The sequence below is a fragment of the Parasteatoda tepidariorum genome, chromosome 6 (genome assembly GCF_043381705.1).
Source record: "Parasteatoda tepidariorum isolate YZ-2023 chromosome 6, CAS_Ptep_4.0, whole genome shotgun sequence".
NCBI lineage: Eukaryota > Metazoa > Arthropoda > Arachnida > Araneae > Theridiidae > Parasteatoda > Parasteatoda tepidariorum.
In genome coordinates, this window is record NC_092209.1 from 45,324,452 (window position 1) to 45,396,540 (window position 72,089).

The 72,089-nt window shown below is 30.3% G+C and overlaps 4 protein-coding genes across 7 annotated transcripts in view; all 4 read right to left on the reverse strand.

The window, feature by feature from the left end:
* The window catches only part of LOC107442879 (uncharacterized), a 98,531-nt gene extending 92,021 nt beyond the window's left edge, over positions 1 to 6,510 (reverse strand). For both annotated transcript variants that reach the window (XM_016056551.4, XM_016056550.4), the window contains exon 1: positions 3,419 to 6,510. In XM_016056551.4, the coding sequence (XP_015912037.1) occupies positions 3,419 to 6,094 (2,676 nt within the window). In that variant the 5' untranslated portion in view covers positions 6,095 to 6,510. The remainder of the gene's footprint in view (positions 1 to 3,418) is intronic.
* A 10,451-nt stretch (positions 6,511 to 16,961) lies between these two features.
* LOC107442855 (uncharacterized) lies at positions 16,962 to 29,757 on the reverse strand. The gene is made up of 3 exons (XM_016056515.3): positions 29,625 to 29,757; positions 24,633 to 24,707; positions 16,962 to 19,636 (listed from the first exon to the last, which is right to left on the reverse strand). The coding sequence occupies exons 1-3, from the start codon at positions 29,634 to 29,636 to the stop codon at positions 17,459 to 17,461; spliced, it is 2,265 nt and encodes a 754-aa protein (XP_015912001.1). The 5' UTR covers positions 29,637 to 29,757; the 3' UTR covers positions 16,962 to 17,458.
* Positions 29,758 to 50,701: 20,944 nt separating this feature from the next.
* On the reverse strand, positions 50,702 to 59,738 carry LOC107442883 (BTB/POZ domain-containing protein 17). 3 transcript variants are annotated; one of them, XM_043047381.2, is made up of 6 exons: positions 59,608 to 59,664; positions 58,907 to 59,046; positions 58,507 to 58,823; positions 54,345 to 54,593; positions 52,894 to 53,081; positions 50,702 to 51,645 (listed from the first exon to the last, which is right to left on the reverse strand). In XM_043047381.2, the coding sequence occupies exons 3-6, from the start codon at positions 58,777 to 58,779 to the stop codon at positions 50,841 to 50,843; spliced, it is 1,515 nt and encodes a 504-aa protein (XP_042903315.1). In that variant the 5' UTR covers positions 58,780 to 58,823; positions 58,907 to 59,046; positions 59,608 to 59,664; the 3' UTR covers positions 50,702 to 50,840. The 3 variants fall into 3 exon arrangements, with proteins under 3 accessions (XP_042903315.1, XP_015912040.1, XP_015912041.1); XM_016056554.3 differs by lacking the exon at positions 58,907 to 59,046 and having other exon boundaries at positions 59,608 to 59,738; XM_016056555.3 differs by lacking the exon at positions 58,907 to 59,046 and having other exon boundaries at positions 59,510 to 59,633.
* Positions 59,739 to 62,954: 3,216 nt separating this feature from the next.
* The window catches only part of LOC107442880 (lysine-specific demethylase 4A), an 18,441-nt gene continuing 9,306 nt past the window's right edge, over positions 62,955 to 72,089 (reverse strand). The window contains exon 2 of the mRNA XM_016056552.3: positions 62,955 to 68,544. Within this exon, the coding sequence (XP_015912038.1) occupies positions 65,107 to 68,514 (3,408 nt within the window). The 5' untranslated portion in view covers positions 68,515 to 68,544 and the 3' untranslated portion in view covers positions 62,955 to 65,106. The remainder of the gene's footprint in view (positions 68,545 to 72,089) is intronic.

The following is a 72,089-nucleotide window of genomic DNA, read 5'->3' on the forward strand; positions in this document are numbered from 1 at the left end:
CATGATTTGTCTACCACTGAGAATATTTAACGTTAGCACTGTGGTCGGTGCGAGCCGGGTGCAGAATTCGTATCGACCAACCATTGCTGGGATTCAAACTCGGTTCACCTCATTGGGAAGCGAACACGCGATCCCCTGAGGCACCACGTTTCAAAAAATATATATAATTAGGAAATTTTGCATCAATAAATCATTTGCACATTTTTTTTAAATCAATTGCAAATTTTTAAAAGATTCGGGTTTTTTTGAAGACCCTAAAAGTATTTCTTTTCTGCATCACTTCATTCATGGCAGGAGTTATTATTTTCTTACTCTTGCTATTCTTGTTTACATTAGGGCTTATCCTTATTTACGTTGGGGCCGTAGTTGGCTACCAACCGACAAAACACTCAAACATTACATTTTTGTAATTTATTAACTTAATCATTAAAACCTTAAAACTACATCGTCCGTTCAAATCAAGTTTCATGCATAAAGGTTTATTTTTTCTAAAAAATATCTTGTCTTAAAAATTATTTAAAAACGCATATGTTGAATTTAATAATTCTTGAAGTAATTATCAAATATGAAATTTTTTTTTAATGAGCATTTTTTTCAACACCACTACCTAGTTTAAAGTTTTTAAGTCACGTGGATTCTGAACAGAAAAACAAAATGTAACTTAGTTATGAAGCAAAAAGTGTGAGAAAAATTTTAAAAAAAGGAATTAAAATCTTAATAACTTCTAAACAAATTGGAATCTTGAAAAAAAAAAAAAACTTTTGTTAAGTTAGCAAATAAAAATAGCCCTTTCAGCACTCCAAATTACAACTCTAAGGCAACATTTCTGCAAATTGCAGAGTGGTAGTATTTTTTGCTATAAGTTTAACTGTTAATAATTCTGGAACTAATGATAAAATGTTTAAAAAAATAATTTTAAAAAAAAAATTATCATACTCTCTATTATTTTTCGATTCACCCTGGTAATTAAAAACCTTTAGTCTTACAGTTTTTGAGTAGTCTCATAGTTCATAGTTTTCAGTTAAAATGTAACAAAATTTGAACATTAAAAACAGTGGTGGCGGCTTTTACGTTTTTCTGATCGTTTTTCTGAAATCAGTCAAACAGAATTCATTGAGGTACAGGATACTACTAAGGAGATATGCATTTAATAAGAAACTTAAGACATTTAATAAGAAACTTAGGAATCCATTTTCAATGAGCACTGATTTTTGAAACTGCTCTTTTGGTTGGTGTTCTACCAAAACAAATTTGAATTTTTTTTCAAAAATTGAAAAGTTAAGAAGAAAAATTAAAGGAATGCACTCCTGGTGCAAGCTCTCAAAACTTATTTAATATTAAAAAAAAATATATTAGAGAACAAAATACCCATTGTTAAGAATTACCTCTACAAAGTACACATTATTAAGATTTTTTTCTTTCAGTCTCTTTTTCATTAAATTAATACTATTGATTGAACCAAATTGATAAAGATGTGTTGTGAATTAGGCAGGTAATGAACACCTAAATAAAATCATATTGACACACAGAAGGGAAAATAGATACAGTTCCAATTTGTAAAATTCAAGAAAAACCCACGTTTTAAAATAATTTTTCCTAACAGTTAAATTTAACAGTTTAATAAATTTCAAAACAATGAGAATGAGAATCATAAGTTTTTCTTTAAATGAATGTCAATCGATGATTCTCTCTTTTGTATAAATTAAAGTCAAAATTAATAAATCAGATTAAGAATGCTACACTTCATTTATAGAGATAGAAACTATTAAAAACTCTCTATTTCTGAGCAGTACATCCATAGGCACAAATTGCCAAACAATTTTTCAAATAAGTAGACAAAAAAATTGGCCAAGTAGAAGTCAAATAAAACTAAAGAAACAATAATACATAGCTAAGTCACAATGGCTCAGAGGATTGAGAGTACATGCCCCATTGAGGTGACCTAGGTTTGAATCTCAATTCTTGTTTATTTGTGTACCATATTTATTTGTATACCTTGGTCCATATTAACCACACCACAGCACTAGCATTAAGTACCAAAATGCAATTTGACAAAATTTACAATCTTTAAATATGTTATAAATATTTAAACTAATAATTTAGATTTAATAAAAAAATTTATACGATAAACAAAAGGACATTATTTTGGCAATATGTTGCACAGTCCTGAAAAATATGAGCAACTCTTAAAATTTGCCACTTTGAACCCAAAAAGTTTGAACTCATACCTTTTATAAGAACTTAATGATTTGAAGAAAATTTCAAATAAAAAGTTACAAGTAATTTCTTCTACTGCATTTGTCTATACTAGCATCTTTTAACTTGCAAGTCAACAAAATTGTGCCTTGCCCAAGAGATAAACAAATGAATGAAGTATACAACTTGTAGATTAAACAAAGCTTCTTAATTAATTTTTGACTAAGGAGTAAAATAATCAACAGGAATATTCCATACTAACAAAAACACAAAGTGAACAATTCTGTGATTGAATAAATTTACAGAAAATAATAACAATTAATATGGTTTCCATAGAAACTTGGATGAAACAAAAGCTTTAAAAAAATTGAATACCTAGAAGATAAACATATAAAATACCTTTTTTCTTAAATTATACTCATAAGAAAATGTTTAAATTTTTATGTACTTTCATTTCCTATGGTTATGTGACCAATAATTTTTATAAAAATTACATTTTGTCGTTTGCCTATAGTTATGTTACGTATTAAAATAAATATAATTAAAAAAATAACAATGAGCAATAAACTATTAAGAACATTAGATCACATTGGTATTTATAGAAGGACACGTAACGTGATCCTACATTCACAGCTGTGTAGAAAGTTACCTTTTAACAATGTATAATTAGTTAAAATTAGAGTTATATTCTAATTGTTGGATTCAAACAGGATATAGGAAAAATTTTATAATGCACAATTTTTAAATTAATTATAAGTTAACTTCACAGCATTAAATAACAAAGAAATTTAAAAAAAACTCAATATTAAGTCATTTAATTAATGATCACGGGGTACTAAGTCTAAACTAAAGTCGCACAAACCACAAGTTAAGAGAAACAATGTCTGAAGTGGTTAATTTATGTTGATTAATAAATGTTGACACCTTACATTCTCAAGAATAAATTTTGTATTTTTCTTTTAATAACTAATTCAAAAATAACAAATATTAAGTATTATTTTATACTATACATAATAATTATAATATACTAATTAACATAATTATTATATAATAATCAATATAATTATTATATAATAATCAATATAATCATTATATAATAATTATTAATTATATGTATTATTAATAAAATTTATAATTATTAATAACATTTATAATTAAATATTATTAATAATTATAAAATGTATTAATAAATATTAATAAAAGATAAGATTAAGATTCTCACCAATATCTGGCAGCCTCTACTATTTTCATCATCAGGGGGAGGTTTAACAACTATCCAATTATACATTCTCATTTCAATAGGAACTTTCATGCGTTCGAAATCCTTCCACTGAGACGTTATGGACTCGTAACAAGTCTGACAAGTCACAACAGAATCACCACTTAAAAGAGTAAGAGCACCGTTTGGCCTTTTATGTTCTAAAAGGAACGGAAAATTCTTCACAGATATACTATGAATTCTCTGGCGATATGTCGTTATTCCACAGATGTAACATACATAGTTATGAGTATTATAACGCCGTGTCCATGGATTTTTGTCCTCTGGGAATGGAGAAGCTTCATAAGCATACCATTGAGACACAAGAGAATGGTAGCAAAACATACAGGAGAGAGCAGTTCCATCATTTGCAAGCTTCTCAGTTCCTTCAGGGGGTGTATGTTTGGACAGAAATGGAAAAAATGGCACACATTCCTCCCCTTTGACATTCCCTGTTGGTTGCGATTTAATGGGAAAAGTTAGACCAGTAGAATTCAACTCTCCACAAACAAAACAATGAATTGGCACTAGAAGTAAAGGTCGTACAAATGGAATGTCCAGTGGACCACAAATACGAGCAGTGGATTCTTCCTGATTTGGCTTAGAAGCTACTTTGAGATCAGAAGAATGTGAGGCCTTATCAATCGGCGCATTCGTCAAAGTTATACTTGAGACTGGCAAGGTATTAACTGTAGTGAGCAATGGTTCGCTAGACGAATGCTTTGAAAGGTCAATTTTTAAATCTGGTGATGAAACCTGAATATGAAGGGCAGCGCTAGCTTCAGATAAACGAGAGTCAACAGGATAATGCCCCATATGTTCCCGATCAACTTTCGTTGTAGCAATTTCATATTGGCGTTGAGAATGGGGCACGTGCGCAGATTCGAAAATTTCCCACTGGTTCTTTAAAAACATAAAACAATGATAACAAGCAGGGATTCTACCATATTGATCAATAAAATTATTTGATTTAACGAGAGAACGCAGAGATGGAAAATGCATGCACTTTTCCCGCGGTACAGTTTCAAGAAAATACACTTCGTCGCTAAATGGCCTTTCGCATAAACTACATTTATCGGGTCCTCTTTTCAAAACATGGCCATGCTCCTCGACGTTTGATTGTGCTGACAAACTTGGAGCATATAAAGAATTCGCAGACAAGAATTCAGATTCCTGAGACTTTGATACAGGTATTTTGTACTGACGTTGATTTATCGGAATTGATGCATGTTCGAAAGTTTGCCATTGATATCTCAACGAACTATGGCACTTGCTGCAAACTTTGACCTGACCGTGAATGTCGACAGAAATGGCACTGGCTGGTTTAGGAAAATTTCTAATAAATGGAAAGTACATATCGTCAGTAGGAACTGTGCTGATCGATATAAATGAATCGCAGAAACTTTCACACAGATAACATGCAAATTTAGACTCTGCAACTGTTTCTTGGGATATACTTTCAAGATGTTGCCTTAGAACACTACCATTATCTGCAACGTTTTCATTTAAAATTTTATATTTACGACGCTCTTCAGGAGTATTAGACACCTCAAACACCTGATATTGACGATATAGAGATTTGTAACATACCGAACATACACTTGCTTTACCACTGGAGAGTTTGTTGGCACCAGGATGGGGGGGTATATGAAGTAGAAATGAAAAATATGGGTCTCCCCTTTCTTGGTAAGCACATATAATTCTCTGAACAGATAACTGAGCAACCATACCACACGTATAACAGACAAATGTTTTATCTCTAACAGGAGTATCATTAACGGGAATTGATATAATACTTTTATAATTGCGCTCTTGGTGTGGTATGCCTTGCTTTTGATAATAATCCCACTGACTAACTAAAGAGGTATGACACTGTTTACAGACATGGACACTGCCATCAATATCTATAGGTTTTGATTTCATTGGCTTAGGGTGATTGCGAAGGCTCGGAAAAAAGGGAAGATGGGGAACCGTGTTAACGTAGACGCTCGAGAGATTCTTTGTTTCTAAACCACACATATAGCACGCCTCGTAGCTCATACCTGGGGACGCTGAGCTGGATGATCGGGAAGAAGTCCTCGTGGAAAGGCTCAAATCGAGAATGTTACTAGCTGCAGGGGCACACTTATCCGGTGCTTGCATTTGGAAACCAAAATTGCTAGAAAAGTTACTGTCTGAATATTCAGCGGATTTTGATTTGATCACATTACAATTGGGTGTAAATTGATTCCTAGGTTGCTTTACTTTACGATGCTCGGTATCAACTCCTGAGCTTGAAGCTTCGAACAGTGACTCATAATCCTGCTGCAAATTGAGATCCATGCCAGCAAATGGTCCATTGTCCAGTCTTTTGAGCCAATATAATCTTTTAGTGTATGGTGTTTTAGTTTTCTCAAAGGAATTCCATTGCTGGTTCAGCAGGTTGTAGCATACATTGCATACTAGAACCCTACCATCCGAACGCATACTTTCAGCCCCTTCAGGAGGTTGGTGCTGCTCTAAAAACGGGAAAAACGGGGCATCTGCATGGGGCTTTGAGCAAATAATATATTCCGCTCTAGATCCAGCACATACGTAGCAAGTACTGATACAACGTGGCTCTTGTTTAACCAACATTTCTCTCAACGTAGTAGACGTCATTTTTTTTTATTCTTCCGAAATTGTAACAATAGCACTTACAAATTATTACACATATATTTAATTATCACAATTAATCACACACGTATCATTTCAGAAACGCGCTTGAACACATTCGTATCAATCACAGATAATTTTAGCAGACAAGTAACAAAGTCACGTCGCTGTCATATTTCTACATGAAAGTAAACTAAAAGATACTAATTCAAAGGAAAAAAATCCGCTCAGAACTCCGGCTTCCATTATTGTTGTACGAGGGTAGTTGCTGACTCTTTCTTTCGATCTGTAAGCATTTTGACAGGGACAATCATCCATTTAATGATGGGTAAACAGAAACACGAGATAAACAACAGAACACAACAAACAGAACGCCGCCATGTTCGAAAACTAGTTCTCATGACATAGGTTTCACTTCACTTCTTCTCATAAGTGTTTTTAGAAAACGAAAGTGATGAGCTCCAAAACTGTTTGTTATAACTGGAAAAAAGGAAAGAAAAGAGATGATTGAGACAAAACTATTATTTTAATTCTGAAAGAATATCAACAAAGGAAATTTTTCAAAACCATATTTCAATATTATTTTCTCAAGGTATTATCCTACTGTAAAATATCAAACAACGCAATGTACTGTTTGATGCCAACCGTAATTTAAAACTAGAGATCAGGTTTCTCGCATGTATATTTATTATGTTTAATGAGAATTTTTTTAATAAAAAAATTTTTTTTGCTGCCTCTCCGCCATTTTTTTACAACAATAAACGTACATAGGCACAAGACAATCAATGTGTCTCTCATTTGCGAACCTATTCAACCACTGAGTTAAGGGGCATTATCAATTATAATTTTAACGCATTTTAATTTAATTAATTTCAGAATCGTGTGTAAACAAAATATTCATAGTAAGAACACAAAATACAAACACTAACTGAAAGAGAGTGGCAGAATTTCTACTTATAGTTACAGTAACACAACAATAAAAAAATTTTTAAAAAATTGTCCCTCTTACCAGAAACGCGTGCGCCTGAATTAAGGTTATTCAGAAACTCGAATTTGAATTTTTAATTAAAAATAAGATGTTTTACATTACACGGAATACTAGAGGAAATAATAAATTATTTCCTTATTCCCAACAAGATATATAATATTTAGAACAACGCATTTAATTAATTTAACAACAGGTTTATTAAATATTGTCTAATTAATTAAACCCAACAGAAATTACTCACTATCAAGGGAACTAGGACAATCTCCTCAGCAGAAGAAAACATTTCTACTCAAAATTATTTGATTAAGCAAAAGCAAGTGGGAAGCAAATTGTTATCCAAAAAAATAATAATATTCAGAATAATTTTTCTATTCTTAAAAGAAGTTTTAATAGTGATGTGCTATATTAATAATCATGGCGATTGTGCTTGAATTAATTTTTTTGTTTGAAAGTAGGCGAAGATTCACGTAAAAAATTTTAAGCAATGCTTTCACAATTTTACTAAATCCTAGTTTGCTTGCTTTTTATTTATTATTATTTTATTTTATTTACTTTTTTATTTTTGCATTTTTAATAAGAGATTTTAATTAATCTTTTCAGGTTGAGTTTCGAGACATATAATTGTGTAATTTATAATTTCCTTTACTATATTTTAAATCACATTCTTCTTTCTTTTTTTTTTTACGTCTTACTTTTTTCAGGTAAAAATTTCGTTCGCATGAAGTTATTACTTTTCCATGAAATTTTCTTTAAACTGTAAATATTCATTTTTCCCTAATGTGAATTGCATATTAACTCCGACTCCGAAAAGTATCTGACTATTGGAAATCATAGTAAGAATTGGAAAAGCCTAAAGTTTTTTTTGAGATTTTACCTGTGCCCAAAGATTTCTTTTACAAGTATAATTCTTAAAAAATATTTATAAAAAAAACTATTTTTAATCTCTTCAATTTCTCTTTTGCTTTATTGATTAATGATTTTTTTTTATAATGTAGCCTGAGAGAACCATTTTAAATCCCTGAACCTCTTTTTATTGTTTCCAATTTCTTTTTTTTTTCCATCATTAGATTTGTTCATTTTTCATCATAGTTGTATTTCTTTTTTTATTATTAGAAGGCTTTTAATGACTAAAAATAACAACTAAATCAATTTCCTGTTTCTGAAATTCTTTCATATTTTATTTTGATAATTTTAAAATAATAAAAAAATATTATTTCTTGATAAATTAAAAATATTTCTGAGATAAAAAATTAATAACAAACACAAGGCAAATAAATTATTACACAATTACTTACACAATTAACTTCTTTTTATACAGTTATACAATTAACAAATAAGCTTATAATATTTGTTGTATTGTAATTTCCAAACGGGAATGTAAATTATAACTGTTTCGATAAAGAAAAAAAAGAAAGAAGAAGTAAGAAAGCATCAGATTAAAAAAAATAGAAAAACCGATTTCAATTTACAGGTTAAACGACAAAAAGGAATTACTCAAACGTGAAATATACCAAGCTAGCTAATGCTTTCATTTTCTAATGACGTAAAATACCTCATGGATGATTAATTCAAAGCATTATTCAATACTCAGTAATTTCATCATATTACGAAACATCAATTACGAATGACTTCATCAAAATGCTCTCAATAGCGTTTTCTGAAGAAAAACTAACAAATAAATCAATGAAAGATATGAATGATGGTATAATGTATAATAGAGTATTATTGGCTGTGCAAATAGCTAAAATTCTTTATTTATTTGCTTAAATCGATTCCAATATCATCTTTTATTATGAATTTTTTGTTCTTTTGAGTAATGTGAGCTGCTAAAAAAAATCAATTAAATCACAAGAATATTTTTTCCAAATAAGCATTAGGTTTGAAAAATATCTCCCTATTGTTCTCTTTAGCGCGTTATACTGTGTTTGAGTAAAACTTAACACAGTCTGAAAATGTATGCAGATATTAATATACAACGTCTAAATGCATTTTAGTTTTTATAAAAACTACTAGAGTAAAAACTTAAAAAGAAAAACAAACGAAAAAAATGTGCAAATTTATTTTGAAATCTTTTTTGTTTAGAATGCATGCTAGTTAAAGTTTTCTATTAATAAATACATTATAAAACCAAAATTTTGGTTATGTAATTGATTTACAAAGAATAATCAACAATTTAAGTATTTTTCTTTTTGCTCATAAGCAAAAAAAAAATTTCATTCGATTATGGAAGGATTTTTTCGAACCGGGGTAGCCCAGTGTTCAGAGAATCGAACTCAACTCCGTTAAGATCCATCGAGTACATGCGATATACATGCTCATAAAATCTCCTTCCCTCTCAGATCTGTGTCTAAACTAAGGAAGTGGCCCCGCTAATGACTGCTGCTGCCATCTATCCATGGGGTTCCGATATAAGACGTACTTTCATTTTGCGATGCTCTCTTTTCAAATGAAAGGCGCATTTTTCTGATTTAATTTGTAAAAGGCCGATAGCTGGCGGGCAGGGCTTGTCCAAGTGTCAATGGAAACAACAGGGTTCCTTCAGCAAGTGTCTCGCGTGCAACTAGTGACTCGACGATGACATTTTATAGTGTCTCCCTAAATTAACTCTTTCTGTTTAATAGGATTGTTTGATAAAAAATAAATGAAAAAAGCCGTACAATGGCAGGTAGTTCAGTTGCGTCGCAGAGGCTCAGGCAAAGAATATATAAGTGAATCACTTATATATTCTTTGGCTCAGGTATAGAGCTCTTACCTCCCAGTGAGGTGACACGGTTTCGAATCCCAGCGATGGCTGATAAATACGGATTCCGCACTTGGGTCACACCGACCACGGTGCTGACGTAAAATATTCTCAATGGTAAACAGATTATGGGTTAGAGTCCTCTTGCCGCCAGACTACCCACTATCCGTGGGTTTTTTTTTGTGGTTTTCTTCTCCATGCAACGCAAATGTGGGTTCGTTCCATCGAAAAGTCCTCCACTGTGGCAAATATCTCCTAATACTTGGTCCAGAAGCTCCGTTGTCCTCAGGATTTGGTTCAAAATTACAAGGCTGCAAAGTTGAACAGTGGTAGTCATACACTCAAAATTGGATTATTTGTTCAACGACGGTTATAAAATATAAATAAAAAAAAATAAAAAAAACTTCAGTTGACAGTCAGTCATGCGAAATTTGTAACTGATTCTTTTAAACAAGAATGACGAAGTAGTTTAGCGTTTTACTAAAAATTAAACTTAAGAAAAAAAGGGCAAAAGAGACTAATTCGCCAAACAACACAAAATCAAAAATGAAAAAACGTTACCAGTTCAACTTTTGATAAATACTTAGAGATTTGCGACTACGAAAATTTCGCTTTGTTCTGTAAGATGTTTTCAATTTTCGAGAAAGAAAAAAAAGCTATGTCATATTTCAAAATAAGATCAAAATGGCATTCATTCCTATTGTAATTTTTTGTCTGGGTGAAAATCCAATTAACTTTAAAGTGTAAAAGATGGAGGGGAAAAAAAAAACTTTTCCAAACTCTGAACAAGCATTAGTGTTTAAAAGAGAGATTAAAACCGTCTTTAATCAGTTTGTTTGAAGATAAATCTTAAAACATGTTATTAACTTAAGACGAATGCGATCCAATCCCGATAGACAAATAACTAAAAAATTATAATTACATAAATAACTAAATAATAATTTTAATCCCTACGTTGTAATGATTTATATTATACTAATATACATAATCGGATGTGACTTGTATATTAGTATGATATTTCTATACCCTTATTTAATGCTTCAGGCATTAGTAAAAATGTATGAAATGAATTGGAACTAAAATTCTGCTAAATTTTTTTCAAAATATCAATATGTTTAAAATTTAAAAACTTAGTAGGCTTTGTAGAAAATAGCTGCTACCTCTTATACTACCTTTTTCGATAATAATAAGGTAAAATTGTTTGAAGTCGCTCTTGTGGGTTAAAATTAAAACCAGGTATGATAATTTTACCTATAGTGAGTCGTCTATGTAACTTCTTGAACTATTTAGTTTTTAATTCAATTTAACCCGTCTGTTCTGATGCTGGTTTTAAATAATATTTTTTCAATTCAGAAAACAAATTTCACCACCCTAATATCTTCAGAAAACATAAATAAAATATTGCAGAATATTAATGAATCATTTATTTAATTACTCCACTTCATTAATGCGTTTTTCTCTATATCTCTAAGCTAACATTTTATCAGACAGGTTCTTATAATGTAGAACTTAGAAAATGACTTTATGAAGAAAAGTAATAAAATTTAATATTAAAGATTTTCTTCTGTTACCTACCATTTTACCTGTGTTACTCACATTTTGCAACTACTTTCTGTCACCAATTTCATTTGAATGAAATATGAGTAACTGTTTTGGTATTGAAATAGGTTGCCATTGTTAACCTGAGTAGCATTGTAAGAATACTAGGAAATTGGTTAAGTTTCTAAAAGTATATTTGAATACTCACTGTTTTACTTTTCCAATTAAATACTGAGTACAAAAATTCCTAGAAGACAATCTCTAACACAGAGAGGTTTTTTAAATCATTGGGAAAGTAAAGCAATGGGTTTTCGAATATGGTCTATTACCAGTTTTTAGTTTTCGCGGGACGTTGGTCAGTTTTATCATTGTGAATATGCAGAAATGAAAAGGATGATATCAATACACTATTTGTACTGAAAGTAAATCTTAGAGTGAAAGTATGAAAGTAACTATTTCTTTAAGGTTACAATAAGGATTTGCGATAAAATAAATAATTTGTTATAAATGTGTAAAAATGAAATAAATAATAATTAATGTAAATAATTTGTTATAAATATGTAATTATATGCTTGAAGCATATTAGTATTCGTTTAAACAATTATAAGTTCCAACTTATATATCACCTATAATAATTATATATTTACGATTAATAGTAGTTAATTAATATTAAACTTATTAACAACATATCAATATAAGTTACTTATTTCCATCGATCAAATTTTATTTCTTTCATTTACACATTGCACGCTTTTAACATTTTATAATGAAATAAATTTTAAAGAGACAATCGATCACCTTTTTTTTTTCATTTGTGAGTTCGTTACGTTTTTGTTTTAGTACATTCAAATGATATAATTTTAAATGACGTACACCACCCTGCACGAAAACTACATTCATTACAAAGCTGCATTTACAAGAGTAAAAGAGTTACTTCCATTTTTATCATACGCGCAAAACATTTTTATATTTTCTATTGAAAATTTTTTTAAAGAAATAATTAATCTCCTTTTGTTATGTTATGTTGAGTTATGTTTTTGTTTTAACACATTCAAATGATATAATTTTAAGCGAGATGCACTGTAGTTTGTTTCCCTGCACACAAACTACATTCATTACAAAACTGCATTTACAGGAGTAAAATAGCGATTCCTCTTTTTATTTTGCACGTGGAACGTTTTTAATATTTTCTATTGAGATAATTTTTTAGGAGAAAATCGATCACCTTTTGATTTCTTTTGTGTGCCAAATGTTTTTTGTTTTAACACATTCAAATGATATAATTTTAAACGAGGCGCACTGTAGTTTGTTTCCCTGCACACAAACTACATCCATTACAAAGCTGCATTTACAGGAGTGAAATAGCTATTCCTCTTTTTATTTTACGCGTGGAACGTTTTAAATATTTTTTATTGAGCTAATTTTTTAGGAGAAAATTGATCACCTTTGATTTCTTTTGTGTGCGAAATGTTTTTTGTTTTAACACATTCAAATGATATAATTTAAAACGAGGCGCACTGTAGTTTGTTTCCCTGCACACAAACTACATCCATTACAAAGCTGCATTTACAGGAGTAAAATAGCTATTCCTCTTTTTATTTTACGCGTGGAACGTTTTAAATATTTTTTATTGAGATAATTTTTTAGGAGAAAATCGATCACCTTTGATTTCTTTTGTGTGCGAAATGTTTTTTGTTTTAACACATTCAAATGATATAATTTTAAACGAGACGCACTGCAGTTTGTTTCCCTGCACACAAACTACATCCATTACAAATCTGCATTTACAGGAGTAAAATAGCTATTCCTCTTTTTAATTCATACGCGAAACATTTTTAACATTTTTAATTGAGGTATTTTTTAACCGCTTCCCTGATTACCCCGAGTCAATTCGTGTATGTATTTGTTGCAAATATTTATTATCCCGAGAAAACTCGGGCGAAGCTGAATTTGCTAGTACGTTTTGTTTTATCACGTTTTTACTCGGCCGGACGCAAAATAATAATAACAATAATAATCTGCTCTGATTGGAAGTTTGCTAAGTTTGTTTGCAAGTTATGTTGCTGGATTGTTGTACTGCACACGTGTTTTGTGTGATATTGTATATGCGATGGTTGCTGAATTTAAATAGAAAAGAAAGAGTTACAAAAATGGCGCATCACTTCACTGGCGTTTGGAAACTATCACTTTTGTGTTGTCCCTTTTTTTTAAAAAATTATCATATAAAGACTAATATTTAACTTTTTTCATTTGCCCGAGATAACTCGGAACAGTAAACTGGTGGTAAATTAAATGTTTTTTACACATAAGAAAAAGTAAAATTTCATTTTAAAACCTGTGTATTTAGTTTTGTTTTAGTTACTTGCATTTATTAATGAAATAATAAATATGTTGATTTTTTGCATTTTTTTTTCTTCCAAAAAATTGGTAAAGGAAACGGAGAGACAATCCATCACTTTTTGATTTCTTTTCATTTGTGTGCGCTATTTGTTTGTTTTATCACAGTCAAATTATATATCTTTAAACGAGACACACTGAAGTCCATTTCCCTTCACACAAACTACATTTAATACAAAGCTGTAGTAAAATAGCTAGACTTATTTTTATGCACACGCGAAACGTTTTTAACATTTTCTTTTAAGATAATTTTTAAAGAGAAAATCGATCTTTTTTTTATTTCTTTAATGTGAGTTATGTTTTTGTTGTAACACATTCAAATGATATAATTTTAAACGAGACACACTGTAGTTTGTTTCCCTGCACACAAACTACATCCATTACAAAACTGCATTTACAGGAGTAATATAGCTATTCCTATTTTAATTTCGCACGTGAAACGTTTCTAATATTTTCTATTGAGATAATTTTTAAAGAGACAATTCATTACCTTTAATTTCTTTTCATTTGTGTTCCTTATTATTATTTTTTTGAGGCTTTATAATATTAAATGTACCATAATCTGAGTTAAAAGTTCAACTCACTGAAAGAAAGATTAACTATACATATAATATACTTTAAAATAGGATATTCACAATTTATCAAAATTTTTCCATAGCTCAGTAGTCTTCTAGTCTATTTCCTAATAACTTCTAGTCTATTTTAATAGTTCTTGTTTAGTTTTCATTATTTAAATTTGCAGGCGTAATTAAAATTTGCAAAAATCGTAGGAGAAACACGTAGCTAATCTATATATATATTTCTCTTACACGGCACCAAAAAAAAGCCTCATTACAGCTCCCCGAATGGCAACGTTAGAAAATCGATCAATGATTGCTGCTAAAAATGTCACATGGGAAATCTAGATGAGGTGGCTCAACATATAGCGCTTTTAAAAACGGAATGCACTACCAGAGTGAGCATTATCAGGTTGTTCAATTCAGATTCATGCCCTAAAAACATGATAATATTTAATTTAAACTCAATTAGGAATTAATTAGGCTGGCCTTCTCCATGACTATAAATAAGTCACAAGGTCAGACTTTTGAGAAAATCAGTTTAGTATTGACTAAACAAGTTTTTAGTCATGGACAACTTTATGTTGGCCTGTCAAGAGTTAAGTCATTTGACAGCCTTTCAGTAATTGCTCCAAGATGCCAAATCTATAATTGTGTTTTCAAAGAAATTCTAAATGCTTAGTGTTAATTTCTTAGAGCTTTGCAGAAAAAAATGTTTTTTGGAAAAAATTTAATTGAAACTTCTATTGGCAGTAGGCAAGGGGAACTGCCAAAATCAAAACTCCCCGATTAGAAATGCAGCATGGCGACCTCCACGTGGTATTTCTCGGGTAATGCTAACAGCCATGCATTTTAATTTATTGTATGTAAAACATCCTTATTTTGTTCTAAAATGTTATGTACTTTATCACAAATGTTAATTAATATAGAAATTGATTTCAATAATGCTGATCACCAAAAAATATTTCATTTGGCGATAAAACAAATTTTTGTGTTCTTGAAAATGAAAGACTTTTTGAGGGTTATTATCTCACAAGGAAAAGTTAGGGTTTAAAGTTTATATTTTTAAATAATAAAATTTTTTTCTAAAACTTTCAGAATTTCTAGCATTAACTAATTTATTATACACATTTAGTTGAATTTAGGTGAGTAACTGCAATATTTGATAATTTATTTTGCTAATATGTTTCTCATTTAGCTAATGTTTTGATTTTTTCAACATATACTTTTTTAAAAGCCAATAAGAACATTGATAGAATTCTTCTACATAAGTACAATACTATGTCTTTGATGATAAAATACTATGTCTTTGATGATAATATACTACGTCTTTGTGCTAGAACATTGTGTTCATTGGCGAGCGAGCGCAGCGAGCCATGGTTCACGTCGTGAACCACATAGGATTGCGTAGCAATTCTCGGGGGTTGGCGAGCGTTAGCGAGCAGGGGGCGGAGCCTCCTAGTATTTTTATAAATATATATATTTTTTAATACTTTGTCATCATCGTGAAATTATTAACGTTGATTTTACTTATGATAGCCTAACTTAGATAAATAATACAGAAGAAAGAAGGATGAAACAAATTTAATTGATTAGAGGTGCAAGTTAGTATATCGCCTTATATAAAATCGTTACTAAATTTTATGGAAAACTCATTCTTTGAGATGTAGGGCGTGAACCAGTTATCGGATGTAGTCGGTAGACAGTTAAGTTCACCGCGCTTTTGAACGTATTTTTAGCAAATTTGGTGCTGATCAGTTCAGAATTGCAGATTTGTATACATACATTTGATTTGTATACATATTGCAGATACATACATGTAAACATTTTGCAGTATTTATAAAGATTATAGAGTGAAAAAAAATTTCTGCCGTATTTAAATATAGTTATTTTTTCTTTAAAAAAAAGGAAAATTTTTGGTACTTGTATCACATTGAATTATTTAATTTTATCTTGTTTCGATTTCTTAGCGCAATATTTCTTGAACATAGAACATAGGAAAGTAATTAACATAACTCTATTAATTAATTATATGTATGATGATAAATAGTAAAATTATCAGAAGCATATTTAACATAGTTGTGTTTATATTTTTTTAATTTATTTATTATGCGTAATATTTTTACTCTTACACATTCTAATAAAATTACTTGAATCGAAAAAACCATATTTTATGTGTAAAAGTGATCATCGAAAACTTTTGAAAAATGTTTTTTTTTTCCTTTTCTTTAAATGAATAGTTTGCTGCAAAGATTTAGTTATGAAAATCTAAATTTTTTTTTCAATATTATTTAATCTATAACTAACTAAATACGATATTATATTTATTATTAACTAGATAAAAAAAAATATCTACATTTTAAAATGCAAATATTCATTATAAGATTTAACTCTTCCAGATGCAAGAGTTTTTACTGGGGGAAAAGAGTTTAAGTTAAAAAAAGATATAAATTCCATGTTCCCTATATTAATTAGGAACAATTTTTTTTTCAAAGTATGTAATGAGTGCTAAATGGGAAAAAATTACTAAATTAACGAATGATTATTTCTTTAAAAATATTTATTGTTATTTGCTATGAACTAAAGAAATGTTTAAGAAATAACACCATAGATTATACATTTATACTTTCATTTAAACTCTCAAGATAAAAATTGTATAAAACATTCTTTTAATATACAGCATTATATCTTCTCAACAATATATATTCTAGATTCCATACAAAATAGACAACAAACAAACAAACAAGTAATTTAAGATAAATAAATTGAAATAAATTAACAAAAAATGCATTATCAGTTAATATCGGGACAAATTATTCTTTCGATAGCAATTAAAATTTAAATTCATAATTAGAATGATGAAGAAATTAATACGAATCTTTTCTACACGGAATACATTGAAATAAATTAACACTTCCTACGCTAATTATGCCTATGGAGCCAATCACAAAAGAATAATTTCTGGTAATTGCTTATAATGTTTTTTTTAGAACTGTAATCTTAAAAATTAGCACAATTGTTTGGAATGTGATTAATATTTTAAAAAGAGTTACAGATTTCCAAAAGAAATCACGTTATTGTTTTCTCTATGAGAACAATGCATTCTACTTTTGACTTAGATTGAATAAAACAAAATAAATAATTCTGATTTAGGAACGTTTCCTTATTTTCCTTCCTTTCCTTCTTGGTTTTTTGGCTTCCACAGCCAACAAGGATGCGTCTGATGATTTGAAATTTTCATTTTGGGGATTTGGCTCAGTATACTGAACTTGTGGTGCGAAAGCGTTCTGTTCAGTTGGAGTAGGAGGCCAAGCTAATGTTACGGCATCAGCTCCAATAGGAATCAATCCATCTTTGATTTCATCCTTGTCTGCATTCCCACCACTTAATTCTGTTAAATCAGGAAGAGCATATGGTTCAGGTAGAATTAATTTAAAAGAATGAGAGGTTGGTGGAATGTTATTGTCTGTTTTAATCGTTGGAGTGTCCACTGCAATTGGAGTAAAGTTTTCTCCAGGTTTTTCATCTGGAATCACGGGCAAAACACCAGGTGTTAATTGAGGTACATTCAACCTGAAAGAATGCGATGCTGGGGAAAGATCAGGAGAAGATTCAAAATGATTCGGCCCTGTTTCAGAAAATAAGCCAACTGGATGTGGCGGGAACGGACTAAGGGAAAACTCTGGATTATTTACATGACCATTTTCTGTAAAAGTATGCACTGACACAGGTTCTGAGACACCAGGCGTTTGGGGAAGATATATATCAGAAGGAATCAAAAGCTTGGTAGCATGCGAAGGAGGAGCTATTGGTACTAAACCAGATACCGTTTGATCTACAGAATGAAAGGTCTCAACAGGAGCAGTTTTTTCTGAGACTGGTATCAGTAGCCGAGTTGAATGTGAAAAAGGAGCTAAGTTATCAATTTTTTCTTGGGGTGGGATCGGAGCATTTTCTGCAATGAAACCTGAAGAAACAGTTTTGATTCCGTCTTGATTAACCTGAGGTACTGCAATAGGAAGGATAATTTGCGAAGAATGAGATAATGGGGGCAGAGAAGCAATATTCTCTGGAGAAGGAAGATGATGATTGTCTACATTTATCAAAGTAGGGTTTGATGGAAGAGCGGGAGAAGGAATGAGAAGCTGAGTTGAATGTGAAATAGGAGTTAAATCTTCTATTTTTTCTTGGGGTTGAAAATGACTATTTGGAGAAGGAATGGTTTTAATTCCAACAGTATCGATTGAGTCAACAGAAGCTGGAAGCAAAATTTGAGATGAATGGGAAGTGGGAGTTAAGGTATTAATGTGGCTATCAGGGTAAGGTAATGGAATATTGCCACTTGGCGAGCTTTCTGAGACGGGGTGGGGAGCAGACGGGCCATAAGGTAACAAGATAGAGTGTGAAACTGGTGCCGGTTTGTTTGTTTCGTATACAGGTGCTACTAAAACAGGACTTGCTTCTCCAGTTTGTGGTCCGTGAATAATATCAGCTGTAAATGTATCCTTAGTGTAAGGAGGTCCGGATGGAATAATCGCATATTTGGCACCAACTGGTGGCGATTGAATTGGATCATGTGAGTAAGAGGGAACATTAATATCATGTTGTGAAACTGGTATTGGGTGAGATGGCGGTATGGCTAAATTTGGATCTTGTGCATATGGCTGAACATCGACGCTATGTTGCGCAATAGGAATAGGTTGTGGAGGATGTTGAGCATAGCTTCCAATCTCCTCTGGTGCTATTCTTTCCTGTTGAGGATGATGAACAGGATTGGATGCTTGAACGGAATAATGCGGATTTGGAGAATGCACGGGTACATCAATATGATTTTGGGAAGTTGGAACTGGATAAGAGGATCCGCTAGCTATAGTTGGATTTGAAGTGTGAAGAGGTGCGTTGAGGTCATGGCTTGAATAATGAGATTTAGGAGGTTCATTTACCCCAGATCCAGAATGAAAGCTGGGTGTGTAGCTTTCAGGAACTGATTGATAATGCTTCGGTTCATGAGTTTCACCGTTAATAGAATAATCACCAGATATCTGTTTCCTGTCGGAATCGTAAGGTGAAGCATAAATTTGACCTGGTCCTCTGCTAATTGAATCTGGTCTTCCGTGATGACCACCATCTGCAAAATAGCTGGCTGGGCTTAAATGCGTAGGCTGGTGTGATTTTGATAGTGAACTTGGTTCATACTGGTATGTCCTGCTATCTCTCTCAGGAATGTTGTAAGACGTCTGATCAAGCTTGCTTTTACCAAAGCTAAGGTGAACATTAGAAGCTCCTGGAGAGTGAGAGACTTTATACTTGTATCCAAACTTGCTTTCCTGAAGAAAAAAAAAACATTTATATCTTTATGCTAAAGATGAGTAAATTCGAATAAATCTTTCAACCTTTCACAATTTAGATTTATATACAAGTTGTTTCCGTAATAAGACCTTAATATGTATTTTTATACTCCTTGCTAAAATTGATTTAAAAATATATACGTTCGGAATAGCAAATTAATGTCTTAACAAGGAAGAATTGATTGTAGTTAAAAAAAAAAAAAAAGACTATTTCAAAAACATTTAAATTTATTCTACAATTAAACTGGTTCTACGATGTATTTTCAATTCCGCCTTCCTTAATTGAAGAAATTTTGTTGAAAGTTTCTGATCGGTGGAGAACTGGTGCATGTCCGAGAGTTCGTGGGTTCCAACTCTATGGTTCAAACCCCGCCGATCGAAGACTCCCCGTGTAGTAAAGTGACTGATGCACGTTAAATCTGTCGAGTCGCAAAAGTCCTCCGTGTTCCCATAACAAATCAATACCTCTGGGGGTACTGGATTGGAGATCGATCGTTCTCTGATTCAGGTCAAAATTACGATCTGTGAATGAATGAATGGATGTATGAATGGATCCGCCCTATAAATGGGTGAGACGTATGATGTGATAGAAGTCGAATTCTTGGCCATAGATGGCGCTACTGGAAAACAAGAACAATCGCATCCCTTCTACCTAAACAGGCATACGTCAACAACAACAATTTATTTAAATAATAATTTTCGAACCATAATGAGCATTTTATTGTTGAAAAGGATTTTTAAAACATTTATTTTTTAAAAAAATCCTTCTCGACTAATTAATAGCAGTGATTACGAAACAGCTTATGATAATGAAACACCCTGTATGAAAAATGTTTTAAAAAGGACTTAAAAAAATAATTTTACAAATGTGTGGTGCTAAAAAAATTTAAAAAAACTTTAAATCATCAATTCATTTATCTTTAAAAATATGTATTAAGAGTTAGATTAAATTTATGTATTTCAAGACAATTAACACTCATTCACAAAGATTTTAAATTCTCTTCTTTCTTATTTGGTTTCAACAATTTTTAATTTTTAATAAAAATTTTGGTTTTTTAAGATTGAAAAAATTTTGTACTACAATTTTGTTTTTTGATTAATTAGGAGTATTTATATCATAATTTAAAATCAAATTCGTTGTTTTTGTTCATTTACGTCGCACTAGAGCTTCACAATGGGCTATTGGCGACGGTCTGGGAAACATCCCTGAGGATGATCCGAAGACATGTCATCACAATTTTGATTCTCTGCGGAGGTGATGGCATCCCCGCTTCGGTAGCCCGACGACCTGCACGCGAAGTGGAGCCTTTTATGGTAGAACAGTTTAACGAGGACCAATACCGCACACCCTCGGTCCCTACGCACACTGATCCAAGTGGTCACCCACCCGCACACTGACCGCAGTCAGTGATGCTTGACTTCGGTAATCTGCTGGGAACCGTGTCTTAACGATCAGTCCACTGCGGGACAAAAGAAAATTTGAGGTGAAGAGAAAGGTAATAAAAAAGGAGAGATAAAAATATTAGTATTTCTTTTAAATTACAAGAACAGTTCAATTTTCTTTCAAGTTTAAAAAATTACAGAGATAACTAAGATTTATTAACAACAATTTTAAATTCAAGTGAATTTAAAATTTTCATTTATTATTTGGCTTCAACAATCAATAGTTTAAAAATTTTAGAAAAAGATTGGGAATAACTTTGTGCCGTAATTTTGTTTTTGAGATAATAGGATCATTAATATCACAATTAAAAATAAAAATCGAGCGATCAGTAATAAATATTAGATATCGTATCATGAAAAGTATCATACAGAGTTAAATTCCTTCCAAGCGTTTACAATTTTGTATATATCAGTTTACATAACTTTTTAATCATCAAAAGTTGAGTCATTTTCTGATAAATTTCTGCAAACAATTATTTTTAAGAGAGCGCACCTATTATCAGAACGAAAACGTAAACGACCAAAAACCAACGAAACTTACCAAAATAATTTGAATTAATTTCACTTTAGTTGTTCTGGGTAATAATTGCATTTTTACCACCTATTTTGAATTTCCGAAAAATTAAAAACAGGATTCGTAACTTTTCATTACGCAACTCTTTAAAATAATTTAATTTTTCTTTTCAAAATTTTGGCAATTAATAAATCATTTGACTTTTCCTCTTGTAATATTTCTAATCCAGCCTTGATCACTTGACCTCGAGATAAATACATTTGCCTTACCTTCCTACAATCAAACTTAGATTTAAAAAGGAAACGGAATAAAACTTGTCTATTAACGACTTTTGATAATTGAAGCACGCGAACCTTATTAAACTGCCTACAATCCAATAGGTCATTCACAATTGAAACCGCAACTGTTACATAGGCGTTTCCAACTACATATGAGTTGAAAAGTTTTTTTTTTCTTTAAGTTGACACTGTTCGGTTCTTAACTATTATTACTTTTTTCATTGCGCTGTAAATGGATCTTTTATTGCTCGATATAATTCATTTGCACTAGTTTTATTTATTATATTAATTTGGCATTGGTTAAAATTCGTTTCTATCTCTAAAGACATCGCATATTTTGGATATGTGAAAAATAGATTGATATAAATCATAAAGTCCCAAAGTGGGCACAGACTTCAAAGTTTCCCTTAGAAATCTGATTCACGTTAGGATGATGGGTCCTATGACATTCTTTTTCTGATGTAATTATAATTATGGTTTCCTATAACTGTCTGTACCAATTTTAACCCATTTATTAATTTTTTTAATTGCTTTTATTCATTTTTTATTTTATTATTTAATTTAATTTATTTTATTAATTCAGTTTATTTTTTTGCTATTTTATTTCATTTTATTTTTTATTTATTTTATTTCATTTTCTATTTATTTTATTTTATTATCTCATCTCATTTTTTTTATTTATTTCTCGAGAAGTGAGTGAAGAAGTAGTACAGTACGTAAGGGAGCATTGGGATGAGTTTTCTATCTTATATCACGGCAGAAATGGAAATAATTTTAATACACTGGTTATCATAAATTAAGGAAAAATCACAAAAATAGCGATAACTCTTTCAAAAGTAAGCCAAACCGTGCAAAATTTGCATATGTTGTCCACTAAGAGTAGCTGAGTAAAATTGCAATATGCAAATTAGTGGCGCTGCACTCGGCTTACGTCATCTGCCTGGAGCATAAAAGTCCAAGTTTGAGAGAAAGCACACAAATTTTACTGTGATTGCGACATTGAAAATCTGAGATAGCCAATTCGTAATAATGACCTCTAGGCATCATTTGCCTGAAGAACTACGATGGAGAGCCATCGGGAGACTAGAGGCAGGGCAGAGTCAATCAGAAGTGGCCAGATGGCTAAATGTGAGTCCATCTGTGGTTCATAGACTTTGGAGGCAATTTCAAACCACAGATTCGGCATCTAGGAGGTTCAGTCAAGGACGGCCAACTGTTACGACCAGTGCCGATGACCGATATTTGACATTAAGTGCACGCAGGAATAGAACCGCTACTCCGACACATCTTAGATCCTCTCTTGCTGCAGCCACCGGAAGGTTGGTGTCAACGTCAACTGTGCGCAGAAGGCTCCACGAAGGTGGTCTGTATGCGAGACGACCAGCCATTTGCGTGCCGCTCACATCACGCCATAGGAGAGACCGTTTGCAGTGGGCCCGACAACATGTCCACTGGACGTCAGATCAATGGAGGCCTGTTCTCTTTACGGATGAGTCCAGGTTTAGTCTAGAAAGTGACAGTAGACGTTATTTGATATGGAGAGAACCTGGGACCCGTTATCATCCATCAAACATCCGTGAAAGAGATGCATACGGAAGAGGCAGTGTCTGTGTTTGGGGAGGCATATCCTTAGGAGGGCGCACATACCTCCATGTCTTTCCAAGGGGAACCGTGAATGCTCAGGTTTATCGAGACAACATCCTTGATGCTTATGTGCGCCCATATGCCGGGGCAATTGGTGATTGCTTCCTGTTACAGGACGATAATGCAAGACCACACAGAGCTCGCATTGTTGATGATTATCTTCAACAGGAAACAATTACTCGCATGGAGTGGCCAGCTCGATCCCCGGACTTGAATCCTATCGAGCACGTTTGGGATGCTCTAGGGAGGCGTGTATCTGCCATCAATCCGCCCCCTCAGACCCTTGCCACGCTTGCAACTGCTTTACAAGAGCAATGGCTCTCACTTCCTATTGAACTGATAGACCGCATAATTGAAAGCATCACACATCGCTGTTTGTGCTGTATTGCTTCTAGAGGCAATCATATTCCATATTAAAGGTACTTTTTCTATTGCAAACCGATACTTCCAATTTGTTTATTTTATACATGTGCTAATTTCTATACTACTATTAATGTCTGATAATTTCTTTTTATGTTGTTTAATACCTTACTATGTGTTGTATATTGTGGGTAAGTTTCATAAAATTCCATGTGTAATTTCTTGAGTTATCGCGATTTTTGTGAATTTTCCTTAATTTATGATAACCAGTGTATTTCAGTTGCTTACTATGCTGAAATGTTCCGAACTCTTATTTATAGTGGTTTATGTGATTTAATGGCTGCTGGACAGATTTCATATCATTACTAAAATTCAATACATAATGAATTTTGACAATATCACATACATCTTTTGGAAATAAAAATTTAAATCGAAGTACTTCCACTCTAGCAAACCCGTGGCCAACAGTTAGACGGTTACACTTTGGTTAATATTTTGCTTAAAATTAATTAAGGTGTTAGGATTGGAGGAGGGGTTAAGAAATTAGAATATTTAATTACAGTTAGATATTCTAACTCTTCAAAGGCTGCTAATTTAAAACAATTTTTGAAAAATGTGTGTTTGTATAGGCCTCAAATAAACCTGTGCTGCTGCCCAGGGTCTCAGTGTCCTGTATATAAAACAAAAATTACAATAAACAAAAGTAAAACTCTAATTGTAACTCCTTCAAACTTACTTCATTTTCTAACGATGTACTTGGTCTACACAGGCACGTTTGGATCGCTATAGCAACTACCCAGAGGGTAGATACCTAAAAATATAAATAAAAATACATAAAATAAAACACAAAAATGAAATGTAAATAGTTATTGAATAAATTTAAATTGAACTACAATATGCTAAATTTAACTTTCATTTTTTAAGACTCGCTTTATGAAAAAGATATCATTTATAAAATTACGTTAGAGTAAATATTTTTTAGCAATTGTCTCGCCTAAAGAGTCCAAAATATATTAAATTGGATTTTTATTTTAACAATTGTCACCCGAAAAAAATCTTCATATATCATATACCAGAAGTATGCTAAATTTTACTTTAATACATAAATTTCACTTTTAACATTTACTGTTGAAAATAGTCTTTTTATGTCTTAATTTGGCTAGAAACAAGGTTTAAAATTGGTAATTCAAAAAATTTGCTGTTTTAAAATCATTTGTTTAAAAATATTGTATTATTTTTTTCACTTCAAAAAATTTTTTTATCTGAAAAATATGACACAATTAATTACATATCACAATTAATTTAATCTACGCACCACAATTAATTTACAATCTATTTATGTAATATAATGCTTGATGCATCTTTTTAAAGAATATTTCTAGAGTGCAAACGATTTTCATATTTAAAGTGAGTTTTTTTCGTTTTAAAATGAACGATTTCCGTATTTCGTATTTAAAATTAGCATACGATTTTTCTATGTATTTGAACATCAGATTTTCTAAATTTAACGTTTTCGGAATGGTTTTGTTTTTGAATAAAATTACATGCATTTTTTTGAATTATTCATTGATGCATAGCAGTAATGTAAAATTCGTAATCCTTTATAAATTCTCTTTTATAGGATTCACGCATATTTTTTACAGCACATTTTTTCTCTTTAGGGAGAGAAAAAATATACGTGTTATTATTTAAACAAATAACTAATATTTTTAGAGTTGCTAGTAAATAAAATACAGGTGTTCCAATTCCATTGCGTACAAAGTATTCCATTTCAAGAAATTTCCCCATTTCAGTCCTTTCCCTCTACTTGTTTACTTCATAATATTTTCTATCTATACCATCAAAAACACTCTTGGAAGCTGCATTTAAGTTTAAAAGTAAAGATTAAATTCCATTCGTAAGTTTTTTTTAAGAGAAAGAATAAAATTCTATGAATTTGGGTCAGGTTGGATTAGGCGGTCAATTTTAAACTAAACCATATACTTTTTTTTCTAAGGTAACTTATTAAACGTAACTTAGTAAAGTAAACATAATTTATTAAAGTAAACGTAAACCTAGTAAAGTAAACTTAGAAACCGATATTTGGAGATTAAAAGTTAGATCTACATATTTGAAGAATTTCTTTGTTTGTGAATATTTCTTTTTGTTTTTCGTGTTAAACATTTGTAAAAAAGTCCCTTAGAAACATATCTATACTGAAAAATTTTAACATAAAGAAAATTGATCTACAAATAATAAACATTTCAGGGCCACTTTACTTCACATAGTGACCACCTGGTCATCAATACATGTTAAAAGAATACGACGTTCCAAAATGAAGTTACAGACAAAGGACGAAAAAAGAAATTTTAACTACAACAAGGCTGTTTTAGTTAGTCAAATCATCCCACCTAACCCAGTTTTAAGGACTGTTTTCATGAATATTATTTCAAAGACAAGAGAACTTTTAAAATAATTATTGTTTTCAATATTATTTATTTAAGGCTGACTTGAAAAGAGCTTGTGTAGGAATTATAATTAAGACGCATCAAGTCATTTAGAATAATTTCTTGGCACTCGTCCTGAGGTAAAATAACATTCCAAGGTTAAGGTTAGAAATCAACAAAGCATAAACGCTATTTTAATTTAAGTTGCAATAGCAAACACGCTATCTTAATTTCACGCTATCTTTAAGATTTTTAAATACAAAATAAATCGATCACAATTTGTTTGTTATTACAAAACCTTTAAATTTCTTTTAAATTTTATTTTTTGTTATTATAATGCTTTTATTTTGTGTATTTTTTTTCTCCATTAGATTTACAGTAGAGCATTTAAATAAAAAGTATTTTGATTGCAAAGATTGTTTTTGTTTATGTGTATACAGCTAAGCATAAGTACTCTTGATAACTAAATTTTGTATCTCTCTCTTTCTCTTTTCTTTTTTTTTTCCATCGAAGCTCTTCGAATGTTCCAACACAACAACAACTGTTTCTAAGATGTTTCACCTTTAGTTCTTAAAATAAAACATTACTTCTTTCCAAATAAGTTATCTTGTTAACACTGAAACCAAACAACTCTTTTGGAATCTTGAATAGTTTTAAAAATCGAAGAGAACATATAACTTGCTGCTCGCTTAGTTCAACAACATCCGTGGATGCCACGTAATAATTTTTTTAGCGATGAAAAAAAAATTTAACAAAATTAAGCAATAAAAGAGTTTATGGAAGGTACATCAAAATTAAAAGCATTAAATTAAGATCTGATTTTTGTTATATTAATAAATATTTGGTTTCAAAGTTTTAGTTCTCTATTCCATTGAAATAAAAATTTAAGCCTAAACATTTTGATATGCTACCATAGCAACTTCACTCAAAAACTTGTTTTAAAATTCTGGTTACTGTAAAAATGCATTAAATGTTTTTTTCAAGAGAGATAATTTAGAAATAGTGTAAAAAGTTAACTCCTAATATTATTTGGCAATTTTTACATTCAGTATTTCAATTGCATACGTTGACTAGACGTAGTCATGTATAAAAGTTTATTATTATAAATAAACTTATAAAAAAATATTAAAAAATTATTGAAATAATAATTTATCAAATAATAATTTATTAAAAAAACGGTTAGAAGTTAGATTAGCTTTTAAATATGTTTAACATAAAATGTTGTGCAATTAAGTAATATCATAGAATTCATTTAAAGAAGCACCACTTTTAGAGAAACAAAAAAAAAATATTTTGTGGCTAAAAAATACAATTTAAGTTCTATTAATTTTATGCTAATGACCCTGTTAGAAAAATTTAAAGAGTGAATATGCAACCAATGAATCTTCACAATCCAAAATTTTTCTGCGACCGTAACAAAATCAGACAGCAATTATTTTTATGAAAATTCAGCTTAATCTAAAAAACGAGTAGCTAAATTTTAAAATCAAAGAACCTATTACATAAAAACGTTATGTTGTTTAAATTTAAATGTAATTTTATACAATATTATTTTAAAAAATGAATAAATACCATTTAAATTTAGCCTGTAATCGGGCAACAGGGAAAGAAAAAAAAAACTATTCCACTTAACTTCGAGTTATCGCAATTCAGCTATATCGCAATTAGAAATGCTTTAAAAGAGGGGTCTCAAAAACTTTCTCTTTCTGTTTGTTTGCTGTTAAAAAATAAAAGAATACATAAATTAAAAATAAACTTCAAATGTCATTCAAGTCATTTAACACAGTTGGGATGTCGGTGTCGCTTTTATTTTTATATATATATATATTCTAATTACGAGCTAAAATAGATTTTTGGTAATTATAAAACAAAAGTCTAACAGTAACTAAAAATTTCAGTTAGATTCAGAAATATATTCGTTCTGAAATATAAAAACAAAAATAAAAGTGTAGTTGAAAATTTTTTTGCGTTCGTATTCAAAAAGAGTATCAAAAAATTTTCTGAGTAGTAGAAATTTCAATGATAAATAACTGTTTCTTCTCTATCTAAATAACTGCAAATAAGTGCAGATTTGAAAAAAATAATGTTTGGAAGTAAGATGTGTTAGGACGATTTTACCTTTAACGCAGAAAAAGACATCAATGTTTGATGTTGTATTTCATAATCATAAATTATTAAAACACTAAAATTGAAAAACACTGGAGCACACGCCAACTAATGGCGTGGGAGCTATTGTTTGTAATAATGCGTGGCATTTTCAAAATAAATATTTTTCGCTTATTTTGACTTAAATTAACATAAAATAATGCAAAAAGTATGGAAAATACGTTTAATCAAAAGTCTGCGTCAAAGGGTTAATGTGCAGAGCTCGCTGCCATGCTGGAAAATCTCTGCTGCCGGAAAGATAGCATTCAAATGGAATGAAAATCCGGATTTCATTTGTAAATTAAGAACCATACAACGTCGTCATCTGCTCAGTAAAAATGAGCCGTCAACAATAAAAAAATTGTTTTGGACTATAAACTACTCAATACTTATGTAATATAGGGATTCAAACATTTCTTTTACATAATTCTAATATTTGTTTTATATTATGCCTATTCATATTTGCTCTCTGATGAAAAAACAATTTATGGCGAACGAATACTATACATTTATTTGCAAATATAAAGCTAAGAAAATAAAGTAATGCCTGTATTTAACAACATAATAATAATTTCTAGGACATAATGTAAACTGAAAAGGATTATATTGCGATTGAATTCTTCATTTTTTTTTTATCAAGATGTAGATTTTTAAAGCGTTATATTGTGAATGAATTATATATTTTTTTATTTATATGAAGATTATAAAAGCGCCATTTTAATTCGATTGTAAGAATGACTACAAACCGGCTAAACGATATAGTTCTAAATTCCTTTGCTTTTGTTTAAAAAATCTGTCACTTTCAAAGTGGGAACATTACAATTCTCACCAATATCAGATTTATTTAATAACAAAATTATGTGGCCACTAACGATGGCAAACGGAATATCATTTTTGAGCATCTTTTGAGACTTCGTCATAACAGAACAAACGAGAAGCAAGTATCTATAAGAAGCAAACATCTGAAATAAAAATAGATTAGTATGGATATAGCATTAAAACAGAAATGGCGCAAAAAAAAAGACTAAAAACCAAAAAATAAAAAAAAATTATGGATGAATTTTTATTTATCAAATTTTTTATTTTATTTCTATGATTAGATCAGTTTTAAAAGTTACTTTAGTTTTTAGTTCATAAAAATAAAATTTTTCTCTTACCAGATGAATCATCTTGTTAAGTTAGTCGTTATTAACGAGAAACTCTTCCTTTGGAAGATAACTAAAAAGTGCCACGTACTCTCATTAAACATGTCTCTAAATACCGGTCAGTGGTCAACAGAAATGACCTTCCATATATGATTCAAATTAATGCGAATATGTATTAGAAATAAACTCAATTTAAACTAATTTAGTTCAGGTTTTCTCATTGGGAGTGGCCATAGATGAAGGACATTATGGAATCAAACCATAAGAAGGTCAAGTTTGTTTCTTGATGGAAATCTATCGAATTATTTAGTCTAGTCGCTGTGGGCTGTTTGAAACTCTGTTCTTGGAATATTTCAGTGTGAAATCAATGCTGATTTTGTTTATCAACTTCATAGTTTGTAAACCGTTCATCTTTTTTGCGAAGAGCATGCATACAATGCAATAAAATGTAATTAAAAATATTTTCTTAAGAAAATTAACAATAAAACGGTGTCATGAATTTAAAATCTATCCACCTTCATACAAAAGATCTAATCTTCATGCAAAAGATAAATTCTGAATTTAAAAGAAAAGTAATTGTTTAAGAGCCGCTCCCAACTAATGAAGTAAATTTTGTCGTAATTAAATTTTAGAAACAAAAATTTCAAATAAATGAAAAAGAAAATTGAATAATGATAATTGAATATAATGAATTAGAGGATTAAGTAAAAAAAAAAAAGTAAATAAATTTTGAAAAAAGAGACTACGCTTTTGCATTAGCTAAATTTTTTCTTAATTTTAGATTATTTCAGTCAAAATTATAAATTATAAAAAAATTATAATAAAAAAAGAGACTACGCTATTGCATTAGCTAAATATTTTTTTAATTTTAGATTATCCCAGTCAAAATTAAAAACAAAATCTTGAAAAAGAATTTCATACTTGTTACACTTGGTTCAATTTAATGATCAATCGAAATAATATTAAACACGAAATTAAAATTTCTCTATTTTTTAACTCTTGACTGTTGGCTAAAATAAAAAATTATTGAAATCCCTATTTTTGTTTCGTCGGATTAAGACTTAAAAAATATTGAAAGTTTTAAAAAACAGGTTGTTCAGGAGCTTGTAATTCCTAAAATATTTAAGATCCTGCTAATCCTTTCAGGAATATAATGTAGACCAATGGTCGGAAACTTATGACCCGTGGGTCACCAAGTGATCCACTGGGAAAATATAGGACTATGCTACCAGTATAATGTTTTTTAATTCTGCTTTTAAAGATAATGTATAATCTAAAATAGAAATGATGTAACCCACCAGAAAAAAATAACTTTCTTTTTCTTTATAACCGGTGTTTAACAGCCGACCCGATTCTGAATTTACGACCTCCAATGTTCAACTTCATAGCCTTTTGAACCCAACCCAAAAGACAAGGGAGCTCCTGGGTCAAGCATTGAGACAAACCCGCTTTCGCAGAGGACTTTTTGATTTAACTAACCCGCATTTGCATTGCATGGAGAGGGAAACCACGAAAATTTCCCACGGTTATACTAACGGCAAGGGTATACCAACTCATGATCCGTCTACCACAGAAGATATTTTTAGTCAGCACTGTAATCGGTGCAAGCCAGAAGTAGAAATCGTATCAACCAGCCGCCGATGGGATTCGAATCCGGATCACCGAGGCGAACGTTCTTCCTCCTGAGCCACCACAGCTACCGAAAATTCTTTTGTGCAAAAAATGAACCACTTAAAAAAAACGTTGTCGACCATTGATCAAGACTCTCCAGAGCAGAAGCATTTGCTTGATTTTATTTCCTTTCAATATTCGCTTACGTTGATGCTCTCAGAAAGACTAATCACTAGATTTTCACCCATAAAAAGATCCTTACCTGATTTTATTCCAAAAAACCACTTTTTTCTAAACAGCTACTTAAAAATGCTTAAAGAAAGCATTTTCTCTAGTTCTATAATTTGATTTATATCAAGGTTTCTTGGGGCCGCGAAAAATATTTGCTATCTTCTTATCAATGACATATATATGATAAAACAGAAACCGAAGGTCTCCAAAATTTCTATTTCGAAGACAAATTTAAAAGGATAGAAAATTCATATTTTTTTAATTATTTATTTATTTTCCTATTCATTATGTATCTATGATATAATTTTAGAAGCACTTTACGTTGATTTTGTAAATAAACGCATTTTTTTTCACCCCTGGTGTTTTTTTTTCCATACATTCCACGTCATTTTAGACCCTACATCCCTGTACGAAAAATATATATTTTAGCGCGTTTATAAACCCTTCCAAGATTGTCCCATGATCAAAGAATCACCAAGGTACCTTCATTTATCAAAGCCCAACCGACAAAAAAATTGGTCTGTAATTACTTAGAAGATTCAGCTGATCGGCCTGTGTAGGGGTCAGGGAACTGTCCTTGCATCAGAAAGGTTCTGGGTTCGAATCCCGGGCAGGGCATGGATGTTCTTACATTCTCTGTACTATCTGACCTTATTGTGGGAGCAACGTCGGCCCACCTAATATGGTGCCCCTGAATGAGTGGTGAACAAATCTGCCCTTCAGATGCCTATCTTGACAAAAAGTCTTTCTCAAGGTGGTCATAGGAAGAAAAAAAATTAGGAGATTCATTGATACTCATTATTTTAATAACTATTAAATACTTCATTTTGAAAATTCATAAATAAGTAATAAAGCTTAAATAAGTAATTTTCTTTTTCTTAGTTTCTTGTTTCAGAGTTATTAAGTGCCTAATCCAATAGATAGTAAATATTAAAGTTCTTGTTCATTTACGTCGCACTAGAACTGTAGAATGGGCTATTGGCGACGGTCTGGGAAACATCCCTGAGGATGATCCGAAGACATGCCATCACAATTTTGATCCTCTGTAGAGGGGATGGCACCCCCACTAATAAATATTAAAAGCTAAAAATCTGAAGAAGAAAAAACTGTAGTTGTAGTGATCGACTAGATTTTTCTCCAACAACTTTAACGGTTTTCTCGAACTTATTGTTGTACGTTAAATATTCTTATTCCGTCGTACTCTTTGTATTTTTTTCTACAGCTCACCGTAATTTCAAAATTTTAAATCTTATAGTTTTTGCTCGTAGTGAAACAAAATCTAATGTAAGGCAGAAAAAAAAGATGAGAAAAAATTCTTTTTGTAAAAGCACAGTAAATTGCAATAACTTTCAAACACATTGGAATTTTGAAGAAAAGTAAAAGCACCCTGTACCCAGGCCCTTTTAGCATGCAAAAATTTCTGTAGTTGTATTCCTACCGCCAGTAGAATTTTGTATTTTTTTTATTCCATCGTATTTCTAGTGCATTTTTCTACAATCATTCTTAATTCCAAGTTTCTTAGTTTTACATTATTTGCACAGCAAATCAAAATATAACGTTAAGTCAAACATCTAAAACAACTGGGCCGTCCCTACGATTTCTTAATATAGAAAGATAAGTGTTCGGAAAAATTTCATTTCTTTGTAGTTAAGTTACTGCATTTATTAAAGTAACAAAAACGCACTTTATAGTTCCAGTGAAATCGAATTTTAAAAAAGTCAAATATTTAAAATTCGATTTCTCAGGAACAACTTGACCGATTTCGCACCAATTCTTCCGAAAATCAGACATAGCATCCGTATTATTACCGAGAATTCGTATTAACGCTCGGCCACAAAAGCACTCTCATCGCGTACGTTAACGGGCCCACGAAGGATTTGTACCAATCAGATTCTAAAAATTTTTTTGTGATTGAACTTTGTTTCTTTATTTAACTAACATTAAAAGTACACTCTATAACAAAAAAATCGTAGCACCAAGAAGGAGTTGTCCGATTGAAACGAAAATTGGTTGATAGGAAGACAATGTACAGAATAGTAAATGATTAAAATTTCAGAACAATTGCATAATTTATTGCAGAGTTACAGTAACAAGTTCAATAAGGTGTGGCATAGGCGATACACACACGGCGTAGCATAGACCGATAAAGCTCCCGGATGGTCTCTTGTGGTATTTCCTGCCAAATTCGATCCAATTGTCGAACGAGGTCATCAACATTCCGTGCCAGATGCGATCGCCTTCCCATCAGGGCCGTAACTACGCCGGGGCAGCCGGGGCACCGCCCCGGGGCCCCGACGGTCAAGGGGGCCTTATATGAAGAGACCACATCATGTTTTTTTTTTCAAAATAAAGCATTCTAATTATATATATGTAGGAAAGAAATTGTGTTAAGATAGTGTTGATGAAAATTTTCTTTTTTGTAATTACGTACCTACTATAATATAAAGGGAAGGGTAAAAAACGGTAAAACACCTTTTCACAAATTATTTCCCTTTCTTAAAAGAACAAACACGCTTTGCAGAGAAGGGGAAAGGCCACAGCTGCATGTAGTTGATTGCGTCAAACTCAGTGGCAGTGGGCCCCTCTAAAATTTAGATGATGGGGCAAACGATGCGTTTCACCCCTCCTGAAATTTAGACACTCACAAAAATAAAGTCAAGTAAAATCAGTAATTTAAAAAAGAAAGATTTTTTTCAATTTTGAAGCTATTTTTGAAATAGAAAACTTTATATTCCTCTAACATTTACGTGCCTTGCCTCTTCTTATATTTAGTTATTCGCCAAGACGAAGTCTAGTAAAATAGGTAATTTTAGAGGGAAAAAAAAGCTATTCTTTTTCAGCTTTGAAGATTATACATCAAGTTATTCTGTTATGGGCGATTAATATGTTTTTTGACTTTTGAAAAAGTAAAGTAAAAGTAGAAAAAGTATCTTATTTCCAACTTTTACTCTATTTTCTACCGAAATAGTAATGAGGGGGCGAACATAGTTTTTCGCCCCTTCTGAAATTTCAAAGTGCTCAAAAATAATAAAAATTGGTAACTAAAAAAAAAATATGTCATCTTTGAATCTATTTTCCAAATAGAAAGCTTTATTTTCTTCTGAAATAAAAGTAAGGGGGCGAAAAATTTGCTTCTCATTTTCTGAAATTTAGACATTAATAGAATAAAATCAAGTAAAGTTGAAAATTTTAGAAGAAAAAAATTGTTTTGTTTCATAACTTCGACGATATTTTCCAAATAAAAAACTTAATTTTCCTCTTAAATTATAGTAAGGGGATAGAAAACTTTAAATTTCTTCTGATATAAAGTAAGGGGGGCTAAAAAAAAATTTGTATCTTCAGAAATTTAGACATTTGAAATAATAAAGTCCAGTAAAATTGTTTTTTTTTTAAAGAAAAAACAGAAAAAAATAACTTTGAAGCTATTTTTCAAAAAGAAAATTTTATTTTCTTCTTAAAGTGAGGGGGTGAAGAATATACTTCACCCCTTCTGAATTTCAGACATTCGCAAGAATAAAGTCGAGTGAAATTTATATTTAACTCTTATTTTCGACTTTAAAGCTATTTTCCAAATCGAAAACTTTAGCCTCCCCTTCTGAAAATTTGACATTCGCTATAATAAAGTGAAACAGAATTGAGAATTTCAGAAAATGAAATTACTTTTTTCCCCAATTTGATAGCTATTTTTCAGATTGAAATAGAAATCCCCCCCCCCAAGAAAAATGCTTCGGTTTTGTTTCAATTTTTTTCTACATATTACAACTTTTAATTTATTAAAAAAATTTAAAACAAAAACACGAAAAGAGAAGAGGAGCACATCATAAAAAAACATAACGAGTATTTAGAAAACTGAAATAAGCACCACTGTTTTGCATCCTGAAAAATGCATTCTACACTGAGACTAATAGATATATTTGAAAGCATCTTTTGACTGTGGGTGGTATGAAGGTGTTTAAACCTTCATACCCCCCACAGAGCTGACCCACAGTTATCTGACTCCTCAAAAAATAGCCATCTCCTTTTACACCATGGGAAAATGACCTTTTCCTTCTTTAAATTGCCTTAATCATTTTTATGACCCTGGGCTCTTTTGTGCTTTTATAAAATGTCATATATTTACAGTACCATCTATATGTCCCTTAAGTTGTCTTAAACTAGCAATTATCTAGATGTTCTAGGAAAACAGATGTAAGCTTTTAAGGAATCCAAGGGGATGACTCTTGTTAACATTTACTTAGGTCATTTTGTCAAGAGATTTTTTCTGAGACAAACGTAAAACGTTGCAGTTAAATTCCAGTTTTTAACTCATTTAATTGCGTCATTTAAATTAACCATTTTTAATTGAGATATAAATTTTCTGTTACCTTTTGTTTTGTTCAATTTTTGAAATTAAAATTTAACTTTAATTAAGAGTTTTTAAAATTATTTGCAACTTCATTTTTTCAAACATAAATCGTGATATCAATAATTCCCATTCTTAATAAAAATTTTCCTTGGAAAACAAGAAAACCAAATGTAAATTTATTTATAAGGAGGTAAGTAAATGTTTGCATTAACTCATTTAATACATTTAAATTTTATATTTATATACTGTTAGAATTCTTTTATAAGAATGGTAACATAAAAATTGCTTTTTTTTATGTTCGTATATAAAATTTAATTTGTATAGTACTTTAATTGATAATTTTACTGTTTATTGTGAGCATGGATTTTGTTCTTATTTTGTATTTTTTAAATTATTAAGACCTTTAAATTTTTTAAATTGGAACTTCGAATTTTTAGGGTTTTTAACAACTTTGTTTTCATTAAAAAATGAAATGGAATCTTTGTTTTATATAAAGAAAATCATATTTTATTTAATAAAAAAACGCATTTAATTTAATAAAAAAACTATGAACATTAGCTTAGAAATCCGTAGCAATTAAAATTTATTGCCATGACAAACCATTAAAAAGAATTTTTTTTTAATTAGCAAATATGTTTTGACTTTTTCTCATTTTTCTTTCATAAAAAAAAACTATTACTCTTTGTCATAATTTTGCCACATATCGTTGGTTCAAAACTAAATCGACACTTCTGCATTATCTTCTCATGTTATTTGAATGAGAAGTGAGTGCAGAAGTGTCGTTTTAGTTTTGAACCAGCGATATGATTACATGGCGTCATGAATATATAGGCCAAATATTCAAGAACGAATTCTTTTCAAAATATAGCTATATTTTCTAGGGACCTGTCCATATTGGAGTAAAGCAACTTTGTTATTTGTTAATCGATGTATATAGAGAAAAAATTTCTGTTTATTTTTTCAATTAGGACTTTTTAAAATGTGGATATATGTGCCGATAGAAATAAAAGTCTATAATTTCCTTCAGTTTCCATAACGCGATCAAAAAATTTTAGATTTGAAATTAAAAAATAATTTTAATTATTATAATGATTTTGTCTTGAAAAGACCTTCCTAAACCTGTTGAATCCGGTATAGTAACCGGATTCAACAGGTTTATAAAATTGGTATTTTATGATTAGCATTATATTTAGAGGAAAAGGAGGCTACTGTGGGCATGGGGGACAGACAAGAGGAGACAACATGAATAGCCTTTTTCCCCCCTAGTCATATTTCCTCGGTGAGATGCCGTAAATTGGTAACATTTACGTGCAGTGAACCAAAAACGTACCATCCTGAATAACTTTTAATTTAATGATCGGATCTTCACGTTCTAGGACTCCATCTTAATAATTCGAGGGTGTGACTTCAAATATGCAAATTAATTAGTGCACGATATTTTATTTTAAGTTACGCAATCAGACACAAAAACATACTTTCCCTGAATAAACATAACTTTTGTTCAACAGATTCGATTTTCTAACCCCCGTAATATAGGTAGCTGTAATCTGGGAAATATGGTCCCAATAGTTGGGTCGGGTGAGCTATCAAAAGTTTGGACCCCCAAATGTTAAGGGAATTGAAAAATTTTTGCTCACTATTAGAAAATTCCTTTATCTAAAGATAATTCCATGCAAAAAATAACTTTTAGTAAATATATAGTACTAAAATTTAGTAAGTAAATATTTAGTATTTTTTATTTAATAATAGTCTGATGTTGTTGATCATTTACGTTGCACTAGTGCTACACAATGGGCTATTGGCGACGGTCTGGGAAACATCCCTTGAGGTTTGATCCTCTGCAGAGGGGTTTGGCACCCCCGCTTCGGTAGCCTGGTGACCTGCACGCGAAGTCGAGCATTTCATGGTAGAACAGTTTAACGAGGACCAATACCGCACACCCTCGGTCCCTACGCAGACTGATCCAAGTGGTCACACACCCGCACACTGACCGCAGCCAGTGAGGCTTGACTTCGGTGATCTACTGGGAACCGTGTCTTAACGATCAGTCCACTACGGGACAATAATAGTCTGAAAACTTTTGAATCGCAAAGCATATATATATTTTTTTTAATCATTTTAAAGTATCTAATTCCACATGGAAAATACAAAATTAGAGCGAAATTGGTTGATGAGTTCTTGAGAAATTGAGTTTTATAAGTACGACTTTTTTAAAATTTAATTTCTCAGGATTAATCGATTTCGCTGAAATTTTGTATTTTGCCATGTCGAAAACTTAAAATGTTTTGTTATCCAATTTATATGCAAACAAATAACTTGTTTTCATAAACATATTCGTTAACATAATACATAAATAGCTAAAATGACGATTAGAGATGGAGTAGTGAAAGTTTTTGAAAGGGCCTCCGCCAAAAATTTTTGCCCCAGGGCCCCGAGATGTGAAGTTACGGCACTGCTTCCCATCATATCCCAGACATGCTCAATGGGAGAGAGATCTGGTGATCTGGCAGGCCAAAGAAGAGTTGGACAAGCTTGCAGACAGTTCATAGCAACGCGTGCCGTATGTGGTCTGGCATTGTCCTGCTGAAAAAACAGCCCAGGGCGCTGCAAAAGGAACGGCGGCAAAACAGGTCTTAGGATGTCGTCGACGTACCGCTGTGCAGTACGTGTACCTCTAATGACGACCAAAGGGGTCCGGCTGTCAAAGAAAATGGCACACCAGCCCATAATGCCTTGTTGAGGTCCGGTGTGGCGGGCAATAGTGAAGGCAGGATCCCCCCTCTGCCCTGTGCGTCTCCAAACACGTCTTCGATGATCGTCAGGACACAGTTGAAAGCGGGATTCTTCGCTAAAGACTATACGTCCCCAGTCGGCATCATTCCAGCCATATCTGTTCAAAACATTCATGCATACGAAATTCCAAAGCAATCGGATGATTGCTTCTTGGTGCGTCAATTTTTTTTTTGTTATAGAGTGTAGTTGCCAGGAATCGTTACAATATACTGTTTCTTTGTATCGTAATACACTATAAACTACAGAAAAAAGTAGCGACTACAGTACTTTCTCTATTAATCGCGCACCATTTGCGACCACTGAGAAAGATTAATAAAAAACAGAGTAAAATTATAATTTTCTATTGTCCCTCCGCGTGAAATCGCCCTTGTTTATACAATAAATTTGTGCTAGTATATTCAAATTCAAATTTACGTCTCCCCAAGTATTAAGTATCTAATGCATAGTGCAAAATAACATCATTAATATTTATGTATTATTAAAGCTACATAAAGTACATCTGCATGACACTTACAATTAGTGCTAGGTCATGTTCGAATTTTAAGTTTGCAATATAATATCGTTATTTTATTATAGGTCACGATGTTTTCTTTATAATTCAAGTTATTTATATTATTTTTGCATTGATTCATGTTTTATTACCTAAATGAAGTCACTCAAAGTGACGATACTATTGGTTCACTAAATACCGTTATCGTTTATGATAATATTCACGATATTATAACAATTGATATTCATCGTCCCCACATTTACCTATTTGAAAATCATCGCTATCGATAATATTCTCAGCAGTATCATATTCGATGTTTGTCAGTGCCGATAATGATCACGATATTATCGTTAGCTTTAATTACGGTTAATTTGATATCTAACATAAGATAATGTATTCGATATATCTTGAAAATACCCCGATGAATATATTGCTCACATTGTATCAACACAATGACCTCGATTGTATCAAAGTAGGATGGATCAAGGTAGTTGAGGAAAAAAAAATTGATGTCCGAGAAGGAAAAATAGCAATACGATTTCAAGTTCAATAATTGGAGATTGCAATGAATAACTATGAATGTTCTTTATTTGGCTTAATTAATGCAGATCAGATGGAAATATTTATCACTAGAAGAGTTAAAAAAATTGTAAAAGGAATGCTTATAATGAGCATCAGTGTTAATGAACGATTCAAAGATGAGGACTATGACCTTTTTTTTTTTTTTTTAACTCTGAGCATGATTTAGCAATAACAGTTAGAAAAATAATTGTTGAGGAAGCTCTGTAGTTTGGGCAATCTCCAAGAATTTGTTATTTTGTGTCGGAAAAAAGTTAACTAAAGGCCACGCTGAAGGACCAGGATGTTTGTTTTTCATAAACTTTCAGTTTTTTTTTTATTTATTTATTGATCATTTATTTTTGCGGTCCTCGAAGGAAAAAAATAGAGGCTACATTAATTTAATACCTAGAGGAAATATGAAATTTGACGATCCAACATTTCAAATCCCTATTAACAATAGAAATGTAAAGATTTTTTTTAAAATTTGCTTCCTCAATTTTCAAACGAAAACTCATACATCAATCTGTAACTATGAGGACTAATATACCATCCTGTAATTTTAAAACGAAGACAAATACTTCAATCTATAGTTTTCATGGTGCTATATTAATTTTTCGTGCGTAGAAAAAAGAATTTATCCTTTGTATGATTAGAAAATATGTTTCTTTTATAAATTTAATTTTATTTTATTTCTGGTTTAGAATGTTAAAATAATTTTAAATAATAATAATTTGAATGCTGAAAGTAAATTAATAATGATAATAATATATTTAAATAATAACTATAATAAATCTAAATTAAAAATTTAAATAATGATAATAATAATAGTAAATATATAAAAAAATTAAAAAATTGGAGTTATAAATTTTTATTTCTTAGGAAAAACCGATTTCGTTCGAATTTGTCATTTAAAATTACTTAGTTTAAAATGTAAAAATTAATTTCCGTTACAATTCAAAGGTTTTCAACCTTTATAATAATAAATAATAATTATTTTTTGCTTAAAATTACCTTCAGATGAATGAATTTTGTAATTGCCATCAAAGAATTTTAGATTCGATTAAAACTTTTCGTGATATAAGTATACAAAAAGTGAAATTAACACTAAAGGTAAAAACTATCCGATCGCTCTCCTAAAATATTGGTACCTAAACTGTGGCTACCTGTTCTGTTTTGAAGGTCAAATGTCCAAATTTGTCAACAACAAAAAAGTATAATTAATAAGAAATAACGTTTTTGTGCTTGATTTCGAAATTTGCGTTAATAAATTTGAATATTTGACTTTACCCTTTGAGCGATTAAGATAGGTACTATATTCATAGGTTCTTTTTTTCGCTTAGTCTCACTGTATACGCCTTAGAGAGAGCCTTAAGGGGTCGGGATAGTCTGGTTGGCAGGGCGCTGGACTCCCGCTCATGTGAAGGTAGTTCGGACCCAGCCGGCCGAAGACTCCCCGTGTAGTAAATGGTGACTGGCGCGTATTAAAATTTGTCGGGTCACCAAGTCCACCATGTCCAAGTCCACCATGTCCAAGTCCATAATAAATTAAACCTCTTGGGGTACTGGATTGGAGATCGATCGTTCTCTAGTTCAGGTCAAAATTACGATCTGTAGATGAATGAATGGATGCATAAATGGGTTCACCCTATAAAACTGGTGCGACGTATGGGTGTGGCAGAAGTCGAATTCTTGGCCATAGATGGCGTAACTGGAAAACTTGAACAGTCGCACCCCCTCTGCCTTAATGGCTGACGACAACAACAGAAAGCTTTTTTTTTGTCGTATGCCTGTTTAGGCAGTGGGGGTGCGATTGTTCCTGTTTTTCAGTGGCACCATCAATGGCCAGGAATTCGACTTCTACCACGCCATTCATACAACCACAACCCGTTTATAGAGCGGGTCACATTCACACACAAAGGAGAAAGGACATAGAACACACAGAGAGAGAAAGAAACATTCATGCCTTGCCCGAGATTCGAACCCTGGACCTTTCTGATGCAAGGACAGTACCCTGCCCCCTACACAGGTCGGTCGGCAACAGAAAGCCTTAAAATTACAATTTACTTTTGAGCTTATAACATTGTTTCCTTTCTCTTTGGTAAATATAGATAATCTCATTCACTCTTTTTTTTTTATTTCACTCCGTTTTATTTACAATTATATATTTACGACTGTTAAAATACAAAGAATTATAATTTAGTTAGAGATTGCTGCTTTGCTTTATTAATAGATTTTATCAAGTTTAAAGTTTTACAACTGTCTTTGAATAGCCGACCCAATTTTGGGCTTACGACTACTAATGTTCAACTCCGTAGACTTGTAATTTTGAACCAATCCAGAAGACAAGGAAACTCTTGGATAAGCACACTCAGAGGTATGACTTCTTATGGGAACATGGCGGACTTTGTGACTCGACAGATTTAACGTGCATCAGTTACCATTTACTATACAGGGAGTCTTTTTCCGACAGGGATCGAACCCACTCTCTCCTGGACATGGGCTCAGTGCCCTGCCAACCAAGCTACCCCAGCCTTAAGTCTAAAGTTTATTGAAACAAAAACATGATGTTTACTTATGTGTTTTCAAACAAAATAAGTGAATAGGGCATTCATTACGCTAACTTAGACAGTCACCTATGGGAGCCAGAGCAGAAGAGCGGAAAATTCAACTTTATGATAAAAAAAAATTGTGAAAATATTGAAAGAAATTTTTATCACCTTATTTCTTTATTTTACTATCTTTCAAAGTAGGTAGAAAATGCAGTAGCATAATCAAGGTAACAATACAGAGGTCATATTTACTTGGCACCCCATAAATTTTCATTTCACCAAGAACAAGAAGAAGAAAATTTCTAAGTAACTTTTTTTACTAGCTAATTACTCATGTTTTTGTTTATAAGTAATACATGGCGATTACTTAAAATTAATGTCTTTCTTACTGAAGGAAACAAAATAAAACTTGAATATACTAATTGCATCAAGAAATTACTTTCAACTAATATTAATAAATTATAATCATACTAATTAAAAGTATTAAAATAATATTTCATTTGTCATTGTATATTTCATAGTCATTCTATACGATACTAGGTAATGTGTGACATTTTAAATCATTCCATGCTTTGTCGGTCGAATTTCGGCATTGTAGATAAAACCACAGCAATTACTTTTATAGCCGTCGTTGAACAGCCGACCCATTCTTGAGTTTACAACTACCAATATTCAAAGTCGTAGCCTTGTAATTTTGAACCCAATCCAGAAAACAAGGGAGTTGCAGGACCAAGTATTGGGTGAAATATTACCTTCGTGGAGGACTTTTTGATGGAACTAACCGGCGTTTATGTTACACGGAGAGGAAAACCACGAAAACCTCCCACGGTTAGTCAGGCGGCTAAAGGACTAACTCTAACCCATGATCAATCTACCACAGAGAATGTTTTACGTCAGCACTGTGGTAGGTGCAAGCTGGATGTTCGTATTTACCAGCCATCGCTGGGATTCGAGCAATACCTCCTAGAAAAGAGAAGGCCTCAGCACGGTGAATATTTATAATTTTTTTTATTTGTAATATTTATACTTTGTATTCTTTTTGAAATTGATTATTTCCCTAGTGCACATGCCAAAAAAAAAAAAAAAATAAATAACTGACTATTGTGGTTTTTCTGCAATATCTCACATTTGTCAATCATTTTTTCTATCAATATAAACATATCATTTTTGCAAAACATCAATAGATAACTGATTAGGTATAAGTGGTAAAATTAGTACAACTATACAATTGTATTTTTAGAAATATATATTTTAAAAAATGCTGTTTTTGTGTTTCATATCAAGGTTAAGGAAAAAGAGAACACTGGTTTCTCTCTTAGTTCTATAGATCTTTCTTTAGCCCTGGTTTCATACAGTAGGACATGTTACTTTTTGACTACCTATTTATATGGATTGCCCAAATAAAAAATGGACAAGTGCGATCGCTTCAGAAATTCACTTCCAAAGACAGGCTTGCATTCAATTTTATAAAGGAAGAAAAGATAAGTGCAGTGCAATGTACATCAAGCATAACTGATTAACTAGTTCTCATGACAGCATTTAATGAGAATGTAAAATCAGTGTAAGAAAGATGCATCCAGAACAAAAAAATGCGAATACCATTTATTATAGCATAAGGTGATCGATTTGATTAAGTCAGGTGAAGTGCTGTACAGATGTCACTAATCGTAACTTTCTGACAACCAGGGCCAGATTAAGAAAAAGGCTACTGGGCCTGTAGCTCCAGGTAGCAAAATTTTTTAGGGTTCACAAGAAACCTCTGAAGTTTGAGAAGGTAAAATCGATTTTTGTAATTTACTAAAAATTTGTTAGATATTTCAGACGGTGTTTTAAAATCTTTCTGTAAATCAAAATGTATAATATAATTTGAGTGAAAAATACGAAAAATAGAAATAAAAATTACATTTGGTCATATCCCTAATTTCATCTACAGTTTCAAGCTAGAAATGCTTGTTAACTAATTTTCTGCAACAATTTACAAAACATAACTTTTTGAGGGTGTTTGCTAGAAAAAAAAATATTACAAATTTAGTAAAAATAAAAAAATTTCTATTTTTAAAATCTATGTGTTAGATTAGATAATCATGCAGGCTGTTTTTGCCAAAATTGACACTGAATCGTAACTTAATGTAATTATTTTTGTAAAAAATTAAAAAAAATTCTAACTAAATTTCCCTTAGCCCAGGCTTAACCCTGGAAGGGAATTTCATAAAAAGTTTTAATATTTCTCAATATATAGATAAATTTTGGCCAGTTTGGTTTTGTAATAATAATAGTAAAATAAGTGTAGGGCTCTAGTTACGCATGAGCCTCAGGACCCAGCATACCTTAAGAGGACGCCATACCAAGGGAAAAACTTTTCGTTACAATTTAACTTTCACCTCCATAATAAATTTAAAATATAGAAAAAATGAATTTAGACAAACCCAGATTAAGTCAGAAAATTAGCTATGAGAAGATAACTTAAGGATTATGCAATAAAGAAGCTCTTTTTTTCATAATTTGTTTGCATTTGTCTTCTTTTCTTCACAACAGTAACTTCATGGCTTACTCTAGGTTTGCCTGAACTTACTTTTTCTTTCTTTTAAATTAGCAAGACAGGTGAAAGAACATTTGCGATGAAAAGTTTATCACTTGGTATGCTGATTACCTCCAATTATTTCATCAAAAACGGCAATGGATTCATGAAAGATTATGGCATTTACTACGCCTGCATCTTGAAAGATCTGAAATTGATATACTATGTTCCAAGCCCCTCACGAAAACTTATACACCATTTATTCACATCCGTTTGTCCTTGACAATGTTCAACATAAAAAGCAAACATTGAACGAGAAATGCACATATTACGCTCTCCCTTTCGTCGATAAAAATCGCACAACTGTGCGTTCTGCTAGTTACATATTCACTTTAAATGGTGCCCTGTCAAAAGGTAAATCAGTTATTTGGAATCTGCAGTACACCCTCTTGCTCAATTTATAACCCGATGGTTGATGTTGCCATCGCTACTGTATATTTGAAGCTATAAAGCGTCTCTAACTAAATAATACATAATTTGAGTAATCCTTATAATTAAAATTAATAACTGTTATATTACTATGTTGCTGAAAATATTATGATTTTTGCATTATTTTTGATAAAGAAGCTTTTTAGTTTTAGCTGACTAATTTTAAGAAATATTAAAATAAGTGACTATTAAATCATTTTTTTGGGGGTAGGGAAAGCTGGCTTACATCTAGCAATCCTGATTCTACTCCTTGAACTTGAATTCAAACTTCACCTACTTTGAATTACCCATAAAAAACACGTTTCTAGCATCCAAATTGACGAAGTCTCTGGGAATGAATGATAACTTCAGCTGTCGCTGACCCACATCTCTTTTTTTTTTTAAGCGATCTGTTCTAACATATTTAATATGGTTTTAAACACACCGAATAACACACACGCAGCAATAATAACAAACTGCTGAAGATAATGACAGAGCTAATCAGAAACATTTATAAATATTTATTTTTCTTCTCATAAAACAAGTCTTACAAAAGATTTAAACAATGTAAGAAACACAGTTTTCATTCAAAAAATTACACAGTATACATCAAAAAAGAAGACTTATCTATTTAGAAGAGCAAATACATTTAAATTCCACCTGACTTACCAGATGCCAACTTAAAGGCTTTTCCATGCTAATGTTAACAACTAATTAATAGGTTTTTTAACCACCAAGGTCTGAAAAGAGAGTCATTCATCGGAAAGTTATTCGAGAAAATCGTGAAGGCTTGATTAAAAAATTTAAAACCACTTACACCATGCTGTTTAGACATGAGAGGGCTATGGTACATTCCATTGTGGATAATGCCCAACTGCTGGTATGGAAGTTACCAGAAAAGGGTTACTAAATCTGACAGCAAGTACACTCAAATGTTATTTCTCAATAGAAAGGTTTTTTTTAATTAATTTGTACATACAAAAAAAACTTTGAAGTTGGAATTGGAATATATAACCTATGGAAAAAAGTGTCTATTTATCTTTGGTAATGGAAACATAAATTTTAAAAATATAAGTTAGGTTTGAAATTTTTGATAATTATCAACCAGTTTCCCTCTAACCTGACAATACATTATGTAAAAAAAATTCTTTTTAAGATAAATTAAAAACAAGTAATCAATGCAGAATATTACTTCATCAAAATGATATGTGATTTTTTAATTAAAGTAACTTGTTATAAAATAAAAATAAAAAAGAAAACAGTTGCAAACTATGTGCCTAATATTTTTTTTTTTTAATTTGCTGATACTTTACATTTGTTCCAATGCCAGCAATCAGCATTTTTTATTCTTAATAAAATTTATGCATATTTTGTGTTTAAACTATTTTTCTAAAGATAACAAAATCACAAAAAAATTGAAGCTAATTTTAACATTCCTATACTAAAAGTAATCTTTATAGAACAATTTTCCTTACTTCCAAAAAAAAAGAAAAGAAAAAAAAGAAGATAATATTAGGAATAAAAATAAATTTTCAATTAAGGGTGCACAACCTGTTACCACGGGTAAAATGCAGTCCTTTAATGATAAATGCGTGTCCCCAACACTCTAATTGCAACAACTAAAAATTGGAAAAAACTACATAAATAGCATGAGAAACTTTTAAAATATTTTCAATAAACTTTAAAAAACAAAATAATTCATTAAATACTCAATATGTAGAGGAACTAATTTGTAAAGAATCAAATTAAAATTTTTCAACATTTTGGTTTCTATTAAAAAAAATCTTAAACCAAAACTTGTTCACAATATGTCTTAAAGAATATAAAATTAAGAGATAATGAAGATTAAAAAAAAAATAATAATACAATTATTTCTCAGTGAAGTGGAAAACCTGTTATAATTTAATCAAAAAAGAAATTTAATTTCATTAAGTTCAAAATTTCATCAAAACTTCTTTCAATAGATTTTATAATTCAAAAGTATTTTACTCACATTATTTTTAAATTTTTAATTAATAATTATTACAAAAATGAAGTAGATATAAAAACTTAATACATTGTGGCCTTTGAAGGCTAAAATCTTTCCTCTGCCACTCTCAAACAAAAAGAGGTTGCACATCCTTATTTTAAATAAAAAACACATTATCTTCACAAAAAAAAACTTTGATTCTTTACTTTAAAACTTTACTTTGTATCAAAAAACACACTTTTTTAACATACTTTTTCCAAACCTTAAATTCCTAATCTTTATATCAACTATGAATGACACTCAGAGTATCTTCCTTGTAACAAATTTGAGATTTTGCGACTAAACTTTATTAGTACCATCATAAATACCTGGCAATAAGCATACCTAACAGAAAACTAGTCATTGTTTCATTTTGTGACGTAGCAAAGTTAACTGTCAACCAAACCTACAGCCAAAATGTAAATATTTTACTCAACTTTGTTTAAAATCTAAACTTTTACTGGTTTTCAAGCATGTTTGTTTCTCTCCAAGCAGGGATTGTTATAACAGGCTAGTTGAACCACTTTCCTGGCTTCAAATATTGATAAGAGTTAAGGCAAATATTTACAGAGAAGACTAAACAGTTGAGAGACTTCGTGCAATATTAGCCATCAATCAATCAAATGGAATTATACTAATTTAAATGGTTATTTAGTAAGTTATAACCCAACCAGACCTTACATACAGGGAAAACTAATGAAGTTACAACTGAAATAAATTTTTCTAAAAAAAAAAGAAGTATCCAGATTACTATTAACTGACACAAAGGTCTGATACTGAAAATTTATATTTTCTGAAAACAACTCTAAATATAATAATTAAAACTGATAACAGTCAGGATACTAATTATAGGTATAAAAGTAGCATTATAAGGTTTTTGTAAATATCCACATACAGAATTGTACTAAAACAGTAATAAAATCTTGAATAATATTTTCAAAATAACACCAGAAAGAAAAAAAAGAAGAAAAAAAAGGTCAAATTAGAACTAGTAGTAATAATACTTTGCTGATGCAAAATGAAAGCATTTTGAAATATTTTCCTAAACAATAAAATTTAATTACTCTAAATGAAAACATATTTCCACATAAAATAATTGAAAGAGTACTATAAATAAGTTAAAGAATTACATTTCTTGGATTTTATAGATCTGGTAGATAACCGAAACAAAGATAAAATCCTGAATATTATTTTTTAAACGAAAGCAGAAAAATGGCATTAACTACATGAATTAATGTGCCACTGAAACAACATGCCTAGCTCTCATTTACACACAAAAAAAAAAAAAAAAAAAAAAAAAAAANACAAAAAAAAAAAAAAAAAGCAAATGCAGTACACTCTCGATATCTTAAAGTTGAAGGGATGCGATGCTATAACAAATTATTTAAATTTACATTTTCGAAAGAAAAAGAAACCTATTTGCTGTTAGAAGAAAATTATTTTGATTTTATAACGTGCAGAATTCAGAGAACTACTAGGTGTATTTTAATTCCCCCCCTCCTAAAAATATTGGACTGCCATTCATGCTGTTTCTATTATTAATGTTTCTGTTATTAACAAGCTATTAAACAACATGAAATCAAACAATTTATAGGAAATCAAAAAAATCTTATTAAATAAAATAGTATTTACATTAAAAAAATGACTCATAGTATAACATTTCAGTTTTTCGCTTGCACAAAAATAATATTAATGACAGCTAAAATAAAGATAACTTTTGCAATAACTTAATATATTTACAATTGAAATAAATTCTTTTTCTAATTTCTTGAGAAAATGTAGTAAATGCCGAACACATTAACAAAAGTTAATTTGTTATTTACAATTAAAATATCTTTAATGTAATGAATGTATAAAGCATAAATATTGAAAAATAATTTTTAAAATGTATCTTTACCATCACAAGTCCATGAATTTTTAAAAATTACAATATACAATTCTAGCAAATTTAACATATGATACAATGGCAAAATAGTACTAGATGTTTAAGCAAGGAACAGGCTTAGAAACATTGGCGCCATAGTTTCCTTAAACTAGAACCAAAATTTTAATGTAATAAAAAAAAATTTAAATTGTAACTGTAAACAAATATTTTTAAAAGTTGAGGATAATTTTTAATTAAAAACCAATGTTGGGTATTTTAAACTTTTTGATATTAAGTCTATTTTAAAATTTTTTTAAAAAAAGAAAATAAATAAATAAAAATGAATAATCTAGCAAGTGATTGATACCATCTTAATAAAGATAAGAAATGGTTAATATTCTATAAAATAACCTTACTAGAAATAAAATTGTGTTTTAATTTATTCCCTTATTTTAAAAGAAAACAAAACTGCAATAACACATATTTAGAATTGATAATATACAGTTACTAACAATGAAATATATCATTCTAAAGGTAATGTATAAACCAAATCTGAAGTTTAAGATACTACTCTACACATAAATCACTATATTTTTCTCTGGGGGGGAATGCTTAACATATCAATAATTAATAGGAATTAAATTTTGAATGTAAAACGAAAATGTATTGTTTAACACAAAAACAATATAAATGAAAATAATCATTATAAAGGTAATGTATAAACCAAATCTGAAATTTAAGATACTGTTCTACACATAAATCTCTCTCTATTTTTTTTTTGGGGGGGGAGAGAGAGAGAGAGAATAATTAACATACCAATAATTAATAGGGGTTAAATTGTGAATGTAAAAAAATAATATATTGTTTAACATGAAAACAATACTTCTAAATGAAAATAAAATTTCAAAAATAAAAATGATCAAAATAAAATTTACAATAAACAATATGTCAGGATCGTAAAAGAAAAAAAAATACTGCAATTAATACTATCATTCACAAAATATGCATAATAAAAAAAGGGAAACTTAATAACAAACAAAACATTCAAATGCATGATTCAATCTTTTTATAACACAGCTTAATACATTATTTGGTGCTATTTTATATACACATACACATCTGTTTTTCAGAGGGGGGGGGGGTATACCAACTAGAAGTATGAATTCAGTCTTCTACTTTTAGAAGTATAGCATATATTTTAACAATGAATATTTTACTTGAAAAAATAAAATATTTTCTTGTTTAAAACTTTAAATAATAAAATGAACACTTTTGAAAATGAAAGCTGATATAAATGAAGATAAATTTCTATAGTTCTTTCATTAGTAAAATTAAAATATAAAATTAAATTCAAATTCTAAAATTTGTTTTAAATGAAATAATAAAATTATAAAAAAATTTAATTGTATAGGATTTAGACGAAGGTTTTTAAACCATTGGAATGGTTATTTCGGATTTAATTAAACAAGCTATCACACTCACAGTTTAACGGAAGATTACTAAAAAGTGTGTTCATGAATTGAAAATAAATTGTTCAAGAAATAAGGCATCATTAGTAAACTACGCCAACTTTTTTTTTTCAAACCTTCCCATAATTGGACAATCATAAATAAAAATCATAGAAAATCTGTATAAGTTAGCATACCTGTAATTGTAAACTTTAATTTTTATTCACCAAATACATATCAAAATCTTATTTAAAAAATCACTTGCCTTCTCTTTTAAATAGTACCAAATAACTAGGCACATTAAATGGTATAAAAAAGCATGTATACACGAGAAAATTATAGTCAAAATGCACATAAAGGAGTTATAACAATATGTAGCTTAAAGCAATCAGAATTGGGCCCAGTTAGGTATGAGGATCTGCTAGATCTTAAGTCATTGAGATCATCAAAAGGAACCAACTCGTTAATATTGAGCATGCGTTCTTCATCGGTGAAGACAAAATTCTTCTGCACAACCTTACGAACGTGCTCTATACCATCTTGCTTACCACAGATCAGAATACCAACTGAGACTCTTGCAACTACATCCGGATCTTTTTGCGTCAAAGACAGCCTGACGGTCTTAGACACCGATTCAGGAACTTCCAAAGTCCCTTGCCAAACGATAAGAAAAAACTTCTTAAACCACACGCCCTTTGGGTAGAGTTCTGCAGTCCACTCAAAAGTCTCATTAGAGTGACATTCAGAAAAGCTACATGGGGTTGTAAAGACTAGCGTGGAAACGCCATAGGATTGTAAAGAATGGTAGTTTTCCACTGAAAGACAGGCACTCCATTTTTCGGCAGTGTAGAGGCGTGGAGTAAATAAAAGAAGTCCATCTTCTTTTTGAAGAGCATCTAGTACTCGATGATCAGTTTGATTTGAATGGAAGGCCATGGCCAAGGCCATTCTTTCAATGAAAAAGTCTTTGAAACGACTAGTGAGAGAATGAATAAGCAAACTTGCCAACTGGCGTGGTGACATCATTGGAAATCGTACATGAGACATTACTTCTGTTACAAGATTGGCAAAATGATAACTTGCATCAGGCTGGCTATGTATAGAGAGCAATTTTTGTTCCTGAATAGCAAGCCACTTTGCTACACACCTAAGAGATTTTAAGAAATTAATTGAAAATAACACAAACATTAAAAAAATATAAAGTAATGTGATACAGCTAAATCTCAAACTTAAAAGGAGATACTAAAAATTCTGTGACATCAAACATTTGGGATACCGAAAATTGAATTTTTTTTAAAAATTCTGTCAAAATATTAACTGCACCAGCATTTAAAAAGTTGTATAGCATGTATAAACTTTAAAAAACATCAATTTTAAACAATACTAATATCTTTGCTGTTTCATTTGATTGTGGGACCTTTTTGAGATGTTTTTGCCAACTCGAATTGCCTTTTTTTTTATTCCTTAACTGAAACATTGCCAACAGTAATTACTTTTTACATAAATATCAGTTTCTTTCAGTTTCATTAAATAAATATGTATCAGCATTACCATTTTTTGAGCAAATATTCTCAGTTATACATACATCTGTGTAATTTTTTAGAAAAAAATAATTCATGCTATTTCTTTTCAAGCATGGTAATCTTTTTCTTATTAGGGTCTTAAGAATTGGTTTCTAAAATTGTTCAAGAAAAGTTTATGAGAATTAGCATTCAGAAAAGAATTATAAATTTTATAAAATTCTAGAAAATTTAATATGCCTGATTCTTCCTTAAAGGAACATGGAATGCATTTATTGGATTCAAAAAGATTACAGCAACACAAATTATAAAATATTTAGAATAATTCCACACACATCAAAATGAAACTTAATAACTTAATTTTTTTGATTGATTATAAATTTTAGTAAATCAAAAGTAGACAAAGATGTAATAATGTTCTTTCTTGGAACCAATTTTAAGGCTATTCTTAATCAACACCATATCTATTCTTTTCACATCATTTAATAATCCAAAATGTAAAATCATTAGATTTGCTGCTGACTTTTTGATGTGATTAAGAAAATAACTTTGGGGAGCATAAACAGGGGTCTGTCCAGGCCGAATTTACTACCGTTTAGTGGTACCTTCGTAAATTCAACTTTAGGAAAAACGGTAGTTTCACAAATTCAATTTTAGGAAAAATGGTAGTTTCACAAAATACTTTTTCCTTAGATTTTATTTTACATCCCTTGAGAAACGATAAATCCATATTTTTGTGTGAATTTTTAAATATAATTTTTAATTTTTCACAAATTATGTCTAAAATTTCACAAAATAGGTACCTCTCAGAAAAATCTAGACAGAACCCTGATAAAAGAACACTTGTGATAGATAATTTATGGATATAAACTTACTGGAAAACAGCAACTTCATCACTAATAACCAAGTCGGACTGCCGAAGGAAACTTATTAGAACTTCAGTTTCTAAAGATCCAAAGTCTTCCATATCACACACCAACTCAAAGTTCCAAGTTATAAAGCTTGCACATGCTTTGTATACTAAACTATGACCACAATTCAGAGTATACTGTAACCACAAAACCTATAAAATAATAATAATAAAATTGCATAAATAAGGGAAAATAGAACTAGAGTTTAAAAGAAATGTTTTTTTTTTTTTTTGGCAGCAGAAACAGAATACGTAAAACCAGGTTTTCGTTATTTTTTAAAAAAGTCCCCCCCCCCAAAAAAAAACTATACTTTTTTCTCTTTTCTGATATTTTTTAGAAAGAATATGGGTTATTTTATAGAGAACCCTACTACAACTATTTTTTTTAAAAAATGAGCTAAAAAGTCAAATAATTCAAACCTTACATACTCTGGAGCATCAACCTAGTTTTTTGAAGGCTTGAATAAGTTTTTGATATTTGCCATGTCAAAAACCAGTTTCCAACGTCAAAAATCCATTTCAGGGTGAATCCTTAATAGGAACAGGGTGGATCTGATAAATCACACCTCACAGTACTAACTAGATTTAATACTTATTTATTTCGTACTTATAAACTATATATTTTTAGATAGATATTTTTTTATTATAAATTATTATCCCAGGATTTGATGTATTTTTCTATTTTTATCTACACAAAGCAAAATTTTGCAAAATTTTTTAGTTTTTAACTACAAGAACATGAACTTCACTAAGACATAAGTTTAAGAAATTATTTGTAAAAATACACAAAATTTTCTTATTTAAAAAAATAAAATTTTATGTGTAATACAATAAACAAAAATTTCATAGCTTCTGTAGTTTGAGGAGAACTTACTGGTTAGTTCGTATTAAAATCATAATAATTAAAACACTAAAAGATTTTAATATTTGCCCTCAAATTTTTAACATTGCATTTTAACAATAATATTTTTTTTTATCCTACATGTTCTCTATTTTAATAAGCTAATGTTAGCATAAACTTTCATTTTTTTACTATAAAATAAGGATCTAGTAATGTACAAATAAGACAATAAGATTTACATACCTTTACAAAAAATTTACTTCACTAAATTTAATTTCTTTTAAAAAATAAATTATTAAAATAATTGAATTAAAAAGAAAAATTTAGAGGCAACAATAGTTCCCCAGTCAAGTTCAGAATCATTTAAAAGTTAAAAAAAAAAATATATTTTTAAAGGTCAACAAAAGATTAAACCACATAAACCAAAAATTTAAAGAAGAAAACCTGTACAAGTTTCAAACAGTCAAACTTATAATTTTTCTTAAAATAAGCTGTCAGACTACTTATAAGGAATATTGAAATTTTATGACAAATTAGACTACAATTATAAAAAAGCAATATTCCTAAGCATTTACCAATTGGTTATGACGTGTGGCAGACACTACATGGCGACACATATAATCAACGCAAAGATGAACTAAATCCTTTACATTATATTTATCGGCCAAAGTAACCAAGGGCAAGACAAGGAAGTGATTTATGTGAAGTTTGCCTGTATATAGATATTTCAAAAAATCAGGAAATACAAGTACACACGCTGGATCTTCTTGCAAGCATATTTTTGTTTCTTGCGATTCACTCCAATTTGGATTCATCAACATTACCTAAAAGAAAATTTAGACATTAGGTTGATAATAAAAAAAATTAAATTATAATTTTAAATATTGTCAGTATTATAAAACTAACATAACATAGATAATTCCCCTTCTTACTCCTTAACCCTGCACAAAACTGCCTTCAATGTAATAAGAATTACAGGATGGGATTCTCTAGACAAGCTCAAATTCAAAACTTCCGGCATAAAATTTGAGAAATGTAATGTAGATGCAGAAATTAAAAATTCATCATTATTTCATATCTAAAAGTTTCAAACAGGGGTGGATTCAAACCCTCGACGGGCACAAGGGGGGTTGCGACAATGATGGAATGGATGGGCAAAATATCCCATTTCTTCCTTAAAAAAATTCTTAACGAAATCAATCTGATAATTTTTCCTATCACATTGATAGAGAATTGTATAATATTTCAATCATTTAAAAAGTATTTTTCTTAAATCAATTTTCTTCCGTAGTTTATATTACAGGAGCTCTACATACAATTGAACCATGAGTCATTGTTACAGCATTCTCAGTTTTTCCCATGTATCATACTGTTTTAATGGTCCCATCACAAACGATATTTTTATGTTAATAATACCCATTTAGATTGTTTTAAAAACTTGCTGATTTCCTATCTAAAAAAACTATTAACTATTCTATTAACTTAAAAATAATAAAAAAATCATAAATTTTTTTTAGAAGAAAAACAGAAATTCTAGAAACTAATAATGAAGAAGAAAATACTGTTACAGTTTAAATTTGTTTCAGTAGCTGGAAAGTACCCCAAATAGCAAGTATGATGTTTAAGCATTAGTGGATGATAATGTTAAAACGTGTGAAGTCTGTTATAGAAATGTAGTATAAGCTGTGTATAGAATATACAGTGTATCTTCTACATTTTAGATTTTCAAATTCATGACTTTTCATGATTTTCCATGACTAATTCCAAGAACTTTTCATGACTTAGCGAAGTTACTATTTTCTCCAATAAAAATGCAACAATAAATTAAAAAAAGCATTATACTTATAACATTAATTGAAATGATAGGTATAACCAAAATTGCTATACTCTGCATCTTCATATTTATAAATTTTAAATTTGAAGATTTAAATTTATAGATTTTAAGAGTTGAAACAATAAAATAGCTGAAAAAAAAATACAAAAGCAAATATTTTTTTTCTGCAGAATTATATTCTAAAGATACTTAGTTCATCATAAAGGAAAGAAATGCTCCTTATTTTTCTGTTCTCATTTCGGAATAAAAAAAATTCGCCAATGACTGGTTTACTTCAACTAGAATTTTAAATTGATAAAAATAAAAAAATAAAAATTCTTAAATCACAAAAGTTTAAAAGATAATTCGCTCTAGAAATGATGTTTTGTCTTTCATTTTTTGAAAGAAAACCATAATTTTTAAAGAACAAGACAAAATCATTTGATATTTTAATAAAATATGCCTGAGTGGTGATTTTGTTAGGAATTTAGATACAGTACAGAACCCGTTATCTGGAAATCAGTAAACCGGAAAACCAAAAAACCGGAAAGAAATTCATTAAATTTTCCCGCCATTTTTTTTTTTTTAAAAATGTTTTTTTCCTTATAAGATTTTAGGATTTTTCTTTCTTTTTTGAAAGATGTTTACCTTACCATCATTTTGGAAATAATCATTAGTGTATTACTTCGTTTTCTCAAGATTATTTCCAAATATATTTTTTTTTTAGTTGGGCTTAACAATAAAAGAACGGCTTTTTGTAGCGATTCAGAAAACCGGAAAAATCAGTTATCCGGAATAGCGATGGTCCCGATCGTTCCGGATAATCGGTTCCCTACTGTATTTGGAACAGGATGAAATTGGGGTGGGGAGTGGGATTCCATTTTAAAAATTAGATTTTTCGGAGACCTAAATTCACGACTTTCCAGTTGGGCGGATACCCTGAATATATATTATATATAGAGAGAGAGAGAATATATGTATAGAATATATATAGAAATGTTGTATACTCACAGGAACTTACAGAAAATGAACAGCAATCTGTTACAAATGTAGCAAATTTATTATTTGCACCGGGTATCGACTCAATTTCAGAAAAAAAAAATTCTAACTCTTCCAGGCCTATCAGATAAATTTCAATGAAAATCCATACCATGCCATTTTTAATCAGAAAACTTTGACTTTCCTTTATTTGTAATGTGTGACAGCTTAATGTGTAAGAGTTTTTTTGTTTTTCTTTGTGAGCAAAAGCATATAATAGAATGAAATTGGAAATATAGAAAAGTTTCACTAAAAAGTGGACTTACTTTTATAAAATCAGGGGTCTGTCCAGACATTTTGTAATAGGTCCGTTTTTCGTGAAATTGTGAAAAAATTACTCTTTCTTTCAACCAGGGTCCGCTTTTATGAATTTGTGCAAACAGGGTCCGTTATTGCAAAAAAAGAACTTTTTCAAGGAGTTCTTAAATTGTAAAAATATACAAGATTATGCTCAACACTGTAAAATTATAATTAAAAAAATTACATTTTAAAAAATAAACAACAATTGCTGCTTCTAAATTAGAGATGCAACATACAAATATTTGGTATTTAGCCTATACTGCTGAACGCAGAATATTAATTCGGGACGAATAATGGAAGAATTGTCTGCCGAAGACAAAACTTAATTCGTTTACATCCATCTTTCTTGTTTTCTACCCTGGAAAGGGTTTATTCGATTAACAAAATAATAATGAAGATAAACAAATTTGTGAAGGGTCCGATTAAAAGAAAAATCATTTTGTGAAGGGTCCGTTTTTAAGTTAAAATATTTTGTGAAGGGTCTGTTTTTAAGTTAAAATATTTTGTGAAGGGTCTGTTTTTATGAAAAGATATTTTGTTAAGGGTCCGTTAACGGACCCAAATTTCTTCTAAACAGACCCTTGAAAATAATTCTCAGACACGATAGAATTATTTAACTCGAATCTAAATAACTGATTACTGTTACAGACAATTTTAAGACGGATTATTTTCTAGGCATAATATTAAAATTTTCCAGGTATAGCATAGGAATTTTCCAGATTCATTGTAAAAAATTAAGCCTTTCCCTACCTTTTAGAGATGCAATCACAAGATGCACAGATGCAATCACAAATTGTAATGCAATCACAAGTTTGGGTAGTATGTGGTGCAAGAAAGCAACCATGTACAGTACGAACCCGTTATCCGGAAATCAGAAAACCTGAAAACCAAAAAACCGGAACGAAATTCAAATAATTTTCCAGCCATTTAAAAAAAAATTTTCCTAATAAGATTTTAGGATTTTCCTTTCTTTTTTGAAAGATTTTTACCTTACCATCATTTTGGAAATAATCATTAGTCTATTACTTCATCGTTTTTTCTTCTTTTTAAGATTATTTCCAAATTTTTTTTTAGTTGGGTTTAACAATAAAAAAAAACGGCTTTTTGTAGCTATTCAGAAAAATCAGTTATGCGGAATAGCGATGGTCTGATTGTTCCGGATAATCGGTTCCCTACTGTATAACCAAAATTCTATTTACTATAAAAAGAAGTTACAGCTTATTGATGATATGAAAATCATGATAGTTTATTGACCACTTAAAAATCAGTTAATTTTCAAGAAAACGGTCATAAAAGTGTCTATTTTTTATATACATGTATTTGATTAGTGCTGACGTCTAGCTTAAAATAAAATAACTATCTATAATTACCTTAAGAATATCCTGGCACTGCCATCTGGTGTGTAAAATGAGAAATAATATGTTTTACAGGCAAAAGCTTATTTTATTCTTATAGCATTACTACTGAACACTCCAGCCCGGGAATATCACGGGAGAGAGAAATAGATGGCGAAACCTCACCCCCTCATTTTCATGGGAGAGAGAAGAAAGGAGTTAATGTGAAAATAAAAGTAAATAAAAAACTACCTGAAAAACATCACTAGAAGCACAAAGAATGAGGCGATGAGCTGCAAAATGCTTCCCACCGACTTCTAATGTGATATCACTAAGAAGCCGTTCCGCATACAAGCTAGCAATTTTTTCTAATACTGTATTTGAGTTATCAATTTGCTGTTCATGTTCTTTATCACACAGTCTGTGACCTTCAGGAGCAGTGTCAGTCCTGGAGCAACTTCCATGGTTGGAATGTTCGGGTCTATCATTTTTTGAGCCCAAGTTTTGAGCTCTGCTGAAAAACATTTTCTTCTGGTTGTTGTTCTGTTCATGAATAGAACACTACCAAGCTATTGGATGAAAAAAGAAATTTAAATATTATAGCATAAGTAACAGATAAAAAACAGGCTGATGAGGCCTATTTATGACTTACAATAACCTGATTAACCTAACATGACTTTGAATGAAAACCAGAAAGGATAAATCAAGTACAATGTGGAGATTTTCTTATCATGATCTGATGCAAAATAATCACCAAGTTTTGACAACTTCCGGGCAACATCTCACGAGAAACTATAAAAAAAAAAATCACAGAAAAGACCCACTCGCAAGGTATAAATAACTAGTAGCCATCTCTGGGCAAACATCAACAAATATTTTTTATAAAAATTTGCACGTTTAAAATCCATTTGGCACCTTGGCGATTGTACTTAGCGCTACAGATCACGGTACAAAAATACCGCCGAAAGTCGAATACGAGTAGATGTAATTGTAGATAATTATGAGAATGATTGAGACACTGGAAAAAAGTATTGAAAAAAAAGAGGTACTGGGAAGACAAGTAATAACGATCGATATTTCATACGATATTTGGGAGAAATTCATAACGTTATGACAATGTTTCGAAAACTCTTTGGAGTTGGTTAAAATAAAGCTATATATATTTCGCATAAAATGATCTACAAATGCAATACATCAAAGACAATTTGTTTCTTTTTTTGTGTGTCTACACCTTACAGTAAACAAGCAAACTTACTCCATTTTCTATAAGAATAATTTAAGACAACATACTTATTTACAAAATAAATGCACAAATTAATCCGTAATTACAAAATATTATCAATCAAAACTTACGTTCCCAAATCAACTTTTCGTTTCGTTGTTTCTTTCGTTCTCATTCACTTATGTTGCCATGCAAGGAAAACTCTTTTAATAATGCTAGCTCTTTTGAAAATTACAGGGTCATTCTCACTAAAAGCATTTTTTTTTTCAGGAACTATTTTCAGTATAATTCAGGCTTGAAAAATTTGCGTTGGAGAATTTGGAGTGGAGAACAAAAAACTGATTATAAATAACTATCAGGTTAATATGACTAAAAACCTGACTGGTGCGTTCACAACGCTCCACTACGCCATCTGGGGAGAAGACCGGGTCCATGTCATCTCCCAACCCCCTATCCTCTACTCTTATTTTCAGTTGTATAGGAATGTGCTACAATATTTCCTCCTTTCTTAATATTTTCAGCATTTAACTATCAAAAATATTTTTTAAAATTCCCACAATGCTTTTTTTGGAACTATGTTTAATGCAGTTTTTAATTCCATATAGTTTTCTAACTTAAAAGTATTCTTTATTTATTTGAAAATCAAGACAGAGCCTAACGCACTTCCCTCATCTATTACTCTCCACACACTAATGGTGAGAATATACGAAGTGTTGGTTCAAATATTTATCTCTCGAAAAGACTTAAGTAATGAACAAGAAAAAGAAGCATAAATATAAGTCAACGATAATTTCATTTAAAAAAAAAATCATTTTTACGGTAAGAATGAAAAAAAAAAAAATTAAATTCATTCTGAATTACTATTTAAAAGAGATCAGTAGCATAATTTTTTTTTAAAAAATTAAGCCTAGAAGAGTGTTTTCTAAAGCTACAAATGAGCTGTTTATAATTGATAAAAGTTTAGAAAATTTAATCCTATTCTTCTCTACAGATTTTCAATGCACTACCTAAGTAGTGATCTACTTTTTATGATAATTATACAATAAAAATTGGGCCACCTATTAAGAAGAATTGAAAAATTTCGAGTTTTAATGCTCAGCGGAGTACGATCAAACTAACGATTGTAAATACAAAGTATCGAAAAATAAATGACATTTCGCAACTCGGTAAATCAAATATTTTCAAACCATTAGAAAATGGTTTAGAAAATCACAACAAAATACAGACTGCCTTTAATATGTTTAAAATTAGAATCCTTATCGAAGAGGAAAACAGAAAAGTATGCGCATTGGAGTCGTAAATTAATATTCTAGTAAAAAAAAAAAGGTTATCGAAACCAGGAAAACGAATGTAATAAACATCAACGACAAACCTTACGGCTTCAAATATTTAAAGTTACGTTAATTTCTTCAAAAAAAATTTCAATAAATACTGAATATAAATGGATATTTCGGAAAAGCGTTGCTAAATCACTCATATAAGTTCAGAACAGAAAAAAAATAATAAGAATAAATTGTTCGACTGTAAGGCTCTACAAATATTTCAAGAAACATGTTTTCGAAAAATATGACGCCCATAGTTTTATATAAAATTAGTCAATGTGAAACTAGTTTTAAATAAATGATGTGACACAGAGAATTATACATAATTTTTCAAGAGCTCAATCTTATGTTAGCATATATTCTGGATTAAGTCATTTTTAATTTTTTCGATTTAAATTTTGTATTTCCTTAATTCCTTTTTAAATTTTTTATTACGATTTTCATACATTTTTGGATATTTTCTGTAATTATGAATCCATATTTTGATATGAAACTAGTTTCAAGCAGAAGACACGGTGAAAAAAATCGCAAAAAGTTCACCCTTATGTTAAAACTATATATACGTTAGATGCGGTGTGTTTGGCCAAAGTAAGTTTTTTTTTTTTAAACATTTCTATATTTCAAGACAAGCATTGGCGTTTAATTTATTGTCTCCAGATTGGTATAATGCATGGTTCAAAAAATAACTATGATACAATTTATCATATATAAGTAAATATTGAAAAAATATCTATTCAATCTTCGGCATGCCAAGTTAATTTACGTAATGAGTACACCACATATTTGCATTTCTCAAAAAACTACAAATGAAACAAGCAAAATAAAAGTTGGGAGACTCCGGATTAATCTGTATCCCCCCCCCCCAAAAAAAAATAAAAAACTTACTCTGAATTATAAGAAATTAACGAATATGACACTTTTCCATATAGTTTTACGCTTACTTATTGTTCCACCATAATTTTTTTCATTCAATTCTTAAATTGAACAAGATATAAATTGTTTCAGGATTTAAAGTTAAGGTAAATACCTAAATAGTTTAGGCCCCGAGTAACTTTTGATCTAATGATTGGATATTCACATACTAGGATTCAATCTTAATTGTTTGGCGGGTTAACCTCAAATATGCGATTTTATAAAAAAAGATGATATTTTAAGTAACGAAATTATACGCAAAAAACGTACTCTTCTTGCATAAACATACTTTTTTCTGAGGGATTATGATTTCCCCACAAATTATTATAGGGAGTAGTTGCAATTTAGGAAATATGTTCCTAATATCATGACAGAGATCCACTCCTTAATGTTTATTTCACTTTTTGCGTATTTTGTCATATCTTGGGAATTTTTTTAGCGAATTTAAAAATGTTTGCACAAAATTATAAAATTTGCTTAATTAAAGATAATTCCACTCAAAAAACAATTTTAATAATTATTTATTATACTATTTTATTTAACAATAGTTGATAAAAATTACACAGATTTGGTATTGCAAGGTTTACAAAATTTGAAAGAAATCAGAACAGTTTGTGAGAATTCGAATGTTAAAAAGTCATATTTAAAATACGATTTCTCAATAACTTTTTAACCAATTTGGTTCAAATTTTGTATTTTGCTATACGAAGTTACATTCTTTAAATTAACGTGAATTTAATATTTTACAATTCAAAATTATTTATACTATTGAATAAAATAATAAATATTCACTCACAGTCATTTTTTGCATGGAATTATTTTTGGATAAATTATTTTTATAATTGAGAGCAAAAATTCTTTTATTTGCTAAGAAAGTTCTCGAGACAAGACAAAAGTAAAATTAACATTGAGGGGTTCATACTTTAAACTGATCTCCTGACCAAACTATTGGGACTACATTTCTAAGATTGCAGCAACCCCCTGAATTTTGAGGGTCAAAAAACTAAATCTGACAACAACAAAAAAGTATACTTATTCAGAGAACGTACAATTTTGTGTCCGATTTCGTAGCTTAAAATATAGTGTGGACAATATTCGAAGTCACCCTCTCAGACCAAAGATTGTAAACTAGTACATACAAATCCGATCATTTGATTAAACGTTTTTCCAGGTGTTTTGTTCATTTTTTTCTGTGCACTATGTATTTAGATTAATCATGAAATATTCCTCAATAAGATGCAAAATTACAACATTCAACAATATTTATTTCTTATAATTTCAATCAATATACATTTTATCAATTTTGTGAAATGATTAAATAATATGCATGGCAACAATGCAGAAATATACAACTTCATCTATATGAGATCATAGATAAAATTAAACATCATACACTATCTACAACACATATATCAATAAGAACACAATTGGTGGGAAAAAGACATGTATGCATGGCCACGCTCTATACTGTTCAAATAAAATATTAAATACCAAATAGAATCAGCCTTTCCCAATACAAGAAAATTATATTTGTAGGAACAATAAACAAATGGGAAAAAAGAAAAGAAAAAACTTTACAGAAGGAGTTCCCAAAATGTGATAAGTCATGTTAATTCAAGTAAATATTCAAGTTGAAATATACTTTTTATATCAAGATTAGAGAAAGCATTGAAAAAGGAATTTCCTTACTGAGGTGGCAATAAGCACCGGATGCTTACAAGACAACGTGTACCGACCAACGTGCGTCACACATTAGACATAGGAAAAAATTAACAAATTGCAGCTTTTTCCTTCACATAATAGTATTACAATCTTAAATAAAAACTACATCTAGCAACAAAGAATAAATTTAAAGAAACAAATGAAGACCAGAATACAAAAACAAAATTTATTTCAATCACAAAAATGCAATTGAAATTCATTTGAAGAACAAAATTATACAGGCTTCTAAGTACTTGTGCTATAGTAAAGTTGAAAATAATATTAACTCACACATAGATTATATACAATATTTAATAAATTATCTTTAAATATAATTTTGAATATGAATTTTTTTAGTTATCATTGAGTATAAATTGTAAGAAACTACAGAGATATGAAAATTGTAAACTGAAAGGAACCAATGATTTTGAAAATAATCCAGGGAGATAATTCCAACTAAAAGTACTCATTGCTGAGCATTCAGTCATTTAAAAAAGAAAAATAAATGAAGACATTTTTTTTACTGTAATTTTTATTTTGACATCATAAAAGTAGATATATTGAATTAAAAACTGTTGTTTCAAAAGTTGTGTAACAGTTTCATCTTTTTGTAAAAAAAAAGTCTACATTTTATTTTAAAAAGTATTAAAACAGATTTAATAGAACAGAATTGAAAAAGAAATGGAGAAAATTCTGTTTTAAAAAGCACATAAAATACTGAATAATATCTAACGTAAATACAAAAATTAAAATAATCATTGTTTGTGATAATTTTCACGAAAACAAAATATATAATGAAACTTAAGTTAAAAAATAGTTAAAAGCTATTTCATTGTTAATTAAAACAATTAAATGTAAGTCATAAATCAATTACCACTTACAGGCCCATAAAATAATAAAAAAGGCATTAAAAATTAAATTATTTTCAATCGTAAAATTTATTTTTTATGCCAAACAAAAAAAAAATTTAATAAATAAAAATTGTTTGTAATATAATATTACAGAGCAATCCAATTTCAAAAATAACTTAAGGTAAACAATTAACAACAAACAAAAGGAAAAACATTTATTTTTGTAGCAAAGTGGGAGGTATTTTTGAAAAATTTACAGTTTAGTTAAAATATCAGTAAATACATAAACATTCTATCCAGTAATTATGTATTTCATACATTACAGTAAAAACTCCAAATTATGTTGCATGGGAAGAACTCACAGGGTTTAACAATATCATACATCTGGTGTTATAAGAAAAATTATTAGATGAATTGCTTTAAATAATTCCCTACTGTATCTCGATTTGATTACTTATAATATTTTCTAACATTTACATAGAGAAAGTAAAGAAGCAAGAACAAATGTATACACATTGTGAAGATTACATAAATAATAGAATATCAATTGAAAAGCACACACACAGCTAGAATCTGCAAAGAAACTCATTAATGATTTTTATACAATGGTGTGCATCTTCATTTCCCAAAGTTAATTTATTTGGGTCAAAGTTTTATATAGGAATTCTTTTTAATTAAAATTTATTTACACTTTATCAAGTTTCTAATGGTAACCATGTTATAATGACACTGTTCTGTAAAACATTTCATTGATCAATAATATGAGAATGGAGCTGATGAGCAAATGAAAATCAACTTCAGTCAACTGATGTATGCTGAAGTTTAAAAACATAATCACAATAAGTTAAACACTCAACCTGTACTTAGAGTTAGTAATCCTGACACGTTTTCCATTTTTTTCAGTATCATAATCAATGGCATGTCTTTCACTAGAATGGGATACTTTTGATTGCACAGCTTTGGGTAGCTCTTCGTCAGCAGCATATATTTCTTTCCTCTCCAAACGCATTACAGATCCATCATCAAACTCAATAACATACAACTCACACGACTGTGATCCTTTAAACATGCCATTATAAATCTCACCATCAGGCCACTTTACTCGCACTTTCTCATTCATTTGAGGTGTGCCCGACTCTGTGATGCTTCTACTGACAATATCTTCAGGCAAAGTGTTTGTTGAATGGGAGTTGTCATCAAACAGGATAGAATAATACTCTTGAATGTATTTAGAGATCACATTAGCCCAGTAATATCTTTTATTTCGGTGTTTAGCTATGACTTTCTCTCCGACAGATATACTTGTTAGCTCTCGTTTAGGTGGCTTACGTCTTGCAGCAGTGTGCTTTGTGCATATCATGTGGATGGGGTCCGGCCAATCACAAGTTTCAAAAATCACTCCGGCCATGTAGCCACATGTGACATGGAATGATATGAAACACTTTCCAGACCGACATTGAACACATGCTCCCTTTGGCTCTTTGGTAATGGAGGTTTTAAAACAGTATCTACACTTTAAACGTTGGCGAGCAGACGTAACTTTTGACACGTTAACAGGTTGCTTTTGAATGGTGTTTTCAAAGAAAGTTTCAGCTATTAGAATTGCACAAACTGCATGAACCCAGCGACCATCAGTAGTTGGTTTAAGAGCTCCACCTCGCAAGACGCATAAACAACACTCTGCTTTAAAAGCTTGTGCTGTACACCGTGTGCAAACCCAAGAGTTTAATGGCAACATTGATACACCGTAACAAGTGGCATGAACAGATACTTTGCATCTTGAACATGTCAAAAGTGGAGCTGTACCATCCATTCTTAATAAAGAATTTGTATCAATCATGCAATCACTATTTAAAGAATTACCATAGCAATAAGCTGGCATTTTGACAGCACTATAAGAAGGCACATGAACTGGTTCTGTGGGAAAGCTATTATTATGATATAAAGGTGAAAACACTACACAAATAGCACAATGAGGTGCTACGCTAGCTAATCTCTCATTGAATGCGATTTCTGCATCAAAATTTCTAGGCTCATGCTGCCAGAGATTAGTAAGATGTGTAGCCCACCTAGTATCCAGGTTACTTATTCGCTTACTTTTAGATTTTGTTCCAGTATTGGGTTCAATTGGTGAAGAAAAACTAGTAGAACAGCTTTGACTAAGTTCATTAAGATTTTTTTCTTCAAGGGATATTTCAGCCTCATTGGCAACTACAAATGGATCATCAGACACTGATTCATTCAATACAACTGTCTCCACTGATGAATCACTTGACATAGCAGTATGTTTTAAGGACTGTTGAGATAGGGGTGAGCTATCAGGGGGAGAACTCGAACAACTTTTTAATTTAATTTTCAAACCATTTCTTTCACAACGCCAAGTTGGAGTAAAAAGTGGATACTCTACAGGAGAAAGTTCGGTTTTTAACTTCGTATCTTCCTCTAAACTATTTGATTTTCCTGACCATACAGTGTCATGCACCATGTCTTTTGAATCAAGTGTAACAATTGAGAATGAACCTGCATTTACAGCTTCTTGCAATTTAGGATAATCTTCAAATAACTTTATTTGTGAATTAAAAGCTTCTGTAGTTTGAATTTGTTTCAATTTTTCTTGCTTAATCTTCTCTTCACGATCCCAAAATGGTTTTAGCTCAGGTGGCTTTTCACCAGCAACAACTGATTCATTTAGAATAGTTTCATTTGGATAAAAACTCTTAACTTCTTCTTCAGGCTCTGACTTAGTAACAACTGTGTGCTTTAAATTTTCTTCTTCAAGTGAAGTATCCATGGTGACTTCTTGTTCAGATTCAGAACTAAGAATTTCTTTTGTTGCATCAATTTCAACTTCATTAATTTGCTCCCTATTTAATTTGACTTCAAATTCATCTGTTTTGAAATCTTGGGAAGAGATTTCACTAGCAGTTAAAATAATTTCTTTTGGTTTTTTCTTTTGCTTTTTGACTTGCTGAACTTTTGCTTGATTTTTCAAACGTTTTTTGGAAGATTCACTTTTAACAATTTCGTTGACATCATAAAATTTAGTATCTTCATCACTATCAGCCACATTTGTTTCGTATTCGTCATCTTGACTACAACCTGCTTCAGCAATATCTTGAGGTTTAGCAATGGGATGCCTTTTTATTTTTTGTACATCTTTCAATTTCTTTCTCTCTCTTTGCGCACAAAGTGCAAGTTCTAGCTTCTTAGGGGCAGGAGCTGCATACTGACGAGCTGGGTCTTCTGGGTGAGAACCTATATCTTTACCAGCTTTCCACAACTCGTATCTCTCTGGTTGAAATTTTCTTACAAAAATATCCATGCAAATTTTCACACAGTCATTTCTACAAACGCAGGAGATAGATCGCTTTCCATATTCAACCCAACGTGGCAATGCAAAATTGGTAGATTCTGCAATATTATATCCATGATTAAACCCGGAATGATAGGCATATGGAAATGTTATCATGAATTCTCCTGGTTCTTGAGTTATCTTACTGAAAGGGATTGAATATTGTTTCAAAATATGAGGTGATATTATGGTCATTTTATGTCTCAAAAAGGCAGGGCACTCAGAATGGCTACCATGGAAAAAACCAGCAGCTAATCTTTCCAATCGTCTCCCATGTTCAGGTGGAATTACATACCAAGATTTGGGAGCACCATAATGGACATAATTAATACTATACAAATCCATATCTTCTGTATGCCATGCAAATGTAGTTTTCCACATACCAAAATATAAGTAAGCAGTATTTACTCCTTCAATTTGTATCTCATAATCTTCTTTCACCAAATCTAAAATAGTATTTAGGCGCTGGATATTAAATTCATTTACACCAGTATCATAAAGAGATCCAGAAACATCAGCACCATAAATAGGTGAATTATATGTAATATTTTTCCAATACTTTCTCTCCAAATCTTCGTAATCAAAATGGTTCGGAGTTCGAAATTTGGGACTTTCAGCCATCCTACGAAATTCTCCTACAGTCAAGCATTTTTGAGAAATATTTAGCTGTTGATATAATCCTTGTCTTCCAGTGACCATTTGGGTAATAGGGCTAGGGATAACAAGATCAATATCATCGTATCCATTTCTACGTGGTATCCATCCTTCAGGAGGAATGATTTTCGCCAAGCCAGCTCTATGAGCACCCTGTGATTCAATATATTCAATGTATTTAGAGAAATGTTTAAACTCTTCCATAGTAGGTCGAAAGACTTGTATTCTTGGAGCAGAATAGGACATCTTGCTATTGAATTAAAATACCAGTAATACCTGAAAAGAGTTACAAAATATTGAAATATGGAGTTGAGTATAAATAAAAAAAAATTTACAAATTAAATAATCTCTATACACAATAAATATTTTGATGTACATAAGATTCAGTAAAATAGCACTGTGAACAAACAGTTGCACTTTATGCATAGAGGTTAACGAACTGTAGGATGTTTGTCACCATTTCTGAATATGAAACCTCAATTTCAAAATTTTTGTAACAAGTTATTTTTTTTAAACATTTTCCTTGTAATAATCACCCAAGCAGCAAAATGATTTGGGTCTTCATTGAACCAATATTCATGAATCTTAGCTTAATAAAGTTTCAAATAGCCGCTATTTTTCCAATATTGGCCATATATAGAACAGACCGATTCACCCGATACTTTATGGCCATTTTACAAGCAATATTCATCTTCTATAGAATTGTTAGAATCACCATATATTTTATAATCATTTGTAAGGCAATATAGACACTATATAGACAATTCTAAGACCAATATTAAAAAATCTAGACATCCTAATATTGGTTCCTCAATGCAATGCATGTTCTCATATAGGACCCACATTGAGCTAATTTTGAGCAGAACTGTAGCCAAGGTAAAATTGTTGCAAGGGATATTTCAAAAGTTTTTAGCATATACTAACTAGTTACAATAATTGAAAGTCTATGAATTAATAAAATGATGTTTACCCCCTGTTTTAGTCATGAACACCTTTAAGATTTTAAAAATTGCTATTTGGTACTGAGCAATTCTACCATTTATACAGATATCATATTTGCAGACCTTACAAGCATATAACTAAGTTTTAAAAAAATTCGAGCAGTTTTAGTGATTTTTTAAGAAATAAGTTAATGTCATTTATACTTTCTGTACTTTTTAGTAACTTTAAAAAGTTTAAAAAAATTAAATACTAAGTGTCATGAATCATGTTAATATGTTCAAGATTTTCCACTTTTTAAAATAATTTTTTATTTATTTACTTATTTTTGTACTACTGAGCATAATTAGCTGTGTTTTGCATCAATTTTTTTTATAAAACTTTGACATTAATTTTTTATTTATATTTACAATTTTATGTATTTATACTTTTTCTTTACCATTTGCCCTAATATGTTAATCGAGAACTGATTATAATTTATTTTTTGCTAGCAAAATATATATACTTAATTTATTGAGTACACGATTAAGCCGCTTTAAAATAGTTCTGTGTTCTCCCTAAGCGTTTTTAGAAGGGCGGACCGTTCTGCCTGCCCCCTGATCCCTATAAATGCACCCTCTTTGTAAAAATAAGCTGCTATCCCTTAAAAACTCAATTCATATTCTATTTTTAAGAAAATTTAATTAACCGCTAAAGTAACAATTACACACAAAACTTATCTGTGTTTATAAGTTTAACTAAGATTATAGTTACTATTTCAAATATTTACTTTGTTAGGATTATCCCCAACTGATTAAATTTTTATAAGCTTTTCTTTTTTCTAGGGGGTACATCAATAAATTTTTAAGTGATTTAAAATTTTAAAATTATTTTCTAAATAAATAATTTAAAAAAAATGTGAACCCTTACATGTTTATTTTCTAATTATTTTCGGAATAAATCATAGAAAAAAATATTTTAAGGTGTTAATCAAAAAATATATCTTTATACACATATTTTGTTAATTCTATTTTTCATTTATTTATTTTTTGAAGAAGAAAAAAAATGTATGCACTGAGATTGTCTCTTAGCATGTCTTTAATTATTACTTATAAACTACAAATTTTTCTCTTATTTAGATAATGAGTACCTATATAATATACAGTAACCTAAAAATTGTTGAGGATCAAATTTAGTTATTGCATGATATTACACATTTTGATAAATTTTTATGGTTTTAAGTTAGTGTGATTTCCCTTTTCTGTGAGGAAGCACCCTGTCCTTTTTAATTCCTACAGAGAACGTAGATAGTTTATAAAAAAAAAAATTTCTAAAAGAGGCACTTGATTGCTCATGATGCTTTGATTGAAATTTGGAAATACGATTTTAATAATTCTTTGGTACTTTAACTTACTAGTTATAAAAATATAAATTTTGTAAAAAATTCTAAATTAGGTTTATTGTTTCCTAGAAAGAAATTGTTTAAATTATCACTGTTTGGCATATGACTGATAATTAGATATGAATTATTTTTAAAAAAAGATACTAAATGTCTCATCATAATGTAATGTAATAATTATCAAATTATAATTTTAATTGTAACATCAGTGATAAAATATGTCTCTAAAAATGAAAAAAATAAAAATTGTAGCATTTGATTTCATTAAATTTCTCTACCTAACAATTCATTCAGAAATAATGTATTCATAGAATTTATATTAAGATAATCAATAATAAAATATAATCGAGGAAGCTCAAGTGTCGTAACAACTTCAAGGTTTAAATAACAGTATTGTCAAAATCACATGGAAAAGTTGCACATTAATTGAAAAAAAAAAAAAAAAAACTCTTAAATTTACAATGAAATCAGCATGTTATTAAGTAATTATTTAAATGCGTGATTTGAAATTCACAAGTCATTACAAAATTCCGAATTTTTAAAACCACATGGAAGTGCGTTGCAAAAACTGCCCAAAACAATGCTTGTCAAAAAGTGATTATTTGAATATAAGGTTTGAAACTTGCGTGTCGTAATACTTTCGTAAAAATATGGGATTTTCAAAATCACATGGAAAAGTGTTGCAACAACTGCCTTTAAAAACAACAATTAAGATTTACGATGAAATTTGCATAAATAAATCATGTTAAAAAGTAATAAATGCTCAATTTATAATTCACGAGTCATAATATTGTAATAAGTGTATCATAACAAGTTATAAATGTAAACAAAAACTGAACCATTACTTCAATTTATGATGAAATTTGTAAAAGTAAAGCTGGTTAAAGTGTTTTTGAAAATCGTGCATTGTACTGTTGTATTTAAAATAGCTTTTTTTTTTTTTTTTTTTTTTTTTTTTTTTTTTTTTTTTTTTTTTNTTTTTTTTTTTTTTTTTAAATGTGGAAATTTGTAGCAATAAATAAACATTGAAAAAGCATTTGAGGAACAACATTGATTCATGACCGAATCTATGCATCAAAAAGTAATGACCCGAATTTTAAAATTCAAAATTTTCGACTTTTTGTAAAAAGGAAAATCGTTTTCAGAATCTCCCTCAGGTCGCACATCAATCACGCGAGCTTCAGATTGCCTATTCAGGGGTCTGTTTAGAAGAAATTTGGGTCCGTTAACGGACCCTTCACAAAATATCTTTTCATAAAAACGGACCCTTCACAAAATATTTTAACTTATAAACGGACCCTTCACAAAATGATTTTTCTTTTAATCGGACCCTTCACAAATTTGTTTATCTTCATTATTATTTTGTTAATTGAATAAACCCTTTCCAGGGCAGAAAACAACAAAGATGGATGTAAACGAACTAAATTTTGTCTTCGGCAGACGATTCTTCCGTTATTCGTCCGAAATGAATATTCTGCGTTCAGCAGTATAGGCTAAATACCAA

Coding starts and splice junctions, on each gene's coding strand:
- LOC107442883 (XM_016056554.3), bottom strand. CDS start 58,779: ATGTTTTTCAGCAGAGCTCAAAACTTGGGCTCAAAAAATGATAGACCC. Junction 53,082..54,344: donor CCACACGTCATAACCAATTG/GTAAATGCTTAG, acceptor ATTATTTTATAG/GTTTTGTGGTTACAGTATAC. Junction 51,646..52,893: donor GATGAAGTTGCTGTTTTCCA/GTAAGTTTATAT, acceptor AAAATCTCTTAG/GTGTGTAGCAAAGTGGCTTG.
- LOC107442855 (XM_016056515.3), bottom strand. Junction 19,637..24,632: donor GTACATCGTTAGAAAATGAA/GTAAGTTTGAAG, acceptor TTTTTTCTTCAG/GAAAGCAAGTTTGGATACAA.